Genomic DNA, 57462 nt, shown 5'->3' on the forward strand with positions numbered 1-57462 from the left:
CTATCAAATCTGCTGTTGAGGCATAAGCTATGATCACTTTTATTTATACATGTTTTCAGCCTGATCATTAGTGGTGACATTGACATATTCAATTGTGTTTTATACAGTATCCTCTGAATAAACAACTTGAGTTGTATCAATGGAGGCTATATATATTATTATTATTTAATCCATTAATTAGGCCTATGTGTAGAAGGTATCTATTTATGTTTTGTAGATTTCAGTGTACCATGTACCATTGCATTTATAAAGTTTCACTTAGCGTCACTAAATGTTATTGAATTAATTTAGTATGTAGAGATTAAAAGATAAAAGTATGAATAACATACAAGCCAAGAGACCTTTAAATGCATTAAAACAACAAAAAAATGATTTAACAGGAAATATACTTTTAAAGTAAAGTTTAATTAAGAAATACTAAATGTACAATGTACATACATTTTCTTAATATGTACTCGGTTACCACAAAAGTTTTGAGTACATTGAACCTATTCAGGTTTACAGTGATAGGTTGTTGTTAGACAGTAGTCTCTCAAATATGTAGCTCCAATTGTAAGTACTCATTAAATTGTTTACATACTACATGCTACATTAGCATCCATGCATATAGTGCCTTGCAAAAGTATTCACGCCCATGTTAAAGTTGACGTCTTTTGGAGTTTGATTTTAATGCCTTAATTAAACAAATGAGGAAAACTCCAATACACCAGGACACCAATTTTGTTTGAATGAATGAATAAAGTATCATAAATAAACTAGATGTACCGCAGAGCGGTACAAAATATGACCGCCGCCCAGTCCAGCACATTTTTTCCACAAAAATAAGTCACGTATGTCAAATTGTGTTCATTTCCTACTTTGTTCCTATCTTGAGAAGGCCTAGGACAGGGGTGGGCAAACATTTTGGCTCAAGGTCCACATTGGGTTTTGAAAATTGTCCGGCGGGCCGCACAACACCCCCGCCTCCGTCCCCCAACGCACACACACACACACACACACATTTTTTTATAGCCTATCAAAAGTATTTGTTTTAAAATATTAATTGGTTAAAAAATACTGCTAATTGCTGCTTAACAAATGAAGATCAATTAATTATCAACAATGACAAGCCAGCTGGAACCTGCCGCTCTCTTTCCCTCTTGTGAGCGCAGACACGTTCCCAATTTAATGGAGTAGCGAACGTTCAAGTTAGATCTGCTGCAAAGGAGATCAATAGGCCTATCATCTCTATTGAACATGATGTTTTGACATTGATATTGTAAACGTTCTCTAAGGAGAGTGAAAAGCAGTTTGCAGTAAAGCTACCAACTTCGTCTATCGCAGGCAAAAAATAGCGAGTAGCCTGATAAACAAATTAAATGCTTGGCAGGCCGGATGAAAGTGCTTGGCGGGCTGGATCCAACCGGCTCGCGGCCCGCAGTTTGCCCACCCCTGGTCTAGGATGACCAATGTTTGCCTCCAGGGGCCATGTTGACCCATTCCATATGCACAAATGTGCATAAACAGATACACACGCACACACATACATTCACATTAATCATACGTATGACACATACACACACAGTACACATATGTACGCATGCATGCACATGCACACACACACACACACACGTACATACATGCACACATGCACACAATTCAAGAATTTCTCAGAATTATGAACAGGCAAGATGGGGGTGGGGTTTTTATTTGTAAGTTATACTATTATAATAAGCTTTATTTGTATAGCACCTTTCATACACAGAATGCAGCTAAAAGTGCTTTACATTTGAAGCATGTAACACAAATATATTAAGTAAACTCAAATTGGATTCACTATTTATTTCAACTCATTGCTTTAAGTTTAGTTAAGCTCTGAATAACACTCTCTAAGTTAACTTCACTGAAAAGTATGTGTTGTCTCAACTTTGTAATACAACCTATTAAAATGCATTCTGTTGACTTGAACCAATTATTGGTTTCAATTTACTTAAAGCAACACCTTCCGCTGTCGCACAAACTATTTGTTTATCCAGCACCGGCTTTGCAAATAACAATGTCCACAGACAAGGTAGAATATGTTGCATGATTTTATGAAAGTACAATGTATTGCGACATCAGATGCAAGTCAAGGTTAAGGTACAAAAAACTCTTGTTGTGTTCGCGGTCAAATGTGACCGATTGACAATTATTTTCTCTCAAAAACATTGTTAATCTATTCTGACTACAGGATATCCACTTGTGAAGACCACTAAAATAAAGTGTGTATTTAGAAGTGGGTTCTTTGGTTTTTGTAAAAAAAAATGCTTGTTCTTTGTCCAAGGGAAACATTTCTAATGAGGGAAACTGTTTGCTAAAGATGATGCATCACAAAATAAAAAAAGCATGTTGTGCTTACTGTCCAGGAATGTAACACAAAGCCTTTTTTCAATCTTTTAATTGATTCCTTGCTCCAGAGTTGAAATAATATTTAGTGTGGCGAGACAGAAGGTGCACAATCATATGAAAACATGGAAATGGGCTGTTTTCCACTGAGTATGAAGGATCCCGATGGAACAAAAAACAGCCCTAAACACCTAAACATTTGTGTCAAAGGAAAACATTACATTTCTTTCATGATATCTTTTATTATTTCACTAGTGATGTTGATCCCCATGTATCGATGGTCTCAGATGGTGTACACAACAGAGATGCACTGCACTCTGCCATCCATGTTATATAATGCACTTGTAGAACCTTGTTATTTCCCAACAGCAGCGTGGGGACAAAAAATGCCTTTGTCAGACTTTTTAACTACTTTGAATGAGCAGTTCTCCCAGTCATAATGCGCCTCACAGTCACGGTCATATCCACGTGGACTTCCCATCCTATAAAAAAATGCATTACATTAACTGCGTGTGGTGATTACATAATGAATAACAAGGATCAAATGTCAATGGACAAATGTCTCAAATATTTGTTATGTTTCTGATGAGGATATTTATGGAAAAAGTAACTTGTGCTGATAAGTACTTTCAAAATTTTCTCTTTTTTTTCTTGATTTATACACTAGTGTATCTTGATTTATACACTACCCCCCAACCCCCCCCCCCCCCAAAAAAAAAAAAAAAAACATGCATTGAAGATATTGACCTTTGACCTGTAAGGTCATGTGGTCCACTTACATGTCGCAACACTCCATTCCTCTCTCTGTGCAAGTGCAACGCTGGCATTTCCTGCTTCTCCATGTGGACACAACAGGATAGGTCTGATTATCAAACTCATCCAGGCAAGGGTTCTGGGCTGAACAGAAGCACACAGCCATTTTTAGATTTTCAGCATATAGCCATAGGTTTATGGTATGAGATTATATGTTTGTTTCATGCTTGTACCTGTGTCTTCAATCCGTGTGTTGCCATCGCTGTCCACAATTACTTCACAATTCACAAGTTATTGTTTTGTGTTAGATGCATGACTAATATGTTTTGTAGAGATAGTAATGCTGGTTTACATCATATATTGTGTGATTTATGGAGTTATATTTGTACCTCGTGGTTTTTCCTTTTCTGTGAACCAGCAGGCAGCATTAGTCAATGCTGCCAGAGTGCACAACATCAGTATCACAGCTGCACACCTCTTCAGGTGTTCAGAGACACAGACAAGGTTTTTAAAAAGGGTTATAACAGACATGCGTCAATTTTAACTTACAAACATGAAAGGTTCAACTTGTCAAGTCAGCTATGAATAAAAGCAGAACAGAAAATAAAAGGTCACGCGCAAGCCTGACTAAATAAACTATTTTGACAGCAAAAAGCGGAAATATTTAGATTAGCAGACCTGAAGTTTGCTCTTTCAGTGGTGTGAAGCAGGACAGCATTAGTATATTTGGTGTTGGGATATCATGCACATTAACTGATTTGAAGCTTCATTGAACACCATTAAATCAGATAAACAAATTAAAGAGCATGTTTAATAAAACAACAAATTAAGTATAATCCTGGAAAACAAAGGCTATTAGAGAAGAGAACTAATATGTTATATTATGTATGTTATATGTAATATGTATCAAGAGTAATTTAACATTTTAAATAGAAAAATATATCAGACATACCATGTTTGCAAACTGAGCCTGTATTTCTCATGATGGGTAACTGTGCAGTGGCGCTTTAAACCAGCAACCTGCTAGAATAGGGGTGGAGCTGTCCTCCTTGTCCTTAACTGGGATAGACCTCTCCAGAATAAGTCCCGCCTCCTAACTTCCGTATCCATCCAACCTTCGGTAGTCAAATGTCTATGGGAAATAACATGGCGTTTTGAAAGATCGTACCTGTCAAACTCTGTAGGTGACAAAGTAGAAAAAGCTGCTGGGCAGATTGGCCTACACACTTCTGCCATCTAGTTTCCACTGGATTTTTTGATTTTCGGTGCCGTTTAAGTAGTATAGTCTATAGTATACTACTTAAACGGCACCGACACGGCGACCAACTTCGTCTATCGCAGGCAAAAAATAGCGAGTAGCCTGATAAACAAATTAAATGCTTGGCAGGCCGGATGAAAGTGCTTGGCGGGCTGGATCCAACCGGCTCGCGGCCCGCAGTTTGCCCACCCCTGGTCTAGGATGACCAGTGTTTGCCTCCAGGGGCCATGTTGACCCATTCCATATGCACAAATGTGCATAAACAGATACACACGCACACACATACATTCACATTAATCATACGTATGACACATACACACACAGTACACATATGTACGCATGCATGCACATGCACACACACACACACACACACGTACATACATGCACACATGCACACAATTCAAGAATTTCTCAGAATTATGAACAGGCAAGATGGGGGTGGGGTTTTTATTTGTAAGTTATACTATTATAATAAGCTTTATTTGTATAGCACCTTTCATACACAGAATGAAGCTAAAAGTGCTTTACATTTGAAGCATGTAACACAAATATATTAAGTAAACTCAAATTGGATTCACTATTTATTTCAACTCATTGCTTTAAGTTTAGTTAAGCTCTGAATAACACTCTCTAAGTTAACTTCACTGAAAAGTATGTGTTGTCTCAACTTTGTAATACAACCTATTAAAATGCATTCTGTTGACTTGAACCAATTATTGGTTTCAATTTACTTAAAGCAACACCTTCCGCTGTCGCACAAACTATTTGTTTATCCAGCACCGGCTTTGCAAATAACAATGTCCACAGACAAGGTAGAATATGTTGCATGATTTTATGAAAGTACAATGTATTGCGACATCAGATGCAAGTCAAGGTTAAGGTACAAAAAACTCTTGTTGTGTTCGCGGTCAAATGTGACCGATTGACAATTATTTTCTCTCAAAAACATTGTTAATCTATTCTGACTACAGGATATCCACTTGTGAAGACCACTAAAATAAAGTGTGTATTTAGAAGTGGGTTCTTTGGTTTTTGTAAAAAAAAATTCTTGTTCTTTGTCCAAGGGAAACATTTCTAATGAGGGAAACTGTTTGCTAAAGATGATGCATCACAAAATAAAAAAAGCATGTTGTGCTTACTGTCCAGGAATGTAACACAAAGCCTTTTTTCAATCTTTTAATTGATTCCTTGCTCCAGAGTTGAAATAATATTTAGTGTGGCGAGACAGAAGGTGCACAATCATATGAAAACATGGAAATGGGCTGTTTTCCACTGAGTATGAAGGATCCCGATGGAACAAAAAACAGCCCTAAACACCTAAACATTTGTGTCAAAGGAAAACATTACATTTCTTTCATGATATCTTTTATTATTTCACTAGTGATGTTGATCCCCATGTATCGATGGTCTCAGATGGTGTACACAACAGAGATGCACTGCACTCTGCCATCCATGTTATATAATGCACTTGTAGAACCTTGTTATTTCCCAACAGCATCGTGGGGACAAAAAATGCCTTCGTCAGACTTTTTAACTACTTTGAATGAGCAGTTCTCCCAGTCATAATGCGCCTCACAGTCACGGTCATATCCACGTGGACTTCCCATCCTATAAAAAAATGCATTACATTAACTGCGTGTGGTGATTACATAATGAATAACAAGGATCAAATGTCAATGGACAAATGTCTCAAATATTTGTTATGTTTCTGATGAGGATATTTATGGAAAAAGTAACTTGTGCTGATAAGTACTTTCAAAATGTTCTCTTTTTTTTCTTGATTTATACACTAGTGTATCTTGATTTATACACTACCCCCCAACCCCCCCCCCCCCCCCCCCCCCAAAAAAAAAAAAAAAAAAAAACATGCATTGAAGATATTGACCTTTGACCTGTAAGGTCATGTGGTCCACTTACATGTGGCAACACTCCATTCCTCTCTCTGTGCAAGTGCAACGCTGGCATTTCCTGCTTCTCCATGTGGACACAACAGGATAGGTCTGATTATCAAACTCATCCAGGCAAGGGTTCTGGGCTGAACAGAAGCACACAGCCATTTTTAGATTTTCAGCATATAGCCATAGGTTTATGGTATGAGATTATATGTTTGTTTCATGCTTGTACCTGTGTCTTCAATCCGTGTGTTGCCATCGCTGTCCACAATTACTTCACAATTCACAAGTTATTGTTTTGTGTTAGATGCATGACTAATATGTTTTGTAGAGATAGTAATGCTGGTTTACATCATATATTGTGTGATTTATGGAGTTATATTTGTACCTCGTGGTTTTTCCTTTTCTGTGAACCAGCAGGCAGCATTAGTCAATGCTGCCAGAGTGCACAACATCAGTATCACAGCTGCACACCTCTTCAGGTGTTCAGAGACACAGACAAGGTTTTTAAAAAGGGTTATAACAGACATGCGTCAATTTTAACTTACAAACATGAAAGGTTCAACTTGTCAAGTCAGCTATGAATAAAAGCAGAACAGAAAATAAAAGGTCACGCGCAAGCCTGACTAAATAAACTATTTTGACAGCAAAAAGCGGAAATATTTAGATTAGCAGACCTGAAGTTTGCTCTTTCAGTGGTGTGAAGCAGGACAGCATTAGTATATTTGGTGTTGGGATATCATGCACATTAACTGATTTGAAGCTTCATTGAACACCATTAAATCAGATAAACAAATTAAAGAGCATGTTTAATAAAACAACAAATTAAGTATAATCCTGGAAAACAAAGGCTATTAGAGAGGAGAGCTAATATGTTATATTATGTATGTTACATGTAATATGTATCAAGAGTAATTTAACATTTTAAATAGAAAAATATATCAGACATACCATGTTTGCAAACTGAGCCTGTATTTCTCATGATGGGTAACTGTGCAGTGGCGCTTTAAACCAGCAACCTGCTGGAATAGGGGTGGAGCTGTCCTCCTTGTCCTTAACTGGGATAGACCTCTCCAGAATAAGTCCCGCCTCCTAACTTCCGTATCCATCCAACCTTCGGTAGTCAAATGTCTATGGGAAATAACATGGCGTTTTGAAAGATCGTACCTGTCAAACTCTGTAGGTGACAAAGTAGAAAAAGCTGCTGGGCAGATTGGCCTACACACTTCTGCCATCTAGTTTCCACTGGATTTTTTGATTTTCGGTGCCGTTTAAGTAGTATAGTCTATAGTATACTACTTAAACGGCACCGACACGGCGACCAACTTCGTCTATCGCAGGCAAAAAATAGCGAGTAGCCTGATAAACAAATTAAATGCTTGGCAGGCCGGATGAAAGTGCTTGGCGGGCTGGATCCAACCGGCTCGCGGCCCGCAGTTTGCCCACCCCTGGTCTAGGATGACCAGTGTTTGCCTCCAGGGGCCATGTTGACCCATTCCATATGCACAAATGTGCATAAACAGATACACACGCACACACATACATTCACATTAATCATACGTATGACACATACACACACAGTACACATATGTACGCATGCATGCACATGCACACACACACACACACACACGTACATACATGCACACATGCACACAATTCAAGAATTTCTCAGAATTATGAACAGGCAAGATGGGGGTGGGGTTTTTATTTGTAAGTTATACTATTATAATAAGCTTTATTTGTATAGCACCTTTCATACACAGAATGCAGCTAAAAGTGCTTTACATTTGAAGCATGTAACACAAATATATTAAGTAAACTCAAATTGGATTCACTATTTATTTCAACTCATTGCTTTAAGTTTAGTTAAGCTCTGAATAACACTCTCTAAGTTAACTTCACTGAAAAGTATGTGTTGTCTCAACTTTGTAATACAACCTATTAAAATGCATTCTGTTGACTTGAACCAATTATTGGTTTCAATTTACTTAAAGCAACACCTTCCGCTGTCGCACAAACTATTTGTTTATCCAGCACCGGCTTTGCAAATAACAATGTCCACAGACAAGGTAGAATATGTTGCATGATTTTATGAAAGTACAATGTATTGCGACATCAGATGCAAGTCAAGGTTAAGGTACAAAAAACTCTTGTTGTGTTCGCGGTCAAATGTGATTTTCGGTGCCGTTTAAGTAGTATAGTCTATAGTATATTACTTAAACGGCACCGACAATAAAAAAAATCCAGTGGAAACTAGATGGCAGAAGTGTGTAGGCCAATCTGCCCGCCATCTTTTTCAACTTCGCTACCTACAGATGTTTTACCGGTATGATATTTCGAAACGCCATGTTATTTCCCATAGACAATTCACGCCCGGAAGTTGGATGGATACGGAAGTTACGGAGGCGGGACTTATTCTGGAGAGGTCAATACTAGCAATGTGGCATTCAAGAGATTTTTTTTTTTTTTTTTACCAGCGAGCCTGGTAAAACATCTGACATCCCAGAGTGCTAAATGTTTTACATGTGGAATCGATGTATGACACGAAAAGCTGTCAATCATGTTGTATATGCCATTTCATGCCTTAATGAACTTTTCTGTGCACATGTACCGGTATTTCCACAAACATCCTCTGGTGTGTTCTCTGAGGTGCATTGACTATTCAATTCTAAACACTTTATTTATCCCCAAGGGGCAATGTGCACAGCCACATAGAGTAGAACACAGATAAATAACATAAAAATGCAAAGAAATGTAAGATAGAAAATAAATGAATTGGTGAGCTTCCAGGCCAGAATGTTGGGGCTGTAAAGTGTTGAATGCAGAAGAGAAGTCAGCAGACAGAAGTCTTGCTATAGAGTTGGGGGATTCCAGGTGCGTGTGGATGGTTTTAGCAATGAATACCTTTGCTTCCTTAGTCCCTCAGCCCGATACATTGGAGTATGTCCATTTGTGAGTTCACCGCCTTTGTGATGTGGTTCTTGATCCTCTCCATTGCCATAAATGTTTTTCATTAGGAAATAATATGGTAGCAGAAGACTGTTGATTTATGGGCGGTGGCAGTGTAGTGTTTAAGGAGCTCGGCTAGCATGCAGTAGCCAAGCAAGTCGTGGGTTCAATTCCTAACTGCCACCGCTGTACCCTTGAGCAAGGCACTCAGCCCGAGTTAGTCCAGGGAGACTGGCCCCCTGTTGGCATATGTAAGTCGCTTTTGATAAAAGTGTCCGCATAGACATAACATAATTTTGTTCATCGCAAGAGCAGGGTGTAATCCATCTCCACCGATTCAGGGGTACTTATTTACCTCAACTATGTCCATTTACACTAAAGCTAATCTGCATGGCCTTTTTTCGTGTAATCCCTTCTTAACGGGTGTGCACAGCATCAGGCACAAGTTACAGTAACATAGATTATAAAACAGTGGCGCGACAGGATCCTGAACACCACAGCGCTCACAATGACCGACTGCACGTGTTGCTGTTCATGGTCCTACTGTATGTGCTACTTAAAGGTACAGGTTGGTCTCCACAAACCAGCACTGAACAGGAGCAATGGCTCAACCTCTCTCTTCCCAGTGTAGACACAGACTACTCGCTTTCTCCTCAGTGAGGAGATGGAATGTTCACATTCCCCGCAAGTTCGCGGGCATTACAAAATAGCAAATAATCATTGGATGATTAAACAACTTATCAAGCAACTTATCAAACAAATACATTTGATTGGTCTATGTACAGAATTCTATATCACAACATAGACATTAAACAAAGCATTGTGGTCATTGTAGTGACATGGGGGAAAACACAGGAATAGAGGCTACTGTAAACTGGAAACACTTTTTGCAGGTACTTACACTTGCCTTTTATTATTTGTTTAATTTCCAATAACATGCCTATGGCCTTATATGGTAAAGGCAGAGATACAATCTAAGGCACTCATTCACTCTGCAATAGCTTTATTTCGCAACTGTATTGTGGGGGCATATAATGTTATGGTCAGACGTTAGTTATTTTGCAGGTACATGCATTCCAGTCATACAGCAGCTCAGAGTCTGCAGAATCCACTTGGTCATGACATTCTAAAAAGAAAGTATAGCACCAATTATGGTGTGATCATTACATGTTCATTATTGCAATTATTCTCCTCTAGTTCGTGCTAATAGAATCTTGCACCATATAATGGCTCTGCTAACATGAGTTAGAAGGAAAGGTCAAAGTTCTCTTGATGATTTGGCAAGAAACTGCACCATTGAATCAGAAGAGAAAGGTTATTCGGTGAAAACAGCTGATTTCTTCAAAATCTCTCTTGGTTGGATTTGATGTGGTTTTGCTGAGTTTAGATTTCAAGTATGAATTAACACCAACTCAGTCATAACCTGCTGGATAAGAGCACAACTGTGCCTCTTCAGATACAAAGTGGTATTATGAGGAAGTTCAGGCCAAAGCATTCTAATTTGAGTGGATACCTTATGGCAAGACAGTTACTTTTTCATATTCTGTTCCTATTTTTAGATCATTTTGATTTTTGAAACTAAAATAATATGCATGGTCCCCATACACATCATCATTCATAAACATGGATGAAAGCTTTGAAAATGTTGCTCGGAATAGGGCTTGATGCATACATTAAAAAGGTCAAAGGTCACAATTTCAACAAAAATACTCACTTGTCTTACAAGACAATACAAGTACAGATTTCCAAATGAAAAAACAGTTTGGAAAAAATACTGGTATTTTATTTAAGATTAGGGCAAGCACCCTGTACAAAAGATCTATACAATTGTTCATGTTTTTTTTCTTCATTATTTGATTAATGGGGCAGCCGTGGGCCACTGGTTAGCACTTTGGACTTGTAACCGGAGGGTTGCCGGATCGAGCCCCGACCAGTGGGCCACTGCTGAAGTGCCCTTGAGCAAGGCACCTAACCCCTCGCTGCTCCCCGAGCGCCGCTGTGGTTGCCGAGTGTTCACTGTGTGCTGTGTGTGTTTCACTAATTCACGGATTGGGTTAAATGCAGAGACCAAATTTCCCTCACGGGATCAAAAGAGTATATATACTTATACTTATACTAATGCTGATCACAGGTATAGATTGCCTTAGATAAAACACACTAAAAGATACACTGCACTCTCTCTGCCATGTTACATAATGCATTCTTGCACTTAGAAGCTTATTATTTCCCAACTGCATTATGGGGACATGTAATATCAGGATTGTTCTTCTTCACTACTTCATAGGTGCATTCCTTCCAGTCATACAGCACTTCGCAGTCTGCAGGATATCCACTTGGTCGTGCCATTCTGAAAAACAGGCAGCATTTATGCATGGTGGTCATCATAGGCTAGTTTCCTCTATTCAGATTAAGCCTAATCCCAGACTGAAAGGGAGGAGATTTCTATAAACATACAAATATGCTAGACTATATCAATTAATACGGCAACTAATCTCTTTCATCTCGTTTCATGCAACCTGAAATGTGGACTGGATAAAAGTACCGGTAATACATCTGTTATGGTGAGGAAAAAAAGGCAAAATGTTTTGATGATTAGGGAAGAAACCACTTCATAGAAAAGCAGAGAAGCATCAGAATTACTCCAGTATTGACTAACATCAACTCTGTCACAACTTGGTCAATAATAAGATTACAGCTGCCATGAATATCACAATGACATTGACATGATCAATGCAATACGATCTTGTTGTTGTTATTTATGTTAGTGGTAATATTTATTCATGGAACCCCCCCCCCCCCCCCTTGTAAACATAAAAAATAAGGATATTATTCTTTACTTAAGTCCCAAAAGGGTGGACAGGACCCCAGCGTGCTGTGGGGAGACCCTTTCAAGTCAGTGGAACTTTCTGTTGCATTCCATAAAGTTGCTTATAGTGGTCATGCTGCACAAACCTGTCACAACACTGCATGCCGCCGGCACTGCAGCTGCAGCTCTGGCATCCAGAGTTCACCCAGTTTGACCCAACACGGTGCTGGGTGTGATCCCAGGAATCTTCACAGAACCTCAGCCCCGCTGCAGAAACAGAGACCTCAAGTGTTGTCAATAAAACACATAACCTCAAAACCATTTGAATAAGCCAATGTTACTGTACATGCATTTTACAACAGTGTTTGAGCTCTCGCACAAGAACTATGTAATCTATCCTTGGCTCTTTGGACTGTTCATTGATTGCATAGTAAAACACTTTTGTTATGTTTCTTAACACACTTAGGCTATAGATTTAGAAATATAATTCAGACATGGACATACGTTGTTCTAAATCAACCTTTGCCATTTCCATATAGCAGGCTGTATGGACCAGGGGAACCAGGCAGCAAGTGATCAGTAGGGCAGCTACAGACCTCTGTACAGACACAAAGAGAAAGATGTCTCACTTTTTGTTATGACACTTCTCACAAACAGTGTTTTAGCAGCACTGCTCTTGAATATAACATAATAATAATAATAAAGAAATCGCTCTCTCACTGTATGTGTGAGAAAGCTATATAAATATCCTTGTCATCATTTCATCACGTCCACAACTTCAGCACAATTTCTCAGGATTATCACATATCAAGAATCTGGGCAAAATCCAAGCTATTTCATGCACAAACAGTAGTGGTATTAATAGAAACTAATCATATTTAACCATTTCAATGGAATCATTTGACTTTAATAGGCTTACCATGGTTGTAAACTGGGGTTGTAGGTGCAATAGTCAGGCTGTGTCAAGTATTTTAGCAGAGAATGTTACATCAATAGAACCATCCTTCAATATTGACATGGGAAGGAGGAGCTAAGTTATCGGAGGAGCTCCAACCAGAAAGCCTGGCAAACAGCAGCTTAGCACTTTTTCACCGGCACCATTCTCTGCAAACATTTCTAATATAGCCTACTCTTTAAACAAACAAAAAAAACACCATATATTCCATATTTAACATGTAAGCTTGATGTTCCTCTTATTTTATAATAATACTTGTTCTTAAGCCAAAACAATAGTAGTAGACAAGATTTCAAATATTTGCCATGGATGATGTTTTCCAACACAGTAAATATTGGTGCTTATCAATGAACTTTACTTTCTGGGCTTTTGTACACAAGCACACTGTTCTGGTCATTTACCCTGGACACAGGTTGGATACTTGAACCTTCACCTGTGTTGCAATGCATACTATTGTGGATCAGTCAAAATATGTCTTATATGACTTGCTGTTCAGCAGACACTTGACTCTGTTAAATAGCATTTTCATTTACAAAGACAGCTATCACAAAGAGGAGGAAGTCTCTATTTCAGACAGGTTTTCTGTTTAATGTTTGCTGACTGTTTGTAAATTCCCCTTGTAACAGGGATGGCATGAGGGAGGAGCATACCTCTAGTTCTAGTTTCGTCTTATTGTTGCATATACTTTGCAATACAGCAAAATTCTTATGCCACAGTTGCAGTAGTGCAAGGATAAAAGGGGTAAATAAACACAGGGGGGCACTATACTTGCATCTAAGATGACTATACATTCAGTTAAGAACAAAATGATTCATACCCCTGGCAAATATTGATTTAATGTTGTAAATTTTCTCTTGACCAATATGTTTGTTCTGACTGAAAATGACACCGCCACATGGCTAAAGGTTGTATTACAATGTGGTAGAAACATGGAATGAAAAAAAAAGTATTTTCTTATTTAACATTTTTATGAAAAATGGCATGTCCAAAATTATTCATACCCTTTTTAATCAGTGGAAACATCTTTATTTGCATTCACAGTTCTCAAAATGGTTCTTATAATACCTATCAAGCCTCTCCATGTCTCCACAACGATTCTAGACCGTACCCTTTTAGCAGCAATCCTGGTTTTGAGGCAGGATTGATTCTTTGCCATCACTCTGGCCTTGTGCTCACTTTTTTGACCGATTGAGGTCTCTGGCTGGGCCACTCTAAAATGTTGATACTGTTCTCTGTTAACCATTCCTTGCCTTGTTTGGCTGTATGTTTTGGATCATTGTGTGGTTAAATGGTCCAATGCCGTCTATTGGGGTAGGTCTCTCGGCTTGATCTTTTCCTCCAGAATCGTAATGTAGTTCCTTGTTTTAGGGTTACTGTTTCCAGGGTCCTATTTTCCCAGGGCCCTATTACCAGGGTGCGATGTTCTCAGGACCCATGATCCCCAGTTAAATGTTCTGCTAACACACACAGTGGCTGAATCTCAGTGTCCCCCCTCACAGCCTTTGATGCGTGTTCCTGCTAACTTTGTAACTGCTTTGGTTGGTCCCATAGTGAAATTGTGAAGTGCATGAGGGCTCACTCGCACCCTTTCTGTGCCCTTTCCATAAGTCAACATTTATGCAAACTTTAGCCTACCTAAGGGAATTACCAACAATTCATAATGTTGTGATGTGAAACACAGGGTTACCCCTGGAGGTTACACATGTTTGGTGTTGTCAAATTAACAATAGGTCATTTCCCATTGTTGCATTTTGTACCCTTACAGCCTTTCAGACTCAGTCATTTATCTATGGATATCAGTTAAGTCTTAGACCTGAGGGGGACATTGAGGTTCAGCCATTACTTAGGGGTCAGGACACACTACATTTAAAGTATAGTATCATATTATTCAGGCTTTCCTATTACACAAGGATTCAAAACAACTATGCACACTATAACCAAAGTGTGATGGTCTCTAAAAAGAAAGAAATAGAATACTTACATTTAAAATAGACATAAAATACTGCTTGTGTTCATCTTTATTCTGAAAAAAATAAACACAAATCTAAAAGAAAGCGCCATTAGCATATACTGTAAGTGCCTTTGCAATAGGCCTATGGCAGCTCCAGTTTGTGATTGAGCTTGATGAAACAAAAATGAAAAGTCGTCTCAACATTACATGACGACAATATTATTATTGAACTGTTTTACAAAAGTACAGTTAAAATGTAATGACCTAGCAAATGTCAGCTGGGTATGTAAAATAGGCAGGTAGACAAATTAGCATAGCATACATAACTTGATTCAACAGACGTGATACTGGGTTGTGTGTTAGATAAATCGATAGGCAATGGCAGATGTGATAGGTAGATACATAGACTGTATACAGTATAGGCCTAGTCTAAGAGTAGATTGATATCTTTGCGTGTAGCCTAATGCTGTAAACTCACATGCCATGTATAACGGCAGTTTTTTTTTTGTTACATCAAAGCCTGTTTCCTTGTTACATTTCTTATTATTATTATTTATTTAGTTACCAACCAGTTTCATTCATTTTAAAACAACCTTTAATGGCAATGGTACTTTTTAATTTTACATAACTCTCTTTTTTATATTACATAATGCTAAACATATGCTTGTGTTGAAATGCATGCTACACAACCCTTTTGTTTCAGATTTGTAACACCCCACACTTTCTTACTGCATACTTGTTCAATCATTCTTTCTTTCACTCTTGCTTGTACTGAGGTGTTTTGAGAGACAGGGGGAGACAGTGTTTTAAATTCAGTCATGTAAGTAGTCTGAGGGCTGGCGTTGAGGGCTACAGACTCAGAGAATCTAATTTGCTTCTTTAACATTTTTTGGCAGACAGAGGGTCCACGCTCCATCTCACTCCACAACAGGTGACCAGTGGGAGTTACGCCTTAACACCGATCTATGACAATATCATCATTAACACCTGGAACCTATGTTTTAAGTGGATTTATGAACTCACAAATTGGTTACAAAATTGGACAGATTGAAAAAAGGACTTGAGGGGAACTGCTGAACTTCTATCTCAGGGTAATACCTTTATGTTTGCCAGTAGTAGTTATCTCAGGGTAATACCTTTATGTTTGCCAGTAGTAGTTATCTCAGGGTAATACCTTTATGTTTGCCAGTAGTAGTTATCTCAGGGAACTACCTTTATGTTTGCCAGTAGTAGTTATTGTGACCTACTTAATTAAAGCACATTATGTGTCTTAGTTACATGTTTGATCAGATGTTGTAACCACTATGCTTTGAATACAAAAGTTTTAACTTGTATGCATTGTGGATCTCTCCATCCAGAGCGTTCCCCAGCTGTGAAGCCCACGGCAGGATAAGGATGACGGGGAGCATGCCACCACCACTGCTGCTGCTGCTGCTCTGGACTGACGGCTCTTTGGACTCTGTCAGAGGGTATGTTTACCATCTTACTGACAGTCTATTTTAGCCTTTTACACTTTACTCTTTTATCCTATTTTACCCTGCTTTTTCCATCCTCTATTCATATGAGTAAATCATTATGAAGATTCCATTGAAAGAGTCACACATGGGTATCCCCTTACTTTTATCAACAGCACCGATGCAATATATTCACTTTACAATGGTACCACTCCAAGATAAAGTATATGCTGTCTGATAGCATCGGCCAATGGTTCTCAAAGTGTGGGACGGGACCCCTCTAGTGGGCAATGATGGCATGACGGGTGGGGCACCACAATGTTCCTATATTAATGCCTTTCTTTTTTGACAAGGAAGATCACACATTGAAAACAAAACAGCTACACTGAGGCGACTGAGACAGGAAATGTAACATGGAATCCAAATGGGAAAATAATAGTTTACCGTTTCCCTTTTTCTGGGGTGATGGGGTCAGGTGGGGCTTGAAAATTCCGCACCTCCAAAGCGGGGAATGATGGAAAAAGTTTGAGAACCACTGAACTAGGCCCAGTTTTCACAAAAGTTGATAAACCAGCTCTTTCTCACTCACCCAGACAAACCTGTTAGCAAATTTAAATATGCTCTGTAGGTCAGTCTAGAAAGGAACCCATTGACATCCATTTAACCTGCAGAGCAAATTCTGGGGGTTGCCAGTGTGTCAAAATCTGAATAAAAGTGGCATATCCCTAACCTGACTCTCTCCGGATGAATTTCATTCCGGCTAGCTCCACTCATCCAACTGGGATCGATCTATTGGAGAGGTGTTTCAGAAGGCTGGGCCTTTTCAAAAATCCTTGCATATGATTGGATATGCCACTTGTCCGTCATCTATTGACGTGCTACTTCAACCACTCACATCGAAGCCAACCTGTGACGCTGAGAACAGTCTCACAGTCGCTTCTACGCTACGTCACATCTATGAAACTCCCGCCCTGCGTCCTGATTGGCTCCACCATGAAATCACTCTCAACGGAAGCGATCCCAGATGGATGTGAGTGGAGCTAGGCGGAACGAAATTCATCTGCTGAGAGTCAGGTTACCATATCCCTGCATGATATAACACAGTTATAGGCCAGGACATATATCAGGCATTCCTGGCATGCACTGGATTTAATTTACAGTGTCAAAATATCTGATATATAGACAGTATAATAAATCACTATCAAGATATTCTGATATCAAGAATTCTATTCTGAACTGATTTTTTTCATACAGTCATAAGTCGAGGTTTGGCCATGTGTGATTCAGATTCTATTTTGTCTCAGCTTATATCACAATTATTATCTCGGAAACATACTGTCATTCATTCACTCCACATAGTACATGGATGTGTTTCTGTCTCCTTTGCAGGCCGATGCTGACAACTCTCTTGCATGGAAAGTCAAAAGTCCCTATGGGTAGCTAGTCAATATTTTGAAAAAAAGTTGCTGACAGGGTCTGAAAAGTTGCCAAATCTAGCAACAAATTTGTTAAGATGGCAACACTGTTTGGATGTTTCCTGTTTTGAAAAATATGTTGTGCCACCCAGAAGTATAATATATATATATAGGCTACTCACAATATTTTTTTTAGTTTAAATATACAGTGCCATGAAAAAGTATGTGAACCCATACTAAAGTTGACTAAAAAGTGTAATAAAAAAACTCATCTTAAAAAATGAAGTGGAGGAGATCATCAAGGGGTACTTTCCATAAGATCACCTCTCAATGCAAATCAAACCAGCTATGAGGCTAACTGAAATAAAACCATGCCACCCTGTATGGTGAAGGGTATGTGATGATGTGGGGCTATTTTAATTCCAAAGCCCAAGGGAACTTTATCAGGATGCATAGGGGTGTGTATACTTATGGTTATGGGATTTGCCAGATGCCTTTGTCCAAAGTGACATACAAATACAAAATAATATAATACTTCAATTTAACAGGGGGTAATTTAAAATGTTGGTCAGACTACATTGAGAATAGCAATAATAAACAACAATGTCAATTCAATCAATAGTCTAATTAAATAAACAATGAAAATGAAGGAAAATAGCAAAAATAAACAATAATGTCCATTCAATCAATAATATAATAACAATAGCATTGCAAAACTACATTAAGGAGAATATCAATAATAAACTACTATGGCAATCAACAGCCTAATTCAAATAAGCAATCCTATACAAACCATAAAGCATAAGAAGCGCTTAATGAACTAACTGCATGTTGAACAGATATGCCTTTAGAATGGAGAGCACTCATGCCCCCTTTATTTAAAGGAAGAACATTTATTTATTTATGATACATTATTCATTCACAAAGAAACGTGGTGTCCATAAAGGTTTTCTTCATGTTGTTAATTAAGGCATTAAGATCAATGTCCAAAATATGATTTGTTATTCCTCTTTTTAGACAACTTTAGCTAGGTTTACATACTTTTTCACTTATGAATGGATTTGAGTGCCTTTAATCAGTCATGCATGTGATAAGAGTGGCCTTCTTAGAGCCTTTGTCCCATCTGCTTTCATATTTAATCTGAAAGGTTGGTTGGTGACTCCTCCAATTTTGTAATTATTAGATACATGGCACTACAATAGGAGCACTGATGGGTCAACATGAGCGAACTAGGTAGCAGCAAAGACTATAATTCGGCGAGTTTAATTTATGATGTTGCAAATAAAACATACCGGCTTATATAATATAATCTTACAAATAATAGAAATGAGAGCTCTGTAGAAGAGCTAACGTTACATGGTCTGACAATTTAGTTAGCTAATAAGCAACCTGCCCTACAGTATCTGACACCTTTTTGTTTAAGACCATTTTGCCTGACAGAGGTTTTCCTGACACCTGACGCCTTTTCAAATGACACCTGAGACCTGACTGTGCATTTCCATGAACTTTTCCTGAGACCTGGTGCCTTTCCATCAGATGTCTGATACCTGACTCATTTGAGAATGTCCTCATATATACATGAGTAATATCCTATTTATGACATTTGTGTAAAATACAAATACTCTGCAACTGTAGGAGGATCACAGTAACAAAAAAAAAACAAAAAACAGAAAAAAACAGAAACTTAATTTGATTGCTTTAAGATGGCATAGTCGTTACTTTCATTATACAAGTAATCTTTATCCACTGCCTCCTGTTTTTAACAATGGTCCCACACTAGACTATGCCCGAGAAAATGAAGAAGGAATTTTCTGTCTCAGTGTTGAGTGAGTAATCTTTATGAGTGAGTAATCATCATTCCATCGCTCGTGATTTTAGCGATGTCCCCACAGTGGACTCAACCGAGGATGAAGAAACTTCGTGTCATCCCTGCGGGCAACACGGTCAGGTTTCGCTGCCAGGCCAGTGGCAATCCCACCCCAACGATGAAGTGGTTTAAGAATGGCAAGGAGTTTAAAATGGACCAGCGCATGGGAGGATTTAAGGTAAACTGTATCTGCAAGTAGCAATGCTGGTGACCAACACACATATGTTCCTCTATGCAGTGGTTAAAGTGGGATTTGGCAGGTGGGGGAACCCTGAAATCCAGTGTCGGTGCAATGGGGAAAAATGACTCACCGTTGGACAATATATTGAGTATTGTGGTGTAGCAATACTTTTTTTGACAAGAATTGCTAGTTTCTTGGTCACCCCTGTCAGTCAAAATAGCCCACCATATTGATTTGTACCAGGGGTGTCACTAGACCTAGAACTGCACTGGGGCACAAGTCCCTGAAAATTGTGTATATTTTAACATTTAAATGCATCAATCTGGTGCACTTTGAAAAGAAATTCAGAGGTTAGATTTGCTTATTTTTATCTGGATGAAAATGTTTGTGCACACACAGGTGGTATAGTTATGATGATGATAGCCTAAAGCAATAAGTTCCATATACCGCCCTGCATTTGACATGTTTAAATTGTGAAATTTTAACATTACTTCACCTTCGACTTTAACTTCCCTCCAACATCTACGTGCCCTGGCTAGAACAGCAACTGTAAACACAGCGACTTCATCTGCATGCGTGAACAGATGCATGTGCACTCAAACCAGACAGGAGACCCACGAGAACCTAACGTCGGGAAGGGACAACAGGGTGTTAGTGAAGGCGTGGCCAGGGGGTGATATTATATTTTGATTTGTTGAACACGTGTTCCTGAAGGAGAGGCAGGCTGCAATTTGTCGGTTGCCTACACACGAAAAATTAACTCACCATTATTTAACAATATCATTGCGCTATATTGTTGGTATGAAATGCGTTCCACCCCGTTCTCCTCCACTTTAACCCCTGCCTCTATCTCATTAAGGTGTTCAGCAAGGAAATCATAACAATGTGATATTGCTGTATTGACATGAGGTAATGTAATTAATGAGAGAAAACACTGTAAGCAGTGCAGTTGTGTGCCTCCAATTTCCACTTTTGAAATCTGAAGTGGCTGTAGTAGCATAAACCAGTGGTTCTTAAACTGGGGGTCGGTACCCCCAGGGGGGTTGGCAAACATATTGGAGGGGTCACAAAATGATTTGCAGTCTGAATTAAAGACATTTTTCTAAAGGTTTATAGACCAACTGTTTTAGAAACTGGGATATTCAGTAGCCGTTGATGTAGGCTTCCAATTCAGTGTTTCCATAATGTTCCTCAGAAAGTGGATAGGTCTACTCTGTTAACGCAAACTCAAATATCTGCCTGCTCCCCTTGCAATGATGCATCTGCTTCCAATGCCCATCTCGCAACATTTTGGAACCAAATTTCGCATTTTGAATCACCTCCAGTGGTGGAGGAAGTACTGAAACTCAGTACTTAAGTAAAAGTACAAATACACAGAGAAATATTTACTTTAGTAAAAGTAAAAGTACCACAATGACAACCCTACTTAAGTAAAAGTAAAAAGTACCTGCTTTTAAATGTACTTTAAGTATTAAAAGTAAAAGTATTTGCATAATGATTTATATACTATATTCTAAAACGAAAAATCAGTATGGGCTGTGGCATTTTAATTAAGCTAGTTTTAGGTTATACTAGACTAGATAGTTTTAAGCTAATGCAATTGTGCTTACCATCTGTGGCCCAGTTTACATTCTGACCTACAATTCTAGAGACTGTAATTCTGGTTATCTAACTAGGGTGATCTGCTGAGTAATATCAGTCAGCAAAACACGAGAGCCTGAAGTTTAACGGGGTAGACAAGGGAAACGTCGGGTGGATCGTAATGCCAATTATGCTGATTGAACAGAAAAGTTGCTGAGAAAGGTGTCTTTATGATTAGGTTCAGACGCATAGACATTGAATGAACGCTCACATTACTACCCCCCAATTGTAGGCTATGCATCTTTATTTGATCACACACAATTAAGGAATATTTCCTAATCTGGAAAATGTTACGTTTTTTTCCGGCCACCGGTTCATTAATAGTCTACCATTCATTTGTGCCGCAAATGATCAGACGTGTGACAGAAGCATGGGCATAGCCTATAACTTCGCTGATCCGTGGATAGCAATCTCATCGGAGAGGAGGCCCTAACGCTGCAGATAACAGACAGAGAAAGGCACAGAACACAGTTGCATGTACAGTGTAGCCATGGGTCTGGTGAATATAGCCTACCGAATGCAGATGGCTACAAGCTCACGCTTTGCCTGGTCTAGACTAGAAGCTTATGTTTCTAAGAATGCACGTAGCGCTCCAGAATCTTTGGTAGCAACCCCGCCCCCTGGTAAAACAAACGTGTTCGTCAGAGAGAAAAAAAAAACTGATTATAAAATGTATCGTAAAAAGGAACGATGGTGTTGTAGAAATGTAGCGCCGTAAAAGTACAGATAATTGCTGTAAAATGTAACGAAGTAAAAGTCAAAAGTATGCACTATAAATTTTACTTAAGTAAAGTACAAATACGTGGAAAATTTACTTAAGTACAGTAACGAAGTATTTGTACTTCGTTACATTCCACCACTGATCACCTTTGACTGCTTCAGAGTGGCTGGCTACAGGCATGTACAAACATGTCCTTAACACAACCCTTAACATTAGTTTTCAAAACTGTGTTTTAAGGACATGTTTGTGCATGCCTGTAGCCAGCCACTCTGAAGCAGTTTCTAAACGAGTCAAAAAGTCGAGACAGGACCCATCGTCAGCATTTCTGTGTCCACCACTCTAGTTCATCTAAAACAATCCAGAAAAGGGACTCAAAGTGCTAAATACCACAATTATCCTTTAAATGGACATCTTAAACGCCTTTCCCTTTTGTTTCCATCTCGTAAACACCAAGTGGTGCAGTAGGCGCATTGTTGTTCATCTTTCTGCTTCTTCTTTTTCGCTTATTGCGCAAAAGCCTCGTTATATTAATTTGACATTCTTACAACATAGCCACAACACAAATATGCCTTCATAGCATTGGAACAGACATGCACAAGTTTAACTCGAGAGAAAAATGCAGATTTCAGTTTCCAAATAAAGAACCCTCCACAAATAACCTACAATCTAATGACTTGAGTTATTTTCTCGGCTCTAGGTGCGACAGCAGTACTGTACCCTCATCATGGAGTCTGATCTTTTGTGAATGTATATGTATAGCCGCAACCGTAGCCTATATATCTTCAGTGAATGATTCATAATATAATATTCATCTGTTCTTAGTTCTCATCTTGTTGAATCATCTGGCTCTGTTTTCCTTAGGTGCGAGAGCACATGTGGACCATCCTCATGGAGTATGTAGTGCCCTCAGACAAGGGGAACTACACTTGTGTGGTGGAGAACCAGTATGGCAGCATCAACCATACTTACCAGCTGGATGTCATACGTCAGTACCATGTTGGTTAGCTTTATGGTAACCTGAGAAAACAATAAGACTTACTGACGTATTATAGCAATGTACTGAATAGAATAGAGAGGGATAGAAAATGTGTTTAAAATTATGTGTCAACATGCAGCGTCAAGTAGAACAATAGTCAGACTGTTCTAACACACCCATGCAAAGTCGGCAGTGTGTGAGCGATCAACAGGCAGGTGATATGAGGCCAAGATCTAGATTCACCCACACCAGCCTGTGACTGAGTCACATTTGAATAACCCAGTCAAAATCACACCCCATTGGCCCGTAAAGCCTTGCAAGATATTTCTGAGGGCACGACATCACTCCAGAACCTCGCCTCCACTGATTGGTTTTGAGAGCAGGCCTAATTTGCCCACTCTGAAGGCGCCGCGATCTCCACAATCAAAGAAAATCAAAGAAAAGCAAAAGCAGATCGGAGTCTGAACATTTTGTTTTCTGCTTCATTAGGCTTGTATTTATCAGGCATCAGAATGAAGGGGAGGGTTTTTCCCCCCTTGAAAGCAGCTTTTAGCCTCTGGACTTCAGTCAACATATTTAACAGTTCCAACTGACCCAGGGGCTGCTGCTTTGACTTGCAGTCGTTTCAACAAAATGGCGGCAATTATCCTCACAGAGACTGGACTGGATAAGTAGCCTAATTCGTTTGGGATCTGTTATGAGTTGGGCCATGAAATTGTGGTCTCAGTGTTGTGAAGTGATTTCAAGTCTGAGGTGTATTATACGTGGCCGACAGGTGAAAATGACATGCAATTTATGACAACAGATGCAAATCAACAAAACACGTGCAAATAGACAAAACATGTGCAACACAAACAACTTAAGAAAACATCTTCATCTTCATTTGACAACACGTGCACATCGTTTAGAAAACGCGCTGCAAATTCAGAAAACATTTCCATTTCAGAAACGTGAAAATCACAACACAACAGAAGTGTTACGGCTCCTACACACAGGTGCGTTCCGTCAACGCATGCCAGTGGGTGTTCCCGACGGTAGCTATGCAAATGACTTGAAGTAAAACCGTAATGTGATTGGTTGGTGCCATCTGTAGATTGGCTTGATTGGCCGGTGCCGTCTGTCGGTGCAGCAACAGCTGAACTTCTCAACGCAAGCAACGGGAGAAACGCGACGCGACGGACCCACAATTCAGTTCGGCAACGGATGACGTGAGCCCATGTAAAGTGAATGGGATGCATCTCCAGCAACGCGATGCACGCAGCTGTGTGTAGGAGCCGTTACCGGGGGGCACTTAAAAGTGATGAACACCTCTGAATAGGTGGCGAACTACATACGTACATACGACAGTAAAGGAGAGGTGTTCATCACTTTTAAGTGCCATTAAAATGTTAGGATAAACCCAAATACTTACATTTCAAGCCAGATTTCTTTAAAAAGGAGCTGTCATTGTCACACCCGTTTGCCACCTGTTCAGAGGTGTTCATCATCTATTTGCACGTGTTTTGTTGATTTGCACCTGTTAGGCTAAACTCAAACCAGACAAATTGCAGTTCTTATAGCTGTGATACACCTTTGATATGCTTTTGAGTCTTTTTAAAAGACTGTGTGTGTGTGTGTGTGTGTGTGTGTGTGTGTGTGTGTGTGTGTGTGTGTGTGTGTGCATGTACAGCACGCTGTCCTCACAGGCCCATCCTACAGGCAGGTCTTCCAGCAAATCGCACTGCGGTGGTGGGTAGTGATGTGAAGTTTGTTTGTAAGGTCTTCAGTAACCCCCAGCCTCACATCCAGTGGTTGAAGCATATTGAAATCAACGGGAGTCATTATGGACCTGATGGATTACCATATGTTCGGGTGCTAAAGGTATGATATCACTAATTTGAAGAATTACTACAGGAAAGCTGGCTGCCAGTGGAAAACAAAGCTGGTGGTTCTACAATTGTATTTTAATTATTTGTATCATAATAAAAAGGAAGTTAGGAAAGCGAAACAACTTTATTTTTCAGAGAAGAATACTCCTCTGGATTGGAACCGCAATGAGCTATTTGCATGTCTGTATACAACCCCAGTAGACGCCAGATGGCAGCTTTTGGGTCCTTTTTATGTTGAATGGACTAAATGGACAAACTTCATTTTTAGGTCCATTCCAAAAAAGTTGTGACATTGTGTAAAATGTAAATAAAAACCTAATGTGATAATCTACTAAGCTCTTAAACTCGCATTTAAAAACAGTTACATCAACATATTAGATGTTGAAAGTGTGAAAATTTCATGGGAAATATAAGCTGATTTTAAATTTGATGCCAGCAACATGTGTTTAAAAAGTAGGGATGTGGACAACAAAGGCGTATAAGTAGTTTAATGATAAAGACAACAAAATGAGTATCATAGAGTTTCTCATACATGTAAGTAAAGAAACTGTGGTGTGGACAAATATAAGAACAATGCTCCTCAATGTGAAATTGTGAATATAATATCATTAAAATATTCAGAGAATCCAGAGAAATCTTTGTAAACAAGGGACAGGGCTACGAAGGGACACAAAGTCAGGCAATGCACTCCCTTCAGAAAAAGGTCTTATTATAACCTCTCTGTACCTGTAATCGTTAGGGATGGTTATACAGTATGTGAGGTTATAATCGCACATATGGGTGTCTGCTGAGCTGCAGATGGTCAGGTTCCTAGGTCTTCTGCATACAATTCCCTGTGGCCCATCTCATGCAGAGAGGTACATTGTGTTCTCTCTCTCTTCAGCTTACCCTGCCCTGATCGGCAGTTCACTTTATACATGAACCTGCTCATTGCTGGTGTCCTTTCTAACTTTTCCTTTTCCTTTTTTCTAACTCTAGACTGCTTACGTTAACACCACAGACAAGGAAATGGAGGTCCTGCTAATAAAGAAAGTGACTTTTGAGGATGCTGGGAAGTATACCTGCTTGGCGGGGAACTCTTTTGGGATTTCTTACCATTCTGCATGGTTGACTGTCTATAAAGGTAGGAAAATGTACACTATGTGATACAGTGATAGAATGGGTATTCCGGAATGCAGTGATAGAATGGGTATTCCGGAATGCAATGATAGAATGGGTATTCCGGATAATGTACAGCTTCAGGCACAGCAGCTACATATTTTTGCATTGAAAATGTTCCATCTGTAAATTGCCAGGTGTAATCCAGACTGTGGTTACTGCGTGAACAGGGGTAACTTTCAGAAACTATTTACAGTGTCAAAAGCCAGCTTTACTTTTGTTTGGCCTTAAATGTCATATGTTTTGCTTTTTTCATGTCTATTTCTGTATAGCCAAGAGTTATTACCCATTAAGTGTACCCATTAAGGAACAACAATTTAGCATTTACTGATTACTCTATTCAGGGGGCAGGCTAGATATATCTATAGCTACAGTATGTGGCCGTGTCAGTATTGGGTGAATGTGCATCTACCTTATAAATTCCCACCCTTTCACTCAAACCAAAAAGACTAGGATATTAACTGGTTAAGTAGCGAATTTATTTGCACTTCACCCTCTGGTTGAATGAAAAATTAAAATAGAAAGTAATAAACAAAACAACAACATATATGTATACTAATAATCACAAAAGAAAAGAGGCCTTCAGTGTGCCCCAAATACCTTATCACAGTAGCTTAAAAGCTCAGTATTAACCTGTAATTATTTACCCTGCTAATAATTACTCACACCGGTGGAGTGTTAAAGAATAAGTTTCAAAGTCACCATTCAAAGTGTCCTGGGGCAATAACCTTATTAATATTCCAAATAACTTTATATTGTTACCGTAACCTTACATTTCCAATGCATGACAAAAACATGACAAACAAGGCTGCATTTATTAAAACAGGCTACTAAAATGTTGAAACTTAAAACCAGCCTGTAAACTTAAAGCGATGGTTCGGAGTAGTTTCACTCTAGGGTCCTTTGCACCATGACCCCAAGCCAAACACCCTGAACCTGTTTTCCCTTGGTCGAACCCTGGTCGAGTAGCACTGTCAGAATCCTAATGGTACCAACTTTTATCTCGTAAATGACCCCACTAATAATGCCCTGAGTGGTACAAAACTAGTATGTTCTTTACTCATAAAACGTGACATTGAAAAGTTTGTAAATACACCAGGAGTTTATTTAAATAAGACTTGCCTGATGGATGCTATTATCTGCTACTATACCGCTGCGTCGACGTTACTTCCGTGGTTTGGGAAAAGCCCGTTAAAGTCCTGGCAGGAAGCATGCATAAGGATGTAGATCCACGAATGCACTAATATTTTGTTCATAGTACCAATTTGCAACAATTATTAGTTAACACTAAGTTGTAAACACTTCGGAAAAAAAATATTAAAAACTGGATATACCAAAAAACGTTGATGTAATCGCTTCTGTGTCCTTTCATTGGTCAGTTCTGTGACTCGTCACATATGCTTGGGACTGAATGATACTATTCAGTTAGCACCACAAATGACATTAGAGGAGTGCAGACAACTAAATCTGCGGATTGGCAATGCCACTGTTTACAGTCCGTTCACAAATGTTGCCACTGGATGTGCAGCCTGCTGGAAGCTATGGATACAATAATTTGTAACTGCAATGAACTAATGTAGAAGAATGAAGAAGGATGGAAAACATTTTTTTATGTGAACATGCACCATTATGAAGAGCAAAAGGCCTACAATGTGTGAGAGCTGAACAGCATGGTGAGATGAGGATAAGAACCTGATTCACCTGATTGTGTGTGTGTGTGTGTGTGTGTGTGTGTGTGTGTGTGTGTGTGTGTGTGTTTGTGTGTGTGAACCTTGATAGACCCAAAACCCAACACTTCCTGTTTCCCCAGTTCAATGCCAAAACTGCCAGCAGATCGCACTGTAGTGGTGGGTAGTGATGTGGAGTTTGTGTGTAAGGTCTTCAGTAACCCCCAGCCCCATATCCAGTGGCTGAAGCATATTGAAAACCATGGGAGTCGTTTTGGATGTGATGGTTTGCCATTTGTTCGGGTGCTAAAGGTAGGTCTATGACATGTTAACTGTCACCCACTAAACAATGCAGAGGCCCTGTTGTGTTACCACCATTTTAAGCAAGACAATATTTTAAGTCTTGGCTACTGGTAGCACTGTACAGAGTTAGTTCTCCATACAGAATCCATACAGAGATACACCTGTCTCTGTATACCTTAATAAGCTTAGATAAACTGTAGAACTGTGTAGAAAGTCTGGACAGTGTTTTAGGCTACTTTCTCTTCCGTTTAAGCATTTTTCAACCCAGGGCATATTTTTGGATGGCAGTGAGTGATCAACACATGTCATCTGAAAATAATGTTGTATGCCAACATGTTCTTCAGTAGGGTCCTGCTCAGCCCTTTTCTCCCTCTCTCTAAAATCTCTATCATGGATCTGTTCTTTTTGTTCTCTTCTAGTCCACTGGGCCTAACACCACAGACAAGGAAATGGAGGTCCTACAAATAAAGAATGTGACTTTAGAGGATGCTGGGCAGTATAGCTGCATGGTGGGGAACTCCTATAGGACATTTTATCATTCTGCATGGTTGACTGTCCAACAAGGTGTCTGATGTATGTTTAAAGTATAGTCGAGCCCACTATACTGGGTGAAGAAGCACTTAGCTATTAGCAGACATGGGCAGTATTTTAATTATATGTATTTAAAATATGTATTTAATTACTTTAGCGTATTTTGTCATTTGTATTTTGCAGGATTGGAAAAACTCAAATGTAGTTTGTAACAAAATACTTTGAGGGATTGTATTTGAGTATTTCAACTACTTAAATACTTCTCAAATAAGCCAAAATGCCATCACTCAATTAAATATACTACCCACTATAACCATGACAATAGGCAATGCTTATCATAAAGCCAAAGGCCAGAATCTTGGTGAATCTGGTTTTAAGAATAGGCTGGGTGCCTGGAGATATCCCTTGGGCAATTCCCTATATTCAACTGTAAAGTTGACCTAAACATTTCATTACCTTTTTTGGAAGAAAAGCATGAAATGTTTACCCATTTTCCATTTTTCTTGCTGTAGTATGCCACATTGTGACCAACTTAAAAGTGTTAGATCCAACTTTCTTCTATTATGATCCCCTCTGAACATGTGTAAAGTTGAAAAAAAGTCAATTGAGAGAGCCAAAATGGTCAACTTTATCACCGTTCTGTAAGGACAACATGGGTGTAAACCCAATTTGTTTGTTTATGTAAATTTTTGTTTATGTAAATACCCTGTAGTAGAGAACTTAAAGCCCCTTTGAACCCCTTAAAACATGTCAGGAAGTTGAAAGAAATTAAAAAGTAACTAGGAGCTTGAATTGTCAGGTGTGTTAAGTGCTACAAGACTAAAATGTGAAAACGATACAGATAAGATACTGAGGGAGAATATTAGGACCACGGCCTTTGACCCCATGACCTTGAGTACCTAATAGCTGATGTTCATTCTCACTACAGGACAGAATTAGAACTTGGATTTGACATGAGGGTTTATGTAAGGAGTAACATCCGCTGTGGTGTCCTGATAATATGCAGAAATAATGGAGGAGACGGAGACAAAGACCTCCCGGAGTGGAATTCTCTCCCAAGTTAATTCAGTCCGTATATTGGGACACCTTATAGGTTGTTATTCTGTTTATCCCCCATGTTGCCAGTAGGCATGCATTTGTAGCACAACAAGGGAAATGTAGTTCAGTTTAAAAAGAGGCCGACCTGTTCAATTACTTTCATTGGTTACGGAAAATGATGGTGGGTAGTTTGCTTTGTTACAGTTGATTCCATTGTTGCGAAGCCTGCTTGTCAGTTCAATCATTGTTTACATTAATATGGGATGGTGATTATATTTTTTTACCAGATCTACTTCATAGGTGCCCCAATGTACAGAATTAATAGCCCCCTGCCAGCCAATCAAAAATAGTATTTCTTGTCTCTTGGGGATACATTTTCAATAATATTCCTTGTTAGTATACCATGATTATTGTGTGGGTATTTTTGTATTTCCAAATTACTAATTACTTGTATTTTAATTAAATACATTTTTAACATCAGTATTTTGTATTTTATTTTGTTACATTTCATGAGCCAGTATTTGTAATTTGTAACAAAATAGTTTTTGATGTATTTGTGCCCACCTCTGGCTATTAGGTTGCATGCAACACATTTCACAATTGTCAAAAGTGCCCCAAGTGTAGCTTAATGCTGGTTAAAAACAGATCCCTTCTCAAATGCCTAATTGAACTTTCTAAACTTACACACAATTCTTCTAGCACTTCACTAGGCACTTTTTGAGCTCTTAATTACAGTCTTTGAACTTAAATGGGAACTATGCAACATTTTCAACTTAATAACACAGTTTAGAAATCATTGTGATGGTCAAATGACCTGTTGTGGCGAGAAAGGCATCTTCCCCTGCTCCCTCTACCCTTCTAACAGAAAACCAGCCTTCCAGATCTATCTGCACTAGCGTGCCGGCAGTGTCTGAATCAGGAAGTCCCGTGACAAGCGAGAACGAGGAAGAAACACAAAAGTCTTACAATTCTCTGGACATACACATGCCCCCCTCAAGCACCGGTTAGCCATGCTATAAGCTATAAGATGGCTTCATATTTTAGATGTTCATCATGGCAGAGGCAGTGAAAATACCAAAGACATGGTTGTGAAATATGCACCACAAAGCTGTAGGGGGAGCTCAGTAGAGAAAAATGCGACAGCAAAAGAAAGAAATCGGTGAAGAAAATACTGGAGTTACAGAACTGTGACCACACTTATACCTTTCTTAGTTATTTATATAGATATATAGACTTTATTCTTGCACTGTTGCACTGTTTGACTTTCTCATTTGCACCATCACCATGACACTCATTCACAAAGAGCAGCTTACCTTACCTTATGCACAGAGGACCACAGGCTCAGTCCCTGCTTCAGTCATTGCAAGCGCACCTGATTGATTAATTTTTTAGAATTGATTTAGATTAAGTTTTATTTAGTATAATTTGTATTTTAGTATATTTAGTATATTCTTTATCTTCTGCAGTCCTTATTGCTTAGTTGTGTTTTGTATATTATATACTTTTAATTATTTTTTCTGCTGTTAGTGAATGTGTGTGTGTGTATGTTGTCTGTATGCTACTGTGACCTTGAATTTCCCCTAGGGATCAATAAAGTGTCTATCTATCTATCTGATAGATAGATAGATACTTCTATCTTAACATGTTATCTACTTACTTTTTATCCTTTTTTGTCTTTACCAGTATTCAGTTTTCCGGGAATCGTTACACAAAATTAATGAAGAAAAAAAAGAAAGAAAAAAATCCAGAAGAAAAAAAAACTATATGATCGTAGCGGTGGTGATTATAACAAATCTTCATAACAACAATAACCATTAACATTTACAAGCCATGATTCTGCATTCAGATACAAGGTAAAATATGTTTTTGAGGTTAAAAAAAGGGATACAAGGTAAAAAGAGTTTTTAACATTTCCTGAAAATTCCAACCTAATGAGCAACCACAAGTGAAAAGAGTATTGATTTCCATCTCGTATAATAAATGGAAGGCGGACAGACACAATGGATTCTCATTAGAAGATGGGGAATCATTCTAAGATGTCAGGCTCTTAGCTCTGGGGACCCAAAGGTGAGTGTTTCTGGGAACTTTTGTGCTAATTATTGGAACAGCAGCCAGCCATCATAGTAAAGTAACATGTGAGCAAACATCCGCTTCAACCCTCTCTGATATGAGCAGACAAGAGGAACAGTCTTGTTTTTGAAAAATTATCCAGAGGTTTCCTATATCAACCGTCTCAGCTTGTAGTTTGTGCTCAGTCTCTTCTAACAGTGTGAGGGAAATGTCATTTTTGAAGAGAGGTCTGTGTTTTGTATGCTGCCTTAGGGCAGAAACTGAGGCAGAGGACCATGTGTATACAGACCTTCTAGAGAGTGCAAGGTTACGACGGGAGACATGGCACCTGTATGAACTGGCCCGACTCAAAATTGAGTTGGAGAGAACAAGGCAGGGTCCAGCAACCTGTCCAGGCAACCCAAGACCTTGCTTATGATAAGACATATAGAGGGGACAGTGTGGATACAGATGGTGTGGAGGAGAAAAGAGAACTGGAACAGGAGAGAAAGCAGGAGGAGTGGCCTGTCTGATGGAGATCAGACGGCAAAAGCTGGACGGCAAAAGGTCAGACAGACAGAACTAAATAGAAACGCCATTGAGAGTGTGTAGTCTAAAGGCCTGTTGAACTGTTAGCATATGTCCTGTTGATCTTTGTTCCGTAAGGAACTGGCTGCTGTTATGATCCTTCAGTCTGAAGTCAGGATGGGCACAGTCTATAAGTGTGAATGAATGCCACACTAATCAATTGTTATTGATTGTTATATACAAGCCACAAAGCAGGAGAGATACGTTGGATGTAGACACAGTAAAACAAGGGCATGACCTATGGTTTCATTGTGTTTCAGTGATCAGTCAGGGTGTCAATGGGACCTCCAATTATGTCATCTGGAAGGACTCTCCTAATATCATCTCCAACCGCAAGGTAGGCCTAAATCAATTCCCCACCAACAGGGAGGTCCACTGATTACATGTATATGCATCTGTTTGAATATAACAACAGGCCTATGATTGAAAAAATGGCTGTTTGTTTTTGTAAGTTTGTTTGTTAAGACTAAAACAACAGAGTGTGAGATACTTGAAGTAAGGAGTGCACCATGCTGTATGTTCTTCCTCCACAGATGTGAGATGACTACCCTGGATGAGGAACAGGACCTGCTAGTCTCCATTAAGAGAAGGCTTCAAGTGGTCAGACGAGAGCATGTCTGCCACTTCCTTCGAGTAGGAAATAGAGATTTTATGAGCATCCTCAAAGTAAGAGTCCTAACGGGAGTGGCCCTGCATTACTATGCTAGAATTATACAGTACATGTGTATGGTGGTTTGGTGTTTGCACATGCACATTTGTTTTGGTTGAGTTGTAAATATTTGTGCATGTCCTCACAAACTGGGTGTATTGAAGGATGTGAATGCAAACATTGTGCATGTTAAGGAGAAGGACGAACCAGCACTCATCCTGAAGAGGAGCTCCAAACAGGTGTTTGCTCCAGGAGCACCAGAACATGCATCCTGCAGCAATAAGTGAGTACTCTGGCTGTGCTAACTTAGCAATGAGAAATATGAACAATAGTAATCAAACAAAAGCTCTGGTGTGAGGGGACTAACTACTAAACTGATGAATGACATAGCTGTTAAATTAACTGAAATTGCCTGATCACTTTATTACAAGCCATGTGTTCTATGGTCCTCTCTCCGTCTGTGCCTAGCATGAAACCTGATGTCTTTATCAGGCTCTTGGTGAAGTTGGGGACACCTGACCAAATCCCCCAGTTCCCGCTCTTCTCAATGAACCTGGACACTCCAGATGACCAGATGGGTAAGTCACTTCATGTGTGAAGGCAGCTGGTGTGAAACTCAGAAATATACCAGTTACATTGTAGATGGCTGAAGTTGCTCTGATATTTATGTGATAAAAATAAAAAAATAGTTAGTGTTTATAGAGTGATTATGACAGTTGTTTTGCTGTCTTTTTCTGCAGATCCATTTGTGTGCAGTTTCTTGTATATTATATTATGTATTCATGACATCGGAAGAGCTGTGCTCCGTCCTGCCGAAGTAATATCCAAATCCAAAACAACTGCCGCTGACTGACCATTGTTTATAGTAAAAGATTTTAGACATAAACTACACTATAGAACTTCCCTATATGGTTTAGGTTTTCTGTGTTTCTGAAAGGAAAGCAAAGGTAGGTTTGGTTAAGTCAGAGGTCACACTTCCTTAATGATCGTTTCACTCTCCATTCTGAGCAATCAGTGGACACTGGGCTGGTGCAGGTCAAAGAGAGTAGTGACGCTGGTTGTCCAGTGGGTGGCACTGTATGGCCTTCTCCTGCTGGACAACCCTACAGTGGCCCACTTCTTGGAGGTAATGATGTTTGTTTGTGTGTAATCCCAAACTGTGTGCCGTGAGAGCTGTGCTGGTGTGTCTCATGAAAAAATTAAAGTTTAAAGTTAAAATGAAATTAAAGTTTTCTTTTCTTTTTTCCCACATTTTCTTTGTCCTTAATAATCATTAACAATTTGCCCAAAATTGTAGGCTAGCAAATTGCATTTCATGAACTCACTTCTGAACATTTATGCATACGGTTTTGTACATTCATCCTTTTTTCTTGATACCATTTAAATTGGTCATGGAATGGTACATAGGGGCAATGAATCTAAAGTAAAATAAACTAAAAGTATGACAAAAAACTGATCTAATGAACTTAAAGGCGAACTACGCAGGTTTTTTAGCTTAATATGCAGGTTTTTTTAGGTTAATTTACCTTTAACTTAACAGCTTCAGAGTCATTGGAATGGTTATATGACTTTTTCCGGGTTGAATGGTGGCCGTCTCGCTTCCCCCTAGCGCCTGTGAGCGGATAAACCACCCTTGCAACTTTGGGCCGGCGGGCCGCCCATAAATAGTTGATGCAAATGACAGTCAGTATAATTTTCAAGTCATCAACCGTTAGAGTATAATTCACATTTTATTGAACAAACCTACCAATGATAACAGTATTTCTTTTCAAAAATAAAGTAGAGTTTCAAGACATTTTATAGGTTGTAAAGAACTAAAAATGGTCATTTGTTGAATTTGCAGCATTAGGAGGTGATATAAATTAAATCAAAAGTTATTTCAATCAAAAACATCTTAACAGGCTAAGTTACATGTTAACATAGGACCCCTTCATTGACATCACCTTCACAATTCTTGCAGCCACTTGTGAGTTCTTGGAGAGTTTCTGCTTTAATGTCTTTGCAGAATAGCCTCCCAGAGCTGCCAAAATGTCAGAATAGCCTCCCAGAGCTGCTGCTTGGATGTGAACTGCCTCCCACCCTCATAGATCTTTTGCTTGATGATGCTCCAAAGGTTCTCAATAGGGTTGAGGTCAGGGGAAGATGGGGACCACACCATGAGTTTCTCTCCTTTTATGCCCATAGCAGCCAATGACCCAGAGGTATTCTTTGCAGCATGAGATGGTGCATTGGCATGCATAAAGGTGATTTTGCTATGGAAGCCACAGTTCTTCTTTTTGTGCCACGGAAGAAAGTGGTCAGTCAGAAACTCTACATACTTTGCCGAGGTCATTTTCACACCATCAGGGACCCTAAAGGGGCCTACCAGCTCTCTCCTCATGATTCCGGCACAAAACATGTCTCCACCACTTCCTTGCTAACGTCTCAGCCTTGTTGGGACATGGTGGCCATTCACCAACCATCCATTACTCCATCCATCTGGACCATCTAGGGTTGCATGGCACTCATCCGTAAACAAAACTGTTTGAAAATTAGTCTTCATGTATTCCTGAGCCCACTTCTGCTTGTGAGCATTGTTTAGGGGTGGCCGAATAGTAGGTTTATGCACACTTGCAAACTTCTTGAGGATCCTACATCTTGAGGTTCGCGAGACTCCAGAGGCACCAGCAGCTTCAAATACCTTTTTGCTGCTTTGCAATGGCATTTTAGCAGCTGCTCTCCTAATCCAATGAATTTGTCTGGCAGAAACCTTCTTTATTATGCCTTTGACTGCACGAACCCGCCTGTGCTCTGAAGAAGCGACAAATTTCTTTACAGTACGATGATCACGCATACGTTTTTGGGAAATATCCAATGTTTTCATACCTTGTCCAAGGTAGTGCACAATTTTACACTTTTCAGCAGCAGAGAGATCCTTTTTACAGTGCATGAAAATGCACTGTATTGTTCTTCCAAGGCAACAACAACAACAACTTATTATTATTATTCCGCTTACCACTTTTTCCGTACGCAATTTCTCTTGAACAGTTTAACATAGAAACTTCATTCAAACTTTGTAACGTAGGTATTCAAACGGACCAAGCTGCTATGTCTTTTCAACTTTGAAACTTTTATACTTTTTAAACTATTAAAGAAAAACTTTTTTTAAATCCCCATAGACTTAACATTGCTGATTGTGACATCATAATACGGCCATTAAGCAATTAGAATCCTATGGCAGGTGTTCAGGCCACCTGGATCAACTGCCAGTCTCAGGCTTTAAGCATACAAACTGGCCTTATTAAGACTACACATCCTGTTCAACTGCTTCCTCTGCCAAAAAACTGTTTCAAAATAAAAGTCCTCACTACAATATTTCACTGTAAAACAATTTAACCCTTTAAACTACTGAACTTTTCAACTGTTCAGCCATTGTAACTGTTACTTGTCATCAACTATGACTCCTACCCACTGTAGCTAGTTAGCATGTTAGCATAGTTAGCATGCTAGTTAACATTTTTAACAAAACTGCTAAAAATGATTAGCTAAGTAACATGGTTAGCATAATTAGCATGTTAGTTAGCATAGTTAGCATAACTGCTAAAATGATTAGCTAGGTTAGCTAAGTAACATGGTTAGCATAGTTAGCATTGTTAGCATGTTAGTTAGCATAGTTAACATAACTACTAAAAATGATTAGCTAGGTTAGCTAAGTCACATAATTAGCATAGTTAGCATTGTTAGCATGTTAGTTAGCATAGTTAGCATAACTACTAAAAATGATAAGCTAGGTTAGCTAAGTCACATGGTTAACATAGCATGTTAGCATTGCTAACATAGTGAACATGTTTATCAAAACTGCTAGAAAACGTTAGCTAAGTTAGCTAAGTAGTATGGTTAGCATGTTAGCATTGCTAGCACTGCTATAAAACATTAGCTAAGTAGCATGGTTAGCATAGTTAAAAATCTTAGCATAACTGCTAGCAAACATCAGAGCCATTCCAACTTTCAGTTATCGTCAAATATCTACCTTATACACAGCCATTAAACTATTTGAATATCAACATTCATTAAACTGCTATAAAACGTTAGCTAAGTAGCATGGTTAGCATTGCTAGGACTGCTATAAAACATTAGCTAAGTAGCATGGTTAGCATAGTTAAAAATCTTAGCATAACTGCTAGCAAACATTAGAGCCATTCCAACTTTCAGTTATCGTCAAATATCTACCTATACACAGCCATTAAACTATTTGAATATCAACATTCATTAAACTTCCAGTCTGTCAACAACTTTTAAACTATTTACCTTCAACTTTTAAATGGTCTACTTTTAAACTATCATTAAACTATCTATTAAACTAGCTGTCTATCAACAACTTTTAAACTATCTACTGTCTATCAACAACTTTTAAACTATCTACATTCAGCTTTTAAACAGTCTACTTTTAAACTATCAACTTTTATTAAGCTATGCAACCACCATATCTATCCTAGCATCACCGTAGTAACCATCTCTGTATTATCTGTTTTAACTATACATGATATTTTACATCAACTTAAGCATTTTCATGCACTGGTAATTCCTTGGAATTGCATTTCTAGTTCTTTCTCATATTGCTTGAAACCTGTGGCATGCTTAATAATGTGGAACATAGTTTCTTAAGTAGTTTTCCTTTGATTGGGCTCACCTGGCAAACTAATTATAGGTGTCTGAGATTGATTTCAATGATCCAAAGAGCCCTGAGAAACAATACCATCCATGAGTTTAATTGTGCTTCTTGTCAGGCCATCACTGTAAATAAGAACTTGTTCTAATTATCTGCCTGGTTAAATAAAGGTAAATAAAAAATTGAAAAACAACTAAATAAATGTTTATGACACTTAAATACAATTTGCATAATAATTTGGAACACGGTGTACACGCCAGGCACCGGCTAGAACAAGGTAGCGATTGAGTCTCTCAGACGTTTGTTATGACAGAGCCAGCAAAAAAGAAGCAAAAACCGAGAAAACAGTGAAGAAATTGCCAAAACTGTATAGTTTTTGCAATCAGGCGTAATAATCCAGTCACTAACCAATTCATCTGCTGCAGCTCAACCTTGTTGCTGGAAGTTAGCCTACAGGTACTATTTTCAGGTGCTGCATGATATCATTGTGCTGCTGTGCCCATGGTGTTCCTAGATTATTACGCTGGAATGAGAGTTCCATGTCAAATCAGCCTAGAAAATCGCCACGTTTCATTTTCCGTTGGTCTTATTACACTTTCTAACTTGAGAGGAGACAAGATTTAAATAGGAAAATTCCCAGAAATCTTAGTCACTTTTAAACATGATGCTAGCAGGCGATAAGCTAATGGTCTAATCAGATTCAATGATCTATGCTAGGCTGGAGCTAAAACTGGTATCGCCAGACTCAGAGAACGGCTGGATGAACTGGAGAAAGGTAAAAATCAATTTTTTAACTCAAGGGGAGGTGGAAAATGAGTGTAATTCCCCAAATGGTGGAATATCCCTTTAACCATTACTTAGAATGTTGGCTCTTTACACCATCTACCAACTACTTTCTCTTGTTTTTCCCTTTCTACCATGTCCATCCAACTAGACGGAGCTACTCTATTATGTGTTGGGGAGTAAAAAAATTCCCCAACAGCCCAACTGCAAATTTGGAGCGCTTCATACGCCGCTTCTATGTGGTGGCGTACTGGTTTGGCTACGGATCTCTGTCTGTGTGTGAAGTTCATCAAGATGGCCACAATGTGAGTTTGACAGTGCGGACACCATCATGCCCCGTCAGGACTAAGGTTATGGGCTGCAGGGCTAGTATGATTCTCTTGTGTGACACTGGAGAAGGAACAATTTCTAGTGGTGAAGTCACAGTTCGTTTTAGAGATCCATAATGAAACTTCTAACATGGTCACTTGCTGTTCTCTTGTCACTTTGTAAAATAGTTCCAATGGTTCCATGTGTGTTTGGCTTACGTGGCAGTAGATGCATAATCCTTGGGTTTCTCCTCTTTTTAGCCTATATCGTGAAAAAAATATGAGCTCATTCATGGCTGTAATGTATGGCCTCACATGGAGCTGCTGATCACTTTCTACTCAGCCACCATTCAGTCTGTCATCTGCACCTTCATCACTGTCTGATTTGGGTCTGCCACCAAACGGGACAGGGTCAGGAAAAGGGCAGCTAAAATCTCTACAGACCCCTCACATCCTGGTCACAAACTGTTCAACCTCCTTCCTTCTGGCAGACGATAGGCTACACAGCACTGTTTGCCAAAACCAGCCAACACAAAGAGAGCTTCTTCCCCTAAGCAGTTACTCTGTTGAACACTCAGTAACAGCCCCCACCCTCACACTGAACAAGTCAATCAACACTGTTCTGCTCATCTACCTCATGTGTACTTCAACCTTATGTTACAATTGTATTATTAATACATGATCATTGCACTGAACTGCCTTGCACTATATTTATTTTTAATCTTAAACCTCAGTCTATAGGCCTACTGATATTGCACTTTCAACTGTATATTGCATCTTGCTTCTGTCTGTTGAGGGGTCCACGACCATGGCACCATTGACAGGGACAACATGGAAGCGATCATCCACACTACACACACACTATTTCAAAGGAATTGTATTGGGTAGGCTAATTCAGTTTTGAAAACATTTTTTATAGAGCCATCAAGAATAACACTCTTTTGCAAAAGGTGACGGTAATGTAGGCTATCAAATGATGTCAATCGATTTGTTTTAAATGTTTTGCCTATGCATGTGTAGGCTACATACTTACGGTCTATATCAAGTTTTATTTCATGATGAGACGAATATCTGAGTTATGGGCTTCAAGATTTCACTAGACTCTCCACAACACACACACCTTTTATTTTATTTTTTTATTTTTTATAATGAACTTTTATTTTGACAAACATATCCGGTTGCATCTATCCTCATCCGTAAGCTGTTGTCACTCGATTCACGGAGATGTTTATGTCGGGTAAGATTCACACGTGTGTACTGTCTATGTGTATACCACGGGTTTTTTCACCTATGTGAAACCAAATAGATGTGAAACACTGTAGCCTTAAACTTAGAGCCACTCACACTCACCTTCAGATACAGAGTCGTATCTTGGATGTTGTTTAGGGTCCTAAGTCAGGTCAGTATTAGGCTATTGGCCAAAGCTAACGTTAGCCTACTCAAACAACAACAACAACAACTTGTAGCGAAATAGTCTGATTGTAAATGATACTGTAGTAGCCTAACGACAAGGAGGTTACATTAGGCCTACATTAGTCGACTTAATAGTCTTACGTTATTGTTTTGTGGTAGCCTACTGCTAATCTCAGGCATCAGCTGAATCATTCTTGTTCCAGGATTATTAGATTTATACTCTAGTATATACTCTAGGCTAAGATCTAAACTGATCGATTAGTGTTTACGTGTCTGCTTTTTCACTCGGCTTTCTGTTAACTCTCGATTGCAGAATGGCTTCCCAAGGCGGAGGGGAGTGTTCATGCTGCTCCCATCAACGGGCAGTGCCCAGCACACACCAAACTTTAGAAGAGATGGACTTTGAAAGAGGTGGGTGACATTTGGCATCTAAGCTTAGCTGATTCCTAGTCTGCTGCTGCATGTCACACTCGGTGTAATTGGTGTAACCAAAAACAAATCCCCACAGGAATTTGGTCTGCTGCTTTAGATGGAGATTTGGGCCGTGTGGAGTCATTCATTAAGAAGGGGACCGATCCTAATACAAAGGATAATGCAGGCTACACTTCCTTGGCAAGTGTTTAGCCAACCATATTCCTATATCTTACTCAGACCTTGTGATGCATTCTTTTTTGTCAAATTCACTGAAAGGTCAGCTTTACTGTAAAACATTAAAATTGAAATGTTTTTGGGCTTTTCTTGTTATCTCAGCACTACGCAAGCCGCGGAGGCCATGAGTCTGTTTGCGAGCTGCTCCTGGGTCACGGGGCGTGCGCCAGCCCCCAGACCCGCGGCGGTGCCACGCCACTCCACCGGGCCGCCTACTGTGGGCACCTGGCCGTGGTGAGGCTCCTGCTGAAGTTCCACGCAGACCCACAGAGGAGTGACGACGACGGAGCCACTCCTCTGCACAAGGCAAGGTGGCACTGCTGCCTGGCATACTGGCGTTCAGCACAAATGCGTGCTGCTTGTATTAATTTCCCCTTGGGGATCAATCATTTCCTCTTGGGGATCAATAAAGTATCTATCTATCTATCTATCTATCTATATCTTAAAACTTTGGTGTTTTTGTGTGTGTGTGAGAGAGAGTGTGTGTCTATCTCTCACTCTGTGTGTGTGTGTGGTTGTGTGTGTGTCTCTCTCTCTCTCTCTCGCTCTCACTCTCACTCTCTGTAGGCTGCTGAACAAGGCCATGTGGAGGTCTGTGAGCTGCTGCTGAGGCATTGTCCAGCCCTGCGGACACAGAGGGACAAGAAGTCACGTGCGCCTCAGCATCTTGCGCCTGTAAACAGCCCTCTGCAACAGCTCCTTCATAGCACAGAAGATGATGGGCCTCCCTTGGACTCGAGCAGTAGTACATCCTGTACTGTGGACATGCCAAAGGCAGATCATCCCCCGTAATGGTACGGTCATCAAATGTTACTGAGGAACAGACTTGGAGTACAAAAAAGAGCTCTGGTTCTCACATCGCTCCAGTCAAGACAAGCTTGGGAAACATTTGTATTTGTAGGAGATGACATTCTTTTTCTCATGGGGGCGGGGGGTGTCTTTGTAATATAAAAAATTGCAAGAAAGTAATATAAAAAACTGCAAGGATGGACTTTGTTTAGTTGTAGTTCAAACAAGGTTTAATTTGAGCCAAACTGTAGCATCTACATAAAGTATTGGCCATTACATTACTTATTTATTCAATGTGTTTTCTCCATGATCCTACAGAGGGCGCTCTTCCCTCAGCTATTGCAAGGACAGCTGGTGCATGTGCTCTTTGAGAAGAGAACATCTCCAGGAATCTCTGTGCTGTGGAGACCTGGGTGTGCAGACTGAATAACCATTGAAGCAAAGCCTCGACTATCAGGACATGCCACTGTAATGTGCAGCGCCAGAACACCACTCTGTGAAAGAGATGTTCTCAGGCCCTGTTCAACACAACATGTTCGGAAGTTTATTTGTGATCTGGTGCAAGGGCCATAATGTTTTGTTTTGAAGTGCTAGCTGTAAATCTGGTGTGCAGTGATGAAAATCTGTATGGCATAAATTAGTTATGAAGAGTTTGGGCACAGTTGCATTTCTGCATTTTTGGAATCTTTTGGGGGGAAAACAATGATAACATTTATGCTCATGCTGTGCCTTGCTACACATTGTGTACATATACATAAAATCCATTGGAAACTTTTCTGTATTTCTTTTCAGTGCAGAAACATAGCAGGGGGCTATCATTTTACATGGATATGTTGTTTTGTAGCTGTTAATCTCAGGAAATTAGGATTTGGTGAGCAACAGAAGTGAATCTGGCTCACTGGGGTTCCTCGGCAAGTAATGAGGAGTTTGCAAGCTGGGATGGTTGTTCATTCTTGGTTTACAACATTTTTGAGCGAGCTCCAGTAACACTCTCCAGTGGAACTGTAATTGTATCTATCACAGCTGTGTCTCTCGAGATGGGCTGTGGGGAGAGTTAGTTGCCGGTGCTGTTATTTTCATGCTAACTTCTGCACAGCTGCTCCGGCGACTGTAGGCCTACCTGACCAGTCGCTGTTCTCCCTGTCCACTTCCAACCTTGAGTCTGTATGTCTTCTTTACTGAGGTCCTGTCTGCCTCAGAAAGTGCTGGAAACATTTGGCAGTCCAATGGCGTGTCTTGGAAGTGGACACAGGCCAGTTTTGACAGGGACTGCCTTTCCCCCTCCTTTGATTCGAATGCCACTGCAAAGCGTGGTCGGACTCTTGTTGGGGGTCACAGCTGATGTCTCATCTAATATATAGGTTAGTAGCTGGAATGTAAGGTTATTGAAAGGTCAAGTTATGAAACGGTTTCAATTTCAATAACCTTTTGATGCACTTACCTTCCATATATTAACATCAGCCACTGGTGTGGACAGTCTGAGGGAGAACAAAGAAGATGTATGGAATACATACAGTAAACATTACATCTAAAACCTATAGCCAAGTCATTCAGTTCTTACTCATTTTCATTGCTTTGACTGACGTAAATCAGGCCAAACAGACCTTTACGCCATGAGCTGTATAAAAAGTGGAAGACATATGTAACCTTGACTGGGAAACACTGCCCTGTTTACAGTGAATCTGCTGTCTTGACTATTTACAGCACAATGTGCACAGCTTGGGCCATGATGAAAACCGGCAAAAGCACCTCAGTTGGGAGAGTTCTCCTGGAGGCGGTTTCAAACTGGCAACCTCAACACATGCGCTCAATAACTCAGTTTGCATCACCTTGGCGTCGTGGAGATGCAGCACGCACATACATCATGTGTGTCCTCAGCTGTCAAGAGCAGTGAACCCGAGACATTCTTCACTCCCAGTGTTGATTAGCCATAATAAATCCTTGTTGCCAGTGCAAGAGAGGGGGGGGGGGGGGGGGGTGTGATTGTGTCACCCACACTGAATGTGCTCGTTTTCAACCAGGCACGAATGCAGAGACCTCTCAGACCAATGGTGCAATATGGAGGGGAAAAAACTGCTCATCCTAATGCTAAGCAAACCAGCGCTGAAGTGGGTGAAAGCCTTTTGACGTCACATCGGTGTGTGCACCACTGCACATTTGTCTAAGTAAATGACGAACAAATGTTATTTCATATCTCCTTTCTCTGTGCTGCCACAGAGCCATGAGGAATGCAGGGCCTGGCGAAACGCAAGCACTAATCAATTATGCGCTGGTTGTTGGGAGGTTTATGAGATGCTGTCAGTTGCTTGCCAGACAGGGCTGCATCATCCATGGCCTGTCACAGTTATGATGTGAGGCGGATCAATCCCAGGCAGCAGAGCTTGTGTCTCTGTGCCTGGGATTGGCTTGCTGGGAAATCCAGATTGGCCCTGTGCTTTTCCCCACTTGCCACCCATTGCATATTTTTCAGTCGGATCTGTTAACTTGTTTTTTGGATATTTTGTCAGTGGGAAAAATAAATGCCATTTGCTTAGGTTGTGCTGTTCTTTTTTATGGGAGAAGGAGATGGGGGCGGGGTACAGGGCAGGGAAACTGCACTTGAGTAGTTGGTATTATAGTTTGTGTTAACGTCTAGTGCCCCTGCTCCATTCAGAATCAACCCTGTGCATTCTGTAAACTATACAACACACACACACACGCACAAACCCATCCGCTGTGGACACATTGTGCCCTGATCCCAGTGGGGCACCAGCAGGCCCTCTTCCTGTAAGCTCAGCAGCTTAACTGACCACAATTCTCTACAGCACACCAGCGCTCTGGTCCTTATTAAGCTGCTAATTCCGTGCACCACAGGGAGACTTCTACCTCCATCCATTCTCTGTCAGCCTCTGCCTTCACTTGGCCTTGTCTTTCTTTACTCAACAACCATTTTCCTGTTGCTTTGCACACAAGTCACTTCTCTCTTTTTTCTGCTTCGGTAATAGAGCGGTAGCACAGAGACGTATTTCAGGCCAAAATTAAAGTTTTGCTGTTGACAAAGCTCCCCTGACTCTCCCAAAGCTGTAGACTTCTCCCCTGTAATTTCACAAAAACGTCACTTATTATTGGCTACAGAAAACAAACAGAGCAGAGCACTGGCCATGGGTTTTGGTTGGAACTTTGGGTTTGCTTACCCAGAACCCACCATTATGAGTCCGTGTTTGGATAAAAGCTTCTGCTAAATACTAGTCACTTCATCACAAACATGAAGGCTGAAGGCTGGTGTTATGGTTGCCCTCACAGCAGACACAGAGCTAGTGTGCCATGTTGGGTTGTGAAGGGTGAGCCCAGAGCAAGGATAATGTTGGCACACCATGATGGTGTGACAGCTGGAAGGTGAGGATGGTTCAGCAGCACTGCATGTGCTGTGTATGGGTTTTTTTTTTTTGCCTGGCAGTGATCCAGCTGACATCACCCTTTTTTTAACCCTATCCCTGTGTATTATGCTGATTGTGCCTGTGTGTGTGTGTGCATGTGTGAGTGCGTGAGTGTGTGTGTGTGTGCTGCTCCCATACACGTGCACTAGAGAGACATACTACGGGTCCCTCACCCAATGCATCCATCCTGTTGTATTAGCTTCGACTATAGGCCCTTTCACACTGGCAAAATTGCCGCGATTTTATGTACCAGAATCGCGGAACGACTGTCCCTTTCACATAGACCGAGGCGGAACGGCGGGACAAAGTGTCTCGCCAAATTTACTACCAAGCCCCCTAGACATTTTGCTGAGTTTTTTCGTTTCGCCACCAGTGTGAATGGGTCAAGGCGGAAAGGGGAATCTGGGCGGGCATTTCAATGCTATGTCCAGCCCACCACAGGATATTGCAAATAAATCTAACTGATCAAAAGCAGCAATAGCAGAGACAGCACATTATGTCAATCTATAAATTCACAAAGTCTCCAGTCATTCAATGCCTGCTAGAGTTGACTGTAGCTTGGAATGCAATCCATAATAGGCTATCCTAAAATCCAGCAATAAAACAATTGCATGAACTCATGAGCGTCTGTCTGCCCTATATGTATATCCTCTGATTGTAATGCTTACAGATATCTAGGCGATATTTGTAACATTTATTTTGTATTTGGCCTGTTATAAAATCATGTAGACTTATTGAACAATTTAAACACATTAGGAACCGCAAAGTTGGAGATATGCATAAAGACATTGCTGCAAATTTAAAACCGGATTACTCTGGAATGGCTAACTGTGCAGGGGAATGCTTTAGGCTACACCTTTATGTTCGGTAAGGTCTGCTGTTTATTCTGATATATGGTTTGTCATGTGTTGAGGGAAAGTGCGCGAAGTATTCCACCAAGATGAATGGGTAGGGAGACGGGCGCAAAAAATATGATTAAATTTAAGTTACTTTTCTCGCGAACCGTTTACCACAACAACTAACCACTAACATCGTTTAAAGGCTGAGAAAAAGCTCTTTCGTGTGATACATGTGATGTCTGTGATGAATAGGCTCCTTCGCAAGTAGTTCAGCAAATTTGGGTGGGACAGAAATACCATTACAGAGCAGCAGTTCTGGCCTGTTTTATTATGTAGCCTACTGCTTTAAATGCATTATCGCTTCACTACCCAACACGCGAACAAGAAAGAAAATAAAACAGAAACCAATGTGCTTATGTCGCGATTTCCGATAGGCCCAGGACTAGAGAAAAGACAGCTATGGTAACCTAACAATTAGGATTTGCTTTGCCTACACTGCTGTTTGGTTGTCCCAAACTTTGAGACGATCCATACTCGCATTAACTGAATCTTATCAACCCGAACTGCGATGTTGAGTGACAGGATGCAATGCCTAATAATCTCACTGCCTTCGGCATAACTGCTAACAGTGCACTTAGGCCTACTGTTAAACACCTGGAAAATATTAAGCTGCTGTTTTCTTTTCATGACGAGCACTAGGCCTGGCCTACGCTTGAATGATTTATGACTGAATGGAACGTTTTTAAAGAACTGCTTATTTCGTCATGTGACAAAGTTTACACTAATCATCATCCTCTAATGTATCCTTATGTTGAGATGTCCATTCTCTTTGCCCTAGGCTATCATTTGTGCGCGAAGCATGTTTCAATTAAGACAGTACACAAGCTATTTTAATTGTTGTAATATTGAATTATTTCATGAATAAATTGTACGCACAGTAGGCTACATTGTACGGCCAACGCAAGGGGCAACTCTTATCTTCAATTTCTCTTCCAAATTACGTTTTATTGTCTGAAGACATCTATTGCAAGAATTTAACATTCTAACAGCATCAGCAAAGCAAATGCAAGCTGACCAAAGTGCAGTCGGTTCTCCCGCCATGGTTTTTGAAATCACACACCTGCTGTATCTAAAGGCCCACGCACATAAGGCCTGCTACGACTATCACTCTACACGCCTCCTGTTGCACGTCACAATTTAATTTACTATAGCTGATCCTGCCTCCTGGCTCCTCAAAATGCCGCATCATGTGAACAGATCAGCAGGCCGGCAAATTTTCACCTCGCTTTCAGACACAAAAAGACGGCAAAAAGACGTCCCCTCTTCCTGCAAATTTAGCGGGATCTCTGTGTGAAAAGGCCTTATGAGTGTTTGTCCTAGCTCACACCGAGGAGACATGCAAGCATGCACTGCCCTTTCTGGGGATTGTTATTACTTTGAAACTTTTATTTCTTCTCTTTCTTCTCCTTCTTCTTATAGCTGATGTAACTTCCTGTGAGTGTGTATGTGAGATTGTGTGTGACAGTTGCGTCTTTAGGTTGTTTGCAGGTGAAATGGCACGTGTGTGTGTGTGTGTGTGTGTTTGCAAGAGGAACTGCACTCTGGAGCATGGGGAGATTTCATTGGCGTGGGGCGGTGTTTCCAGGCCGATCCTCGAACCACATCCAGGCCAGAGAATGGAGCTGAGCCAGCCTGCATCTGGAGCTCATTGCAGCTGACGCCACACGACACCAGGAGGGGAGAAAGCCTATGCTAGTATGTGTGCGTGCGTGCGTGTGTGCATGTGCTCGCATGCCTTAATGTTTCAATGCTTTCAAGAGCTTTGCTGTATTTATTATATTCCCCAAACCAGATGAGGCTGAGTATGTGTAAGTGTTCAGATAAAATGAAGGCAAGAGAGGAAAAGGAACCATGACACTGTATAGTCTTGCATTCCTTACCATCCACTTGTGTTATCGAAACTGTCACCTGTTCTTCAAAGATTACCCTCATTTTCACCCATACCCCCAGTGACATGACATGATATGACCCACAAGACCACCCTCCACTAGGGAGATTTGACCTTACTCATCCTGGTACTGTACTATCCTCTCACTGATACGGACACACACGCACACACATACATTATGTCCTTCACACGACTATATACTATCAAAATGAATTTAAAGATGATGCCAAAATGAGTTGCCTAAAAGGAGTTGCATTGTTAAAACACAGGCCACATTTTCATCCACCTCAGCAGGCCTTTACTGAGCACTTCCAAAGCCACCCTCCACCAAGGAGATTTGACCTTGATCATCCCAGGACTATGCCCTCACCAATCTGGTCTCAAATGGTGTTTACACACACACACACACACACACACACACACACCTTTTCTGCACATGTTATACTTGTGTGCCATGGAAAATGAGGCCTAATCCATTGCAGGACTATGGCTGATGCATTTCAGATGGCACACAGTAATATCAGAGCACATCACAGCCACTTGCCTGATGTGTGACAGCACTCCGTTCTGGGGGAGATTCAAACAATCGCTTTGAGAAGGCTTTTTTCCCCCCTCTTTCTTTTTGCGGAGCAAGCTGTTGCCAGAGAGAAAGACTGAGAGAGAGAGAGAGAGAGAGCTTGCTAGCGAGCTAATGAAAACACCATGTGCTATTGGCTGAAAATGAGAGAAACGCTCACAGGGGTTTTTCTCAGGCTGTTGCTTTTATATATGCTGTCATGTGTCAGGCTTTTAGTAAGAGAAAGGTTGTCGCTTTGATGTGGTAAGCAAGCTCTTGGACTCCTCTTGATTAATATCCATTTGAATCGGTGCTAATTTGCCTAGTTGGATGTGAAGTGAAGCTGTGACTGATGAATATATGTTTGTTGAATTGCTGATGTATTTTCCCCCTGTGGCCCTCTGAGCATAATAACCATTCTTCCTTTGATGTGTATTCAATATCTAGCCTGTTTTACTCATGCATGTGTTGTTGTAAAAGCAGTGTTGTTGGATCGATAGGTCACTCTGCTGGGAGTGCTCCATTTCTTATCACCCTCGCATGACTCCCAAACCTGACTCAGTTTTCCAAAGTGAGAAAGTTGTCCCATGGCAAAGGCTACTGCGGAAAACCAATAAACATGAAAAAAAGGAAGCTCTGGTCCAAAGAAGTCACAACACTCTTAAGCAGCCACACTGGTTAGCCACTTTCCTGGCCATTGTTTCTTCTGTCATCCTCATATTTCACATTTTTGGCAGCTGAATTTAACACTCTGTAAGCCACATATCCTTTCTATAATAAGCTTGCTGCTTACAGCTTAGCCATCTACTGTGTGTATGTATTTACATGTGAAAAAGAGCACCTTGATGGCAGTGTTTTGTTCTCTTTCTCTCTCTCTCTCTCTCTTTCTCTTTCTCGCTTTCTATATTCTTGCCTTTCATTCTATGCTTCTTAGTCTTTGTCAAAACTATCATGAGTGAGGCTACAAGGCAAGGAATTTGGACAGCACTCAATTTAGTGAGATTTATTTGGAAAAGCCATGAAAGTTCCCTTGGATCCACAATCCCACTTCCTCGGTAATGAACCACAGTAAAGCCAGAACCTGATGTTATTTCCCTCTGAAATAGAACATGGGTTTTAAACACAGGGCTCCACTATGCCTCAGGGTTCCTATTTGAAAAAAAAAGGCTCACGGGTAAACATCACTGTATAGAGGATGGACTGTGTGCACATTTATTCAAGGTGGATTCCATTCCATGTTTGTTACAGTTTTAGACCCGCAGGAATTAACATGTATAAACAGCAATGTGTGATCAAAGAACTTGGTTTATAACAAAAATCACTTTTCAAGTTACACATTTTAAATTTTGGACCACATTGTTTTAATTAACTATGTGTGTGTGTGTGTGTGTGTGTCTGTGTGTGTGTGTGCGTGTGTGTGTGGATGGATGGATGTGTCTATGTGTGTGGATGGATGGATGTGTCTGTGTGTGTGTGTGTGTGTGTCTGTGTCTGTGTGTATGTGTGGTTGTGTGCATTGTATGACTGGGTGCGGCTGCTGTGTGTGTGTACATGCATTCGTGCCCGGCGTGTGTGTGTGTGTGTGTCTGTGTGAAGCCTGTGAGAGATTGGTATTCGTCTGCTTACTGTCACCATCCTGCTTTGGCAGACCCTCCTGTTTCTGTTAGGAGCCATTTCCTGCAGTGCCAGTGGCGGCGTTGGGCCTGTTTGAACTTGAATTAATCAGGGAAATGGGCACCCGTTTCAAACAATATCGAACCCTCAGATCCTGGCATGGACATCTTTCCTGTATTACCTAATGGATTGTGTGTGTGTGTGTGTGTGTGTGTGTGTGTGTGTGTGTGTGTGTGTGTGTGTGTGTGTGTGTGTGTGTTTCTTGTCTGTATTTGAGTTAGTGTGTGTGTGTGTGTGTGTGTGTGTGTGTGTGTGTCGGTGTGTGTGTGGGTGTGTCTGTGTTTATGTGTGTGTGTTTGTGTGTGTGTGTGTGTGTGTGTGTGTGTGTGTGTGTGTGTGTATGGCTGCATACGTTTCTGTGCTGTGGATACTGCTAGATGCATTGAAATCTAGCTCCTATAATCTGCTCCGCAGAGATACTCGTCCAGAGAGAGGGGGTGGGGATCCCCAGGTAATCACATCAATCTCTAGTTGCCCTGTTGTCTCATGATTGAAGTGCGGGTGGGCCACAAGCCGACCGCGGCTTCACTAGCCTGGTCAATTGGAAACAGTGGGCAGCAAGCCAGCCGAGGTTTAAAAGGCCACCACTCTTCTCCGGTTTAGGTGCTTATCGGTGCTGTTAGAACACGAACGGCTGACTTACGATGACATGAACCCATTAGCGATGGCTTGAAAAAGATGAAATTTTCTCCGATTTTTCCCCTCTCCCTGTTGAAATGTCTTCGCTCCGTCTGGCTCAAGTGGTTAGGCCTGGGTTCTAGAATATAAACAGAGACAATTTGTAGCCTGTAGGCGTTGAATGATTTACCGACAGTTCCATTGTTTAATTCAGTTTCACAACACATCTCAGCCAAAGCCAAGGATGTGGAGGAAACGCATTTGTCTAGTTTGGTCCTTCATTTTGCTCAGTGGAACTCCTTTTTCTGTGGTCAGCTCTTTTTTTCTGAAAAAAAAAACTTTTACGCTGACGTTATATCTTACAAATGTAAATAATATCCTTGGCCGTATATTTGTGATTATACAGTATGTTTTGGATTAAGTACAAAATGTGACTTCATATGTACACTGAAATTCTTCAAATGTACACTCCTTTGTTGATGTGTATTGAGTAGTTACCTTCCATTTTAACAAACCGACTCTCATTCAGTACATAAATATATGACGTGGCATTTTTAACAGATAAAATTTGTTCTCACCCTTAAAAACAAACAACCTTGTAAACCGCATTGAGTATAAAACTGTCTGCTATGCTGAGACACACGCTCCCATTTCTCCCTTTCTCTTTCTCTCTCTCTCTCTTTCTCTCTCTCTCCCCCACCCTGCTCCTTGTGTTGCCTGGTAATGTTTTATGAGGGTGCCAGTAAAACACACATACTGACACTCAGTGCTAGGTCTCTGCCTGCTCTCAGCCTGTGTCTACATGCCTGGAATGTGAGTGTGTCTGTGTGATGGAAAACAATGATCTTAGCCAATGCCTGCATCTATAGAGCAGTCCCAACACCAGTACACCAGGCAGATATGGCTGTTGGGTCATTTAAAAATTATTCAGTTCCATGCTGTCAATCTCCCGCTTTGGATATATGATATTACAGTTCATTTCGCACGTGATTATGACTACATGAAAAATGTAGGCCTACAGATGGTGGTATTATCAATAATGTAATCAGGTATTTAGGGTTTCATCTAGAATGAGAACTCTGAATATTAGGTACTTAGGTGTGCAAGAGGATTGTTTGACAAGAGTAAATCATGATATTGAAAGAGCCTGCTGATAGTCGAGGATTGCTCTAATGTAAAACAGGCCAAATATGTATCAAATGCATATGAGAAACATGTAAAGACTTTTGTTCTGACTTAATGGCTGTCAGCCTGCTATTCCACAGGTGTGGAATGTATGTGCTTTGCTGAATGCTAGTAGTAGACTTGAAATTTCTCACTGGTTTTGAAACATGGGTGTTGTACATCAGCAAAAATCCAAGACATAATAGAGTGTAATACTGTATGTAATTAAACCCCTCAGAGTGTCTGCCTATTGTTTACAATGTCAAAATAAGATCAAGAAATAACATGATGAATGTTTCCATGCCTATAATTTGGCGCGTGCATGTGTGTGTGTGTGTGGTGTGGTGTATGTGTTTGTGAGGATGGCTGTCTATCTCTGTGTATGTCTGTGTGCCTCTCATTGGTTTCTGTAGGGAAAAAAATAAACCTGTTCTTATTGATTATGATAATGCAATCTTCACAAAAGCATCTCTTGACACATGCTATGGCAGGTAGACAAACTGCCCAGAATCTCATACTATTCAGATGACAAATAATGAGCAGTCATTCACTATAAATCACATCTGACTGTGTATCTTTAATCAGTGGGAACACACTGATACAAATAGATGAAGGATGATCTGTTCCTATAGCTTTTCAAGAGCCTCACGTTTCAAGAGATTGTGTGTTGTATGAGAATTCAAATGAGTTGTTACTGTATATGTTCTTCTTTATTTCTTTATCTTGAGGCAGTTTTCTACTCATGATATTTGATATAGAAGTACCTATCTGTTCAATTTCCATCATTGTAGAGTGGTTGATGAATGACAACATATCCCTTGATGTTTGATATGATGATGTAAATGTTTGATATTTTTTGTAGTTCCACTTCAAATGTAGCATATCACAGGAAAACCAGAAACAGGCGGTTGCTGGTGTCACCAAAGACAAAAAAATAGAATGATATTTTAAATTCTGTAATAAAGTAATAAAATCAGCAGCAAAGTAGACATTGTGACCTAATCTTTCGTAAAGAGTGTACTGTGTCATGTGCGGTTACAGGCACAATGCAATACAAACACAGACCCAGCAACATGCTGGCCAATTCACATGTTTGGTCTGCTTTGGGCTTAAACAGGAAACCCTTGACCCCTCGGGTCAAAGGCTATCGGACAAAAAAAAGGCCACCCTCAATCTGCGGGTGAAGGAGGCCCTCAACACAAAGAGCCCAGAGAGTTCCGGAAGCGCTCCCCTCCTCAGGCCTGATGTGATTTGCTCGGCCGGGGAAGGATGGGGGTACTGCTGATGGATGAATGGGGGCTTGTGCTGAGATGGACTGACAGGACGAGAAAAGAGCAGGGCTCTCTCTCTCTCTCTCTCTCTCTCTCTCTCTCTCTCTCTCTCTCTCTCTCTCTCTCTGTCTCTTTTGTCCCTGCCTGTGAAAGAATATTTGGACATACACCATTAAGCTGGTTTTGTCAGCAGACGGGGAAGAGAAAGGCAGTTAGTCCATGCTCTTCTGTCCTAGATGTGGGCAGGCTGGTATGGAAATAGTCCAGCAAACAAATCATGTGTGTGGGGGAGCATTGTTCTTTGGCAGGTCCTTTTGAAATGACACTCTGCATCCATGCTGATGTGTGGTTTTCTTCTCCTTTTGTTTCTGAGGCACGGCGGTCCGAACTTTAACAGTATCCGGCATATTTCTTTACCATGAAAAGAAGGGACCCCGGGAGTGCTGTCGTCTCAGAGCCTCGTCCGTGTTTGCTGGGTCTGCCACAGTCTATTGTGATACAAAACAAAATCAACTGAAACATGCTTTCACTTTTAAAAAAAGATTTGAAACAGAAACACTTTCCCTGACCATCGTTGGTGGGACTGTCTAGGTAAAACATAAAAAATTGACCATAAATGCCTATCTATCTATCTATCTATCTATATATCTATCTGTCTATCTTTCTATCTATCTTTCTCCCAATAGTTTATTGTTTGTTTATGTGTTTGCGCGTGTACACCATATCTGGGATCTTGGCTGCTACTTTGTTCAGAAACCACACCCAAACAGATGCAAATGGTGCAGCCACAATCTCTGAGAACGTCATGTCAGGCCTCCATTCCCAGGCAATCCCTCATTAGTACCTCCTCTTAAGCTTTACAGGGCTGGAACCAGCTCTCTATACCAATAGTTCTGTTCAGCATGGCACTTCTGAAAGAACAGATATTGCACAGACCATACAGACAGGCTGGAGGGTATTGTCTTGTAATCTGTGCAATGCACTTGAACTTCCACAATCCCTCTATCTAAATCTATTTAAAAGTGTTCTAGATCTTCAGGGACTATTCTGCTCTGGCTGAATTCATGACCATTGCCATAATGTCCAATACAATGACCTTTTTGCTGAGATAACTCTTCACTGTACCTCCATTCAAATTATTGTAATTGAATTATAACAAATGAAGTTTAATTCAATTTAGCCTTAAGGTTTTACTCACAAAGGGGACTAACATAAAGATCATAAAGATAAAGGTCTACAGGATATCCAATTCATTTGTTGCCAAATGCATTTTCTTTCCCACCATATGATTACCTTATGACTCGAACGGAAGTGGGAAACTGTTTGAAACTGGCCAGGTCCATGTCAAGGAAATGACTGGCGGGCCGCATTAGCTTTTAAGCGTCAGTGCACATGGTTTGAGTTGATCCCTGTCGCTCATGTGCTCCGTCCTCACATGAAACTCTCACATCTCGAGCAGCCACACATGAGCTGCTTCTAGTGAATGCGGACCTCATGATCATTTGTGTGCATTGTGAGGGAATGCTGCAGCCCTGTATATCCTAGTAAACACTCAGTGGATGTGAGTGGCATCGGTACAGATGGGAGATTGGTTTTATTTTTTCTTTCAGTAAAACTGAAGTTGAACATTTTACTTTGGTTGTACATTATACATGCATTAGTACCACAAAGTGAAACGAAAAAACGAAATCATTTGTTTCAACTGTTTTAATTATGGAAAATAAATTACTCTAAATTGTAAAAAGAGATTCTAACAAGAGTGCAACCTAATGCTTTTACTTTTTCCATCATTGACCGTGTCTCTATTTGTGATTACAGATCTTTAGCTTCACATCTGAATTAATTTCTGATTAGGTACAAAACCCCAACATGATCAATGGTCACACACACACATACAATCATGTATATCAAAGGAAAAGATAACCCCTTCAAAACATCTGAATGACAACCACCACAGATGACATTTCAGATGACCTTTTCCTCCTAATAACCATGGTCAGTTGATCCCCTGTCACAGGTGTCTAAAAACTGTGCATGCATGGTATCCAGTGGTCCCACTCCTTGTGGGCCCTCCATGTGCAACGGTTCCTACAAATGCAGACTTCACACAGAGAGAAAATCGAGGGTCGTCCCAAAAATTCCTGTCATCACCCCCCCCCCCCCCCCCCCCCACAACATCAGCAAAGGCAGTCCACAAAATGCCTGGGCTGATTAATTCCTGGCCCAAGAAAAGTGAGGCATGCGTTTGGGAATCAAGGATCAATGGGACTTCATTTAGCATCAAAGTCAAACTTCATATGGTCTCTACAGACATAAATTATGCTTTTGATTGAAGAGTTGAACCAGTCTACGTTGATGTGGGTATGGTAGCCAGATGGATTGTTGACGTTGATCATGTCATCATCAACGTATATCATTCTATTTTGTATTTCTTTTGTTTCAAACCATCTTCATCCAATCTAAGAAAATTCATTTTAAAATGACCTTTTTTCACAACATTACCTTAATATGACATATACAATTTCTTTAAATACATAATGCATGTAGCCACTGATCAGTAAGGCTTTTCATTTTTGTACAGGAGTGCCTCAATGTTTTTATATTTCTATGATGATTTAGAGCAGTGGTCCCCAAACTTTTTCTTCCGAGGGCCAGCTCACTATCCCTGGCTATAAGAGAGGGCCAGAGACTCGGAGTATATCAGTAACCATAAATAGCTTAGCGCTGTGAAGAAAGGCAGTCTACCTTAGTTGAATATTCCATTACATTTAATCTATAGGCTAGATTTTATATTTATATGTTTATATTGCCATCATGCCATATCAGTGTAAAATGTAGCTCAAATGAAATAATACTAATAATAGCATTCTCAAAACTATAAGCAGGGAGTCCCAAAAGTATATTTTGAACTCTGAACTTTGCATACACAGCTCAAGTTGTGAACAAGCAATATCCTACAAATAATTTAAAGTTCTCAAACTATGAGTTTTATGAAGTGGTGGCAGAAACATCTGAAATGACCACCATTCTAACTTTCACTCACCTGATGAGAACTTTGTGAACTCTGTATGAACATTTGAACGAGTGAATAAAAAATAGATAGATAGATAGATAGATAGATACTTTATTGATCCCCAGGGGAAATTCAAGGTCTCAGCAGCATACATACAACACAAACACATTCTTTAACAGCAGAAGAGTAATTAAAGTATATAATATAAAAACACAACTAAGCAGTAAGGACAGTAGAAGATAAAGGATATGCTAAATATACTAAAATACAAATTATACTAACACTTAATACAATATATAAAAATATACTAAAATACAAATAACAAAATTACAAATTATACTAACACTTAATCTAAATAAATTCTATATCCACATAGTGGTGATTAATAAATCAGAGGCGCTTGCAATGACTGAGGCAGGGACTGAGCCTGTGATTGGTGGTATGGTAAGGTGCTCTAAGGTGCTCTGTGTGAATGAGTGTCATGGTGGTAGTGCAATGGTGATAGTGGTCATGGTGATAGTGCAAAATATAAATAATTATACCAGAAAGTTCCAGAATTATGACTTGAATAGAAGTTAGTTAGTTATTAACAATTAATTGATACATTTTTAGAATACTTTGAGCACTGATGCAGTCAGCAGAGGCCTCTTACATTGTTTGCAGGTAGGCCTACTATACATTTCATTCTGTTTTCGATGGCAAACGCGAAACAGCGCCAAAACAACCACCAGTGGACAAAAAGAGTATTACATGTGTACTGTTAAGACCCGCCATAGAGAATGAATGGGGGAAATCGGAGGTTATAGTTTGACGATGTCGTACTCCCGTGCGGGCCGGATCCTATATACCACGGACATGTTTTGGGGGGCTACCTAAAATGAAGTGGCGGCAGTATCCGGCCCGCGGGCCGTAGTTTGGGGACCACTGATTTAGAGGCCCATTTTTGAATAGCAGCCTGTAGTTTTATTGCAAAAAACCCTTTTGACCCAGGGAAGCGTTCCCCTTTCTTTTTCCTTTAACATATATGTACCGGTATGTTTCACCAAAGTGCCTTGACAGCAGTTAAGTTCATGTTATATTGTGTTTTATTTACTTTTACTATAAAAGATTTTCAACCCGACACTTTCTTGCTGAGTACTCATTTGTTTGTCTGTTCGTTCGCTCGTTTGTTCATTCTTTCTTTCCTTCCTCTCCCTCCCTCCCTCACCCCACCTCCCCCTCCCCCGACATGTCTCTCATTAGTCTTTGTAGGCTTGGTTCACACCTCATTGCCACCTCTATTCATTGCAATATTTGGTGATAAGCCCTCTTTAGTAGGTCAATGGGACCCTTTCAGAGTG

General features: G+C 40.2%; 6 protein-coding genes across 18 annotated transcripts in view; 3 read left to right on the forward strand and 3 right to left on the reverse strand.

Moving 5' to 3' along the window:
- The window catches only part of LOC121715221, a 19081-nt gene extending 18937 nt beyond the window's left edge, over positions 1 to 144 (forward strand). For all 7 annotated transcript variants that reach the window (XM_042100688.1, XM_042100683.1, XM_042100682.1 and 4 more), the window contains one exon: positions 1 to 144. This exon is cut by the window's left edge and continues 480 nt beyond it. The gene's annotated coding sequence lies outside the window, so the exon portion shown is untranslated.
- A 1912-nt stretch (positions 145 to 2056) lies between these two features.
- Positions 2057 to 4222, reverse strand: LOC121715241 (beta-microseminoprotein-like). Its single transcript, XM_042100728.1, has 5 exons — positions 4070 to 4222; positions 3507 to 3594; positions 3351 to 3392; positions 3144 to 3261; positions 2057 to 2846 (listed from the first exon to the last, which is right to left on the reverse strand). The coding sequence occupies exons 1-5, from the start codon at positions 4070 to 4072 to the stop codon at positions 2720 to 2722; spliced, it is 378 nt and encodes a 125-aa protein (XP_041956662.1). The 5' UTR covers positions 4073 to 4222; the 3' UTR covers positions 2057 to 2719.
- A 1501-nt stretch (positions 4223 to 5723) lies between these two features.
- On the reverse strand, positions 5724 to 7508 carry LOC121715240 (beta-microseminoprotein-like). Of its 2 annotated transcripts, XR_006033566.1 has the most exons (6): positions 7494 to 7508; positions 7219 to 7398; positions 6656 to 6743; positions 6500 to 6541; positions 6261 to 6410; positions 5724 to 5983 (listed from the first exon to the last, which is right to left on the reverse strand). XR_006033566.1 is itself a non-coding variant. In XM_042100727.1 (5 exons), the coding sequence occupies exons 1-5, from the start codon at positions 7219 to 7221 to the stop codon at positions 5857 to 5859; spliced, it is 378 nt and encodes a 125-aa protein (XP_041956661.1). In that variant the 5' UTR covers positions 7222 to 7327; the 3' UTR covers positions 5724 to 5856. The 2 variants fall into 2 exon arrangements, 1 of the variants encoding a protein (XP_041956661.1); XM_042100727.1 differs by lacking the exon at positions 7494 to 7508 and having other exon boundaries at positions 6293 to 6410; positions 7219 to 7327.
- Positions 7509 to 11400: 3892 nt separating this feature from the next.
- On the reverse strand, positions 11401 to 33826 carry LOC121715242 (beta-microseminoprotein-like). The gene is made up of 6 exons (XM_042100730.1): positions 33822 to 33826; positions 23177 to 23179; positions 12942 to 12953; positions 12527 to 12620; positions 12169 to 12289; positions 11401 to 11563 (listed from the first exon to the last, which is right to left on the reverse strand). Exons 3-6 carry the CDS (start codon positions 12942 to 12944, stop codon positions 11437 to 11439), a joined length of 345 nt encoding a protein of 114 aa, XP_041956664.1. The 5' UTR covers positions 12945 to 12953; positions 23177 to 23179; positions 33822 to 33826; the 3' UTR covers positions 11401 to 11436.
- Positions 14202 to 32658, forward strand: LOC121715229 (fibroblast growth factor receptor 1-A-like). Of its 5 annotated transcripts, none has more exons than XM_042100707.1 (10): positions 14202 to 14288; positions 15825 to 16019; positions 16287 to 16397; positions 17772 to 17818; positions 19676 to 19842; positions 23069 to 23192; positions 24853 to 25043; positions 26030 to 26174; positions 27989 to 28188; positions 28599 to 30226. In XM_042100707.1, the coding sequence occupies exons 3-10, from the start codon at positions 16324 to 16326 to the stop codon at positions 28749 to 28751; spliced, it is 1101 nt and encodes a 366-aa protein (XP_041956641.1). In that variant the 5' UTR covers positions 14202 to 14288; positions 15825 to 16019; positions 16287 to 16323; the 3' UTR covers positions 28752 to 30226. The 5 variants fall into 5 exon arrangements, with proteins under 5 accessions (XP_041956641.1, XP_041956646.1, XP_041956644.1 ...); XM_042100710.1 differs by lacking the exon at positions 14202 to 14288 and adding an exon at positions 32646 to 32658 and having other exon boundaries at positions 15769 to 16019; positions 28599 to 28688; XM_042100709.1 differs by lacking the exon at positions 14202 to 14288 and having other exon boundaries at positions 15813 to 15859; positions 15954 to 16019.
- A 6130-nt stretch (positions 33827 to 39956) lies between the features above and the next one.
- ankrd39 (ankyrin repeat domain 39) lies at positions 39957 to 42397 on the forward strand. Of its 2 annotated transcripts, none has more exons than XM_042100720.1 (6): positions 39957 to 40010; positions 40500 to 40597; positions 40695 to 40798; positions 40937 to 41140; positions 41402 to 41628; positions 41942 to 42397. In XM_042100720.1, the coding sequence occupies exons 2-5, from the start codon at positions 40501 to 40503 to the stop codon at positions 41624 to 41626; spliced, it is 630 nt and encodes a 209-aa protein (XP_041956654.1). In that variant the 5' UTR covers positions 39957 to 40010; position 40500; the 3' UTR covers positions 41627 to 41628; positions 41942 to 42397. The 2 variants fall into 2 exon arrangements, with proteins under 2 accessions (XP_041956654.1, XP_041956656.1); XM_042100722.1 differs by lacking the exon at positions 39957 to 40010 and adding an exon at positions 40017 to 40172.
- Positions 42398 to 57462: the final 15065 nt, after the last annotated feature.

This window comes from Alosa sapidissima, chromosome 8 (assembly GCF_018492685.1).
Source record: "Alosa sapidissima isolate fAloSap1 chromosome 8, fAloSap1.pri, whole genome shotgun sequence".
NCBI classification, from domain to species: domain Eukaryota; kingdom Metazoa; phylum Chordata; class Actinopteri; order Clupeiformes; family Clupeidae; genus Alosa; species Alosa sapidissima.

What these genes read in the sequence shown, in the direction of transcription:
- LOC121715241 (XM_042100728.1), bottom strand. An exon ending in AGAAAAGGAAAAACCACGAG is followed by an intron (nt 3,393 to 3,506) that starts GTACAAATATAA and finishes TGAATTGTGAAG; the next exon opens with TAATTGTGGACAGCGATGGC. An exon ending in CACACGGATTGAAGACACAG is followed by an intron (nt 3,262 to 3,350) that starts GTACAAGCATGA and finishes GCTTCTGTTCAG; the next exon opens with CCCAGAACCCTTGCCTGGAT.
- LOC121715242 (XM_042100730.1), bottom strand. An exon ending in AAAGGTTGATTTAGAACAAC is followed by an intron (nt 12,290 to 12,526) that starts GTATGTCCATGT and finishes CTGTTTCTGCAG; the next exon opens with CGGGGCTGAGGTTCTGTGAA. An exon ending in GGCATGCAGTGTTGTGACAG is followed by an intron (nt 11,564 to 12,168) that starts GTTTGTGCAGCA and finishes CCTGTTTTTCAG; the next exon opens with AATGGCACGACCAAGTGGAT.
- ankrd39 (XM_042100720.1), top strand. Translation starts at nt 40,501, where the DNA reads ATGGCTTCCCAAGGCGGAGGGGAGTGTTCATGCTGCTCCCATCAACGG. An exon ending in AGAGATGGACTTTGAAAGAG is followed by an intron (nt 40,598 to 40,694) that starts GTGGGTGACATT and finishes AAATCCCCACAG; the next exon opens with GAATTTGGTCTGCTGCTTTA. An exon ending in GAGCCACTCCTCTGCACAAG is followed by an intron (nt 41,141 to 41,401) that starts GCAAGGTGGCAC and finishes CACTCTCTGTAG; the next exon opens with GCTGCTGAACAAGGCCATGT.
- LOC121715229 (XM_042100707.1), top strand. Translation starts at nt 16,324, where the DNA reads ATGACGGGGAGCATGCCACCACCACTGCTGCTGCTGCTGCTCTGGACT. An exon ending in CATATGTTCGGGTGCTAAAG is followed by an intron (nt 25,044 to 26,029) that starts GTATGATATCAC and finishes TTCTAACTCTAG; the next exon opens with ACTGCTTACGTTAACACCAC. An exon ending in CATTTGTTCGGGTGCTAAAG is followed by an intron (nt 28,189 to 28,598) that starts GTAGGTCTATGA and finishes GTTCTCTTCTAG; the next exon opens with TCCACTGGGCCTAACACCAC.
- LOC121715240 (XM_042100727.1), bottom strand. An exon ending in AGAAAAGGAAAAACCACGAG is followed by an intron (nt 6,542 to 6,655) that starts GTACAAATATAA and finishes TGAATTGTGAAG; the next exon opens with TAATTGTGGACAGCGATGGC. An exon ending in CACACGGATTGAAGACACAG is followed by an intron (nt 6,411 to 6,499) that starts GTACAAGCATGA and finishes GCTTCTGTTCAG; the next exon opens with CCCAGAACCCTTGCCTGGAT.